Source organism: Leucoraja erinacea, chromosome 16, assembly GCF_028641065.1.
Source record: "Leucoraja erinacea ecotype New England chromosome 16, Leri_hhj_1, whole genome shotgun sequence".
Lineage (NCBI taxonomy): Eukaryota > Metazoa > Chordata > Chondrichthyes > Rajiformes > Rajidae > Leucoraja > Leucoraja erinaceus.
In genome coordinates, this window is record NC_073392.1 from 25,274,625 (window position 1) to 25,330,914 (window position 56,290).

At 45.6% G+C, this 56,290-nt stretch overlaps 3 protein-coding genes across 4 annotated transcripts; 1 reads left to right on the plus strand and 2 right to left on the minus strand.

Moving 5' to 3' along the window:
* Nucleotides 1–1,572: 1,572 nt before the first annotated feature.
* Nucleotides 1,573–2,819, plus strand: LOC129704666 (histone H2A). Its single transcript, XM_055647951.1, has one exon. It carries the CDS (start codon nucleotides 1,774–1,776, stop codon nucleotides 2,152–2,154), a length of 381 nt encoding a protein of 126 aa, XP_055503926.1. The 5' UTR covers nucleotides 1,573–1,773; the 3' UTR covers nucleotides 2,155–2,819.
* Nucleotides 2,820–10,613: 7,794 nt separating this feature from the next.
* Nucleotides 10,614–11,824, minus strand: LOC129704667 (histone H1.10). The gene has a single exon (XM_055647952.1). The coding sequence runs from the start codon at nucleotides 11,805–11,807 to the stop codon at nucleotides 11,322–11,324; it is 486 nt and encodes a 161-aa protein (XP_055503927.1). The 5' UTR covers nucleotides 11,808–11,824; the 3' UTR covers nucleotides 10,614–11,321.
* Nucleotides 11,825–22,816: 10,992 nt separating this feature from the next.
* rab7a (RAB7a, member RAS oncogene family) lies at nucleotides 22,817–54,390 on the minus strand. 2 transcript variants are annotated; one of them, XM_055647953.1, is made up of 6 exons: nucleotides 54,197–54,390; nucleotides 42,394–42,455; nucleotides 30,507–30,633; nucleotides 29,648–29,866; nucleotides 27,975–28,103; nucleotides 22,817–23,816 (listed from the first exon to the last, which is right to left on the minus strand). In XM_055647953.1, the coding sequence occupies exons 2-6, from the start codon at nucleotides 42,444–42,446 to the stop codon at nucleotides 23,721–23,723; spliced, it is 624 nt and encodes a 207-aa protein (XP_055503928.1). In that variant the 5' UTR covers nucleotides 42,447–42,455; nucleotides 54,197–54,390; the 3' UTR covers nucleotides 22,817–23,720. The 2 variants fall into 2 exon arrangements, with proteins under 2 accessions (XP_055503928.1, XP_055503929.1); XM_055647954.1 differs by lacking the exon at nucleotides 54,197–54,390 and adding an exon at nucleotides 52,295–52,361.
* Between the last annotated feature and the right edge of the window lie 1,900 nt (nucleotides 54,391–56,290).

Here is a 56,290-nt window from a genome sequence, read left to right on the forward strand (position 1 = left end):
CCTTTCCCAATCGGCCACCATTTAGATAATAGACTGCTTTCCCGTTTTTGCCACCAAAATGGATAACCTCACATCTATCCACATTATACTGCATCTGCCAAACATTTGCCCACTCACCCAGCCTATCCAAGTCACCTTGCAGTCTCCTAGCATCCTCCTCACACCTAACACTGCCCCCCAGCTTAGTGTCATCTGCAAACTTGGAGATATTGCCTTCAATTCCCTCATCCAGATCATTAATATATATTGTAAATAGCTGGGGTCCCAGTACTGAGCCTTGCGGTACCCCACTAGTCACTGCCTGCCATTGTGAAAAGGACCCGTTTACTCCTACTCTTTGCTTCCTGTTTGCCAGCCAGTTCTCTATCCACATCAATACTGAACCCCCAATGCCATTCGATGGGGACTGATGGAGTAGGGAGGATGAAAGCTAGAAAAGAGAGGTGGGGACGGGACAAAGCCTGGTAAATGATAGGTGGGGATACAAGGAACTGAGGACGCTGGTTTACGCAAAAGACACAAAGTACTGGAGGAACTCAGCGGGTCAGGCAGCATCTGTGGAGGGAAATAGTCAATGTTTTCAGGTTGGGTCGCTGGCTCAACAGATACCGCTGACTTCTTCCAGCAGTTTTGTTTTTGGTTCAAGATTCCAGCATCTGCGGTCGTTTGTATTTTATATTTTGTATGGAACCAGAGCTTTGCTTTGATCTCAGCTACAGTGGTTATAAAATTGAGATTGGTGCTTTAGCAAATTCCCGGGCAGGCAACCACGAAGAAGCAAGGCTCATGAGCAGTGGGGGATGCTGAGAGTGTAATTGTGAGGGATTGTTTCTTGTACGTGTGTCAGTCTGTGTGCAGGCTCTGGAGAGCCACGGCCAAACTCCAGGCCTGGCTCGCCTTTCGCACAACCAGGAGACGGGAAGGCGCCGAGCCCGACCCCTGCTCGTCCTGAAGACCGTGAACTGGAGAGGAAGATGGAGGGAGTCGTAGACGGCGGCGGATGCTGGACAAAGGGCCGGTAAAAAAACACCGGGGGTCTTACCTTCCGTGCCCCTCAAGGTCAGCTGGGGGAGGCGCCCCCGGGGCACGAAGGCTGAAGGTAGCATGGCATGGAAAGGGACGACAGATCGCAGGACGAACAGATGAAGGCGACATTTACAACGGGCCTTTATGGCCAGCTGAGCTAGGACTGTGAAATGGCGCCAAAACCTGGAGACTTGCATATGGAATGGACTCAGTGGACTGTTTCGATGCATTGTGTATTTATGTACGGCAATAATCTTCCTGATCTGTATGCTAAAAAAACTATTTCACTGTACCTTGGTACACGTGAGAATAAAAGAAGCATTGAACCATTGTCTTAATACGCAAGATGAACAGATGGTGTCCCTGCAACACGCCCCACCCATGTCAGTCTCAGCCAAGGAGCCTCGGGGTGCCTGTTGTTGGCGTTGCAGCAGTATGCAAATGAAGGATCCAAATTAGGTCCAATGGGAGAGTTACCTGACCTGCGGCGGACCAATCACAGGGCAGAGAGTGACGCGCGCGTGTTATTAATATGCGGTGACGCTTAGGGGGCGGAGTAAATGCGGTTCTGGAACCTGAGGTCGGCGGCTTGTTTGTTACATTGTAGCGGCGGCGCGCGGGCGTTACATTGTTGTCAAAACCGACAAGTGGGCGTTACATTGTTGCTGAAACCGACCATCGGTTACATTGTGATCGGCGGCGGCTACATTGTATCGAGCAGGCGAGTCAATTGTAAAACAACGAAACATGTCTGGCAGAGGTAAGACCGGCGGCAAGGCACGGGCTAAAGCCAAGTCCCGATCTTCTCGGGCTGGCTTGCAGTTCCCGGTCGGCCGCGTCCACCGCCTGCTGCGGAAAGGCAACTACGCCGAGCGAGTGGGAGCCGGGGCACCGGTGTACTTGGCAGCCGTGCTCGAGTACCTGTCGGCTGAGATCCTAGAATTGGCCGGCAACGCGGCCCGGGACAATAAGAAGACCAGGATCATCCCTCGTCACCTCCAACTTGCCATCCGGAATGACGAGGAGCTCAACAAGCTGCTTGGAGGGGTGACCATCGCGCAGGGAGGCGTACTGCCTAACATCCAAGCCGTGCTGTTGCCCAAGAAAACCCAGACTTCCAAAAAATGAGGCAATACGAGCATATTTGTTTTGCGAATGTTTTTTGACCAACTGGTTTTTCTTTGAGGGGGAAGGGAGGGGAGGTAAAACATAATTGGGGGGGGGGGGGGGGGGGGGGGGGGGAGAAGAGTAAATCCAACTGAAATCATCACCGATCTCAATCTCCATCGTTTCCATTGTACCGTTGATATAACCGGTGAATTCTCTGCCTAACACAGCCGCAGGGAAAAAAGACAAAGGATTTATGGCCGGAAAATGTGTGTGAGTCGCCCTCTTGCGTGTGTGTGCCTGCGCGAGTGAAAGTGTTCACCTTTTGTGTTTTTGGACTTTAACTTGCAAGGAATGTTGTAGTTATTTTTGTTTGGGGAGAAAACGGGGGCGCGAATTCCTAACACATCTTGTTCCGGAATTACATCCAACAGCGCGCTCGGGGGATCAGTCTGCGACCCTGGGACCGGCGTTGTGTGATAGTTCCTCTCTCTCTGTCACCTGTCTTTATCTTGAAGAGTTTTGTTTTCGATAATTTCGCTTTTTTATCTGCTATCCCTGTGTGTTTTTAATTTAACCGTGGGATCGTGAGACGTTGTATCTGTAGATTTAGCACTGCCGTCGCGTCGTTTGAGCACTTTTACTTTTGTGAGGTGGAATAACTGAAATAAAATTTAATGAATGTTTTGAATTGCTTTCGTGTTTTGTCTTCTGGACGGATTGTAGAAAGTGGGAAGGGACGCATTCGACCGTAAAAAAAACCCTTCCGGACCGCGGGACACCGTGTGTGGAATAACCATTCGAGGCGTGGAGCTACACACAACAGCCTTCGTGCTATTAGGTCAATCATTATTTTAAAGATTTCCATTGGAGAATGTATAAAAGTGGGGTTCGTGAAGGATTGACGTGAGACAACATGGACGGGGTAGGCAGAAGGACCTACTTACATGTGTAGGAAGGAACTGCAGATGCTGGTTCACACCAAAGATAGACAAAATACTGGAGTAACTCGCCTGTTTACATGCTCTTTGAACACAACACGGATGGTTCACCTATAGGTCTCAAAAGTTTAATTGCCATGGGTGCCGACAAGGGATTAATGAAACTCTTACTTGCTACAGCTTAACAGCCCCGTAAACACAATCACACACATAACTATCTAATAATAATCTAATATGTCAATTAATTAATAACCTTAAAATTAGTGCGACAACTGATGTCTATTGTACAACCAAAGACAGTCCATAGAAGATCACAGTTGCTGAGGTTAGTGTTATGCAGTGTTCAAGAGCCTGATGATTGCTGGGAAGAAGCAGTTCCTGAACCTGGAGGCCACGGTTTTCAGGCTCCTGTACCCTCTTCCCGATGGAAACGAGTCCTACGGCCCACCTTGTCCCTTGGCATTTTGGGGTAGTCCCCTTTTCCTGCATTTAGCGTATATCCCGCTCAACCCTTCCTATCCAAACATGGCCAAATATATTTTAACGGTGGGTCACGGGCCAATGGGAAGGAATGGGCTTGTGAAAGGTTGGCATGGTTTCAATGGGCCAAATGGCATCCTGTGTTATTGGTGCTAAGATTATCCCCAGTCCCTGCTCTATGATCTTTGGTCCCTTCTGTATCCAGCTGGGCGACCGTTTTAGAATAAAGTGGAGTTGAAGAGTTGAGGTCATGAAGTGGACACACAAAGAACTGCAGATGCTGAAAAATGCAGGAGGAACACAGCTGGTCAAGCAGCATCTGTGGATGTAACCGACAGCTGACATTTCAGGTTGGGACCCATCTTCAGACTGATGTAGGGGGGAGGAAGCTGGAAAAGAGAGGTGGGGCGGGACATAGAAACATAGAAATTAGGTGCAGGAGTAGGCCATTCGGCCCTTCGAGCCTGCACCGCCATTTAATATGATCATGGCTGATCATCCAACTCAGTATCCCGTACCTGCCTTTTCTACATACCCTCTGATCCCCTTGGCCACAAGGGCCACATCTAACTCCCTCTTAAATATAGCCAATGAACTGGCCTCAACTACCCTCTGTGGCAGAGAGTTTCAGAGATTCACCACTCTCTGTGTGAAAAAAGTTCTCCTCATCTCGCTTTTAAAGGATTCCCCCCTTATCCTTAAGCTGTGACCCCTTGTCCCGAACTTCCCCAACATCGGGAGCAATCTTCCTGCATCTAGCCGGTCCAACCCCTTAAGAATTTTGTAAGTTTCTATAAGATCCCCTCTCACTCTCCTAAATTCTAGAGAGTATAAACCAAGTCTATCCAGTCTTTCTTCATAAGACAGTCCTGACATCCCAGGAATCAGTCTGGTGAACCTTCTCTGCACTCCCTCTATGGCAATAATGTCCTTCCTCAGATTTGGAGACCAAAACTGCACGCAATACTCCAGGTGTGGTCTCACCAAGACCCTGTACAACTGCAGTAGAACCTCCCTGCTCCTATACTCAAATCCTCTTGCTATGAAAGCCAACATGCCATTTTCTTTCTTTACTGCCTGCTGCACCTGCATGCCTACCTTCAATGACTGGTGTACCATGACACCCAGGTCTCGCTGTATCTCCCCCTTTCCCAATCGGCCACCGTTTAGATAATAATCTGCTTTCCCGTTTTTGCCACCAAAATGGATAACCTCACATTTATCCACATTATACTGCATCTGCCAAACATTTGCCCACTCACCCAGCCTATCCAAGTCACCTTGCAGTCTCCTAGCATCCTCCTCACACCTAACACTGCCCCCCAGCTTAGTGTCATCCGCAAACTTGGAGATATTGCCTTCAATTCCCTCATCCAGATCATTAATATATATTGTAAATAGCTGGGGTCCCAGTACTGAGCCTTGCGGTACCCCACTAGTCACTGCCTGCCATTGTGAAAAGGACCCGTTTACTCCCACTCTTTGCTTCCTGTTTGCCAGCCAGTTCTCTATCCACATCAATACTGAACCCCCAATGCCATGTGAGTGATAGGTGGATACAGGTGGGGGGTGAGAGGCAAATGGGTTGAGTAAGTGACAAAGCCTGGAAGTAAGAAGGAGACAAAAGGTGTCGGATAAGGAGAGAAGTGAAAATGTCAGGAATTGTGATATGGATGAGGGGGTAGAAAGGGGAAAGGTGGGATGCCGGAGTGGGAGATGAGCATATGGAATGGGGGGAGGGGGAGGTCGGGGGAAAAAAGAGGAGGCGCCAGAGATATGGTCAGGTCAACATATTCGATGTTGAGACAGACCTAGATGTGTCTGACCTTCCTGAATGGTAAAACTACATAGAGATGCAGCAGACCCAGGCCCTTTGGCCCATCGTGTCCCTGCTGCCCTCAGAGTACCTGCCTCCGCCAATCAGTTGCTTTGTCACACGGTGGCTCATGGGGTTGTCTAGATGTTAGACACGAGGAACTGCAGATGCTGGTTTACAAAACAAGACAGTGCTAGACTAGCCCTGTGGGTTGAGCAGCACGTCTGGAGAACACGGATATGCCATACGCCACATTTTGTTTCCAAAGAAATAGCCAACAGAAAAGTTGCCATCCATGTTCTCCACCCACATAGCCTGACCTCCAGCCCTTTGCATCTTTACTTATCTAGGTGCTTGATTGTTGTGAGTCTCTGCCTCCCCCAATCCCCCCACGGCATCGTGTTGCTGATTTTAACCTCCCCCCCCTCCTCTCCTCGATTCTGTCCATCTCCTTTCCCTTCTCCTCATCAAATAGCACAGGGACAGACCCTTTGGCCCACAATGTCCATACCAATCATGTTGCCAGGTTAAACTATTCTCCATTATCCGAGGGCATCTCCGAGGGAAGTCTCGTCATGCGAGATATCTCTCGGCTTCCGCTGCTCCGGTCTCTCCTCAGGCTTGAAGCCTCTGTCCTGGGTAACATCCTAGTAAATCAGAGTTGTAGATGTAGCTGAGCCCATCGACCAGACCAGACTCCCCACCGTTGACTCCATCTACGCCTCACGCTGCCTCTGGGAAAACAGTCAACAAAATCAAGGACCACGCACACCCCGGTCATTCCCTCTTGTCCCATTGGGCAGAAGACACAAAAGCATGAAAGCCAATACCTCCAGATTCAGGAACAGCTGCTTCCCTTCTGTTATTAGACTAATGAACTGTCCTCCCAAAAGCTAGTGTGCAGTCCCAATCTTCCAACCTACCTCATTGAGGACCTTGCACTTTTTCTCTATAACTCTAACACCATATTCTGTACTCTGGTATTTTCTTCTCTTTGCAATACCTGTGGTACTGAACTTGTGTGACACAAAGTGCTGGAATAATTCAGTGGGTCAGGCAGCATCTCTGGTGAAGTTTGGATAGGTGATGTTTCGGGTCAGGACCCTCCTTCACTCTGAGTAAACCACCATCTGCAGTTCCTTGTTTTTACTGTTGTACATGTGTTTGCCCTGATTGTACTTATGTACAGTAGAATTTGACTGGATAGTACGCAAACAGAAGTTTCCCATGTTATCTCAGTATGGGACACTAATAGACTAGTACCAATATCAAACAACCTCCCCACCCTCCAGAGCTGTCGTATAAGACAAAGTCCCAGCTGCTCAGTGTGTCGTGGGTCTCCCATGATACTGGCTGCCTTTCTGAGGCAGTGCCTCTTGTATCAGACCCCCACTGTGGCAACATAAACTGATTGAAACTGACCAACGTGCTTTTCACATGGAACAAACCCTTTTACAGCCCAGTCTGTCACAGGGCATCAAGCACCACCCACTCACCTGACGGGATCCAGGGTGACCTCTTCCCCAGCAGACAGTGAGAGGAGGTGCTGAAGGTCCTCTGTCTTATACCAGGGCGACTGTTCGTGTCATCTCTTGGCCACACAAGCTGTCCATCCACCTTGACTTATTATGTGATCTCCCAGTTGCCAAACAGTTTAACTCGCCTTTCCATTCCCACACTGACCTTTCTGTCCTGGGCCACACGTAAATTGGCGGAAAAGTACCTCGTATTTTGCTTACAACCCAGCGGTATGAATGTTGATTTTTCTAATTTCATGTATCCCCTGTATTCGCAGTGGGTCAGGCAGCATCTCTGGAGAAAAAGGATGGATGACAGTTTGGATCAGGCCACTTCATACTTTCTCCAGAGATCCTGCCTGACCCCTGAGTTACTGCAGCGCTTTGGTACTCTTCAGTATAAACCAGCATTTGAAGTTCCTTTCTACACATGAAGAGAGAGGATGGTTGTTTTTAGTTTAATTCAGAGGGACTGAAGGGAGACAAGCTGTTCAGTCCACCGAGTCCACTCCAACCAGCTATCACCCGTTCACACTAATTCTCATCCATTCCTTAACTCGGGGCAATTTACCAAGGTCAATTAACCTACAAGTCTTTGGGATGTGGGAGGAAACTAGAGCACCTGGAGACAGGTGCACAGACCCAGGGAGAACGTGCAAACTCCACAGACGGCATCCGAGGTCAGGATCAAACCCGGGTCTCTCACACTATATGAGGCAGTGGCTCCACCCGTTGCATCAGTGTGCTGCCCTATTGGAGACACAAAATTCCTGCTGCTGCACTGACTCAAAAAGTCACCTAGCCATGTTCTCCACAGATGTTGCCTGACTCGCAAAGTTACTCCAGCACTGAAGGGTTTCGGCCCGAAACGTTGCCTATTTCCTTCGCTCCATAGATGCTGCTGCACCCGCTGAGTTTCTCCAGCTTTTCTGTGTAACCTTCGATTCTCCAGCATCTGCAGTTCCCTCTTAAACACTTTGTGTATCTCCTTGACCCTGACACTGGAGAGCCAACACGCCATCCTTGAACACGACACCAAGTGCTGGAAGAACTCAGTGGCCCAGGACAGAAAGGTAACTATGGCAAAGGGACTTAAAAGTGGTTAACAAAAAAGATCTGGCTGACCGGGCACAAGTGTTTGGCAGAATAGCCATGTCGATGTAGACCCACCGGACTTGTGGAAATGGTGTGACCAGGGACTGCACTCGGTGAATGCTCCCTGTGGAACTAAACCACTGGTACATCCTGTGACACTGCACCTCCCAGATACCGGCAGCAGGTGGCAGTCCTGAGCGGGAATACAGCTTGGGAACGGGCCCTTCGGCTGGGAGTGGGGCTGCAGTTGTGGTCACACTACAGGAAGCATGCGAGAGCGCTGGAGAGGGTGTGGGGAGATTGACCAGGATGTTGCCTGAGATGGAGTGGCTCAGTTACAAGGAATGAGCGGAGAGGATGGGTCTGATCTCCCTGGCACAGAGGCGGATTGAGGTGTGTAACAGTCTGAGGGGTACAGCTGGAGGTTCCACCTGCAGCAGGACTGGGTACAACTAACTGAAGGATGTATGTAGGTTTAGGGGGATTCAGATGGGATCTGGGGTAGTGGTGAGTACCTGGGACTCACTACCAGGGTGGGTGGTGGAGGGTGGTCACTGGCACTGTTTAGGAGTCTGATCCTGGATCGGGAACTGCTCCAGTAAACCAAATGCAGGCCGACTGGACTTTGGACGTAGAAATTGTGCCAAAACATGGCGAAGCAAACAAAGAAAGTTAATGGCATGTTGGCCTTCATAACAAGAGTAGTTGAGTATAGGGAAGTTGCACGGAGTTGAGGTCACGACTCGTGACCCGTACTGTTGCCATGCAACGGCAACTGGAAGACAAGCGGTGAACTGCAGGTAAGCATTTACTATGGCTGTCAGCACAGCGGGCCCTTCTTCTGGCCCAGCATCCGGACTGGTTGCACACCCGCGGACAAATTTGAGGTTCTTGCTATTGAGGGAGTGCAGCGTAGATTCACAAGTGGGGGAGGGAGGAAGAGGTCGGGGTGCCGCTGGGTGGGCGGAGTGAGCAGACCGCCCCCAACTCTGCTGCAGCTGACGTTGCCTGGAGCCCCGGCCCAGTGTGTGAGCACTGCCGACCCACAGCCCCGTGACAGTGCGGCCCACAGGGGGAGACGGGGCGGACAGCGCTGACCCCGGGGGGCGAGTGGGGGCTGTCCTGAGGGGTGCGCTCCTTCGGCCGCTTACACCTTGGTGCTCAGGTTCAGAGCAAACCTTCCCGCTTTCAATGACGGTACCCACAAATATTCACCGGATTTTAACAGGTAAGAAGGTACGCGTCCCGTATGTTAAGTGTGTGCCGAGGCCACCATGTCCTCCACATGGATTGAGCTGCTCCGTGCGTCACGCCCTTTGACCCGATGACCTTACGTGCAACCCCCCTATAGGAGCAGGGGTCCTTCTGCAGTTGTACAGGGCTCCAGTGAGACCACACCTGGAGTATTGTGTGCAGTTTTGGTGTCCAAATTTGAGGAAGGACATTCTTGCTATTGAGGGAGTGCAGCGTAGGTTCACAAGGTTAATTCCCGAGATAGCGGGACTGTCATATGCTGAGAGAATGGAGCGGCTGGGCTTGTACACGCTGGAATTTAGGATGAGAGGGGATCTTTTTGAAACATATAAGATTGTTAAGGGGTTGGACACGCTGGAGGCAGGAAACATGTTCCCGATGTTTCCTTGCGTCACCCTCCCTCTCAACCCCGGTCTCTACACTCCCTGTCTTGCAGGGTGTCGGCCTAAAACATCCAACATTCCTCTGCCTCCACAAATTGTCATTGAGCCACATTGCATGGAAGCAGGCCCTTCAGCACAACTCATCCTTGCTGACCAACCTGCCCCATCTAAGCTAGTCTCAATTGCCTGCATTTGGCCCATATCCCTCTAAATTTTGGAAAAAGGAACTGCAGATGCTGGTTTACACTGAAGATAGGCACAAAATGCCTATTGGAGTAAAGGAACAGGTAGCTCTGGAGATAAGGAATTGGTCTGATGACGGTTCTTGACCCGAAATGTCACCTATTCCTTTTCTCGAGATGCTGCCTGACCCGCTGAGTTTCGTATCTATCTTCCCTCTAAACTTTCTCTGACGAAAGGTCCTGACCCAAAACATCTCCTATTCATGTTCTCTAGAGATGTTGCCTAACCTGCTGAGTTATTCCAGCATTTTGTGTTCCTACCAAGGTTCCAGAATTTGCAGTTCCTTGTGTCTCCAAGGTTCAGAGGGATGTTAGAGGCATCTTGGTTAGCCATGGACGGGTTGGGGTAAAGGGCCTATTTCCATGCTGTGTGACTAAACAAAGCAGAGACCAGATAAAAAATAACACGCAAGTAACTGCTCAACATTGATTCAACAAAGCGTCTCCCGATTAAATCCCAAACTCGGGCGGTTGACGAGTCCGGCTGTTCTTTGATACATTTATTTAAAGCATTTTTTGCTACGTCAATCGCACATGTTTACACGTTACACCATTAATACGTCCAACTTCAATACTTGCTGACGGAATCTTGGCAAGGCAGCGGGGGCTGGGGAGGGGGCCCGTTGCCCGGGGTGAGAGGGAAACGGGCAGTTGACTTGAACCCGGCGCCTTGCACAAGACCCTCCGCCAAAGGGGCGAGAGGGAGGGGGAGATATCCATTTATCTTTTTTTTTCATAAACCAGTCGGAAGCTTCACAGCAAATATAATTACAAATAAAAACAATTTAAAGTAGCGAATTAAATGCAACAGCCAATCAGCGTGCAGGCCGCGTTCCCGCCTAGAATGTTGCAACTTTGCTTGCTGCGCGGTGATTGGCTGAAACTGTTACCAAGGGCGAAATTGCCGAGGAAATCTGCAAACTCCGCTATTAAAAAATACAAATGTAATTTTAAAAACAAAAAATACCCCCTATAGAAATAACACAAAAGTTCCAACTTGGGAAATAACTTTTCTGCTTTTTTTTTAATTTCTAAGGACGTCAAACCACTTTGCTGATTTTTAAACCTAAATAAAATGAGGCTCTGCAACAAATCAGTTATTTTGTGCAGAGTTCCCGCTTCCATGAAACAGAGGCTTACTCCTCCCGAAAACGACTTGCTTGCATGATCAATACAAAAATTTTAAAAATGCAAACGTAAAACAAAAAAAAACAATCCTCAAAACAAGAAATTTGCAAATGGAATGTCATTTAAACATTGCAAAAAAGGAAAAAAAAATCCACGTTCTCGGTTTAAACTGACCGACCCTTTTCAACGCTACAAAAGAAAAACCTAACCACCTAACCAAAACCCAAAAGGTTTGAACAACAAAATAAAAAATGTCAGATTGAAAAAAAACGAGCGAAGATGAGTCTTTTTAAGCCTTCTTGGATTTGGATTTCTTCGACGCCTTGCCCTTCTTACTTTTGCTGGAACCGCTGCTCTTTGCAGGGCTGCTCTTTTTGGGGCTTCCTGCTCTCTGGCTTCTTGCTGCTTTTCTTGGCCGATCTGGTGGTGCTGCCCGAGGCCGACGATTTCTTCTTGGCCGCCTGTGCGTTCTCCCCTTTCTTGGTCAGCTTGAAAGAGCCGTTGGCTCCTCTCCCTCTCAACTGATTGAGGGTTCCGTTCGTCACCAGAGCCCGCAGCGCGTAGCGCAGGTAGATGCGACCGTTTTGTTTGTCAAACCAGGGCACGTTCTTGGCTTCTTTAAAGATGATGGCGAGCGAGGAGCCGTTGCGAGCACCCAGTTTCTGCACGATATCCACCAGCAACGCGCTGTATTTGCCTTGCTGATTCTTCTTCTTCTTCTTCTTCGAGCCCGGCTTTTTGTCTAAACTCTTCTCCTCCTCTTCCTCCTCCTCCTCTTCGCTTGCAGCCACGGGCAGCGATTCCATTTCCGAAGCCATTCTCTTTCAAAGTCGACTGTTGGCACGCAAATTGCAATCTAAATATCAATTGCAAAAAATATATACTGTTGCAAAACGACTGGCTTGCAACGAGAAGAATGCAGCGATCGCTACACACTTCAACGCTGTACAGCGACTGCCTCCGAGTAAATCCTTGCGCAGATGCTTATTTGAGCGCTCGCAGCGAACGTAAATGAGAACATCAACAGCTAGGACAAGATTCAGCTTTAACTTGTGTTTCTTGCATCGCCTTTCATGCGGATTCCCTCCCGAACCTTGGCTCGGATTTCACCGGGAGTGAGACAGGGTGACAGCCCGGGCTGTTTTCCTGCGAATGCATCGGGAGAAAACCGGATTTGTGAATTCTAAAGTTAAAATAATCCCCAACTAACACCGGCTCCCCACGCACAGCAGACGTCCAGAGATAGGGGCTATCACTTTGAGAGAGGATTTAGGATCCTTCCGCGGCTCCCAGTCTAATAAATGCAGCAGTATAATTTAAAGGAGAGGTGCATTGTCCATCAGGGTCACAGTTACTGTCCTGGGATGCAAAATCTTATAATAAATTTCATTTTAATTCGTTGCAACTAACACAGCGCGCTCCCCCGCGCGGTTGCGAGAGGGATTGCAGCGCTGGTCCTTGCATCGTAATTTCAGACCGACAATCCAACCTGACACCACAGTGATACAAAAGAATGGAAAAAAATAATTGAATATACTAATCTGTACGTCGCCACAGATTGTAGGGAAGCAGAACAAAGCTTTATTATTCCACGTCTGCGAAGCCAGCTCAAATTTCGGAATCTTTAAAATGGCTTAAAGGAATACATTGCAAAATGCTTCAAATCTGAAATAATATGTTTTAAAGTGCTACAAATACCCAGACAGCAGTGAGGAAATAAAAGGTGTTAATGTTTGAGGTTTGAAAACTTGCAAGTTGGTTGCAGAAAGTCTGAAATTTAAAAAACAAAATGCTGGTAAACCGGCCCTTCGACCCATCGCCTCACACCTATCTACACTGAAGGCAAATGCTGCACTAATGCTCGCATTTGCACGACATTAATGCCCACTTGCCTGTATTAATTCCATATCCCTCTGTGCTGGAGCAACTCAGTGGGTCATGCAGCATCTATGGAGGGAGATGGACTGGTGACGTTTCGCACGCCGACCCTTCTTCAGATCCAGAACATCATCTGTCCATTTCCCTCCCTAGATGCTGCCTGATCCGCTGAGTCTCTCCACCCTACATTCCTTCCTCGAGCTTCACAATTCGTAATTCTTCAATCCTTTTAGGTCACACCTGTCTTCTCATCTCTGGCCTTTGTTCAACCATCTGCCTATCATGCCACCCTCCCTCCCCCATCTGTGTCCACTTAATACTTGCCAGGCTTTGTCCTGGCCTTCCACTCTTCCAGCCTTCTTCCCTCCCACCACTCCTAACAATCAGTCTGAAGAAGGGTTCTGACCAAAAATCTTTGGTTCTGACCCAAAATATCACCTGTCCATCTTCTCCTGCTGAATCTCCTTGACACTCTCTCCACTGGAACCACATCTTTCTTGTAGTGCGCTGACCAGAACTGCACATTGTGTTCTAAGTGCAACCTAACCAATGTTTTGTAGAACTGTAACATGAACTCCCATCTCTTGTATCCATAGGGCAGCACGGTGACACAGCAGTAGAGCTGTTGCCTTACAGCATTAGCGACCGGGATCGATCCTAACTATGGGTGCTGTCTCGTACGTTCTCGTAACCGCATGGGTTTTCTCCGGATGCCCTGGTTTCCTCTTACACTCCAAAGACAGTTTGTTGATTACTTTGCCTTCCGGAAGTCAAGTCAAGTCAAGAGAGTTTATTGTCATGTGTCCCAGATAGGACAATGAAATTCTTGCATGCTGCAGCACAACAGAATATAGTAAGCATAAATACAGAACAGTTCAGTGTGTCTATATAGTATAGACCATATATATACACATAAATCAACAGATAAAGTGCAATAGGCTGTTATAGTTCAGAGTTTGTTTGATGGTGAGTTTAATAGCCTGATGGCTGTGGAGAAGAAGCTGTTCATGAACCTGGATGTTACAGATTTCAGGCTTTTGTACCTTCTACCTGATGGCAGCGTGTGAGTGTGTGGCCAGGATGGTGTGGGTCCTTGATGATGCTGGCAGCCTTTTTGAGGCAGCGACTGCGATAGATCCCTTCGATGGTGGGGAGGTCAGAGCCGATGATGGACTGGGCAGTGGTTACGACTTTCTGCAGTCTTTTCTGCTCCTGGACACTCAAGTTGCTGAACCAAGCCACGATGCAATCAATCAGCATGCTCTCTACTGTGCACCTGTAGAAGTTCGAGAGAATCCTCTTTGACATACCGACTCTCCGTAACCTACTCAGGAAGTAGAGGCGCTGATGTGCTTTCTTTATAATTGCATCAGTGTGCTGGGACCAGGAAAGATCTTCGGAAATATGCACACCCAAGAATTTGAAGTTCTTGACCCTTTCCACCATCGTCCCGTTGATATAAACGGGACTGTGGGTCCCTATCCTACCCCTTCCAAAATACACAATCAGTTCTTTGGTTTTGCTGGTGTTGAGAGCCAGGTTATTGTGCTGGCACCATTTGGTCAATTGGTCGATCTCAGTTCTATACTCTGACTCGTCACCATCAGTGATTCGTCGCACAACAGCGGTGTAGTCGGCGAACCTGATGATGGAGTTCGCACTATGTCCGGTTACGCAGTCATGAGTATAGAGTGAGTACAGCAGGGGGTTGAGCACGCAGCCTTGAGGTGCTCCCGTGCTGATTGTTATCGAGGATGACACATTTCCGCCAATCGGACAGACTGTGGTCTGTGAATGAGGAAGTCGAGGATCCAATTGCAGGGGGATGCGCAGAGACCCAGATCTGAGAGCTTGGTAACCAGCTTGGAGGGGATGATCGTATTAAACGCCGAGCTGTAGCCAATGAATAACAGCCTGAGATATGAGTAAGTGCCGCTGAGAAGCCGAGGCAGGAGCCTCGCGAGTCAGCGGTGGAGCCGCAGAGGCCCGGCTTCACGGGTTGGAGGTAGAGCTTCACAGGTTGACCAAGCCGGCGGCTGGGGCCTGGGTTCCAGAGATGACCCAGCAGCGTTAGTGGAGAGGTCGGTGATCGCCCTGACCAATGACGAACATGTGGAAGTGAGGATGTCGCTGCTGAGGGAAGGAACAAAGGGTGGACCACCGTGAATGAGGGGAAGAACAATGGAGGACCTGGCGTGGGGGGAGGGAGGAGATGGGGGAAGAACAAAGGGGAAACTAGAGCAGGGGGGGGTATCTGTAACTTTGTAAACGCCCTTTATGGGCGAATATTTGCATACGTTGGGTACGCAAGCAAAGAATTTCACTGTGACTTGTCACGTGACAATTCAATTCAATTACTTGGCTTTGGTAAAATTGTAAATTATCCATGTTATGTAGGATAGTGTTCGTGTGCGGGGTTTGCTGGTCAGTGCGGACTTGGTGGGCCGAACGGCCTGTTTCTGCGTTGTATCTCTAAAACTAAAACAAAAACATTACCTCGGCTGCTGAAGGCAAGCCATGACAACTCAGTGCACATCTTTCCAAATGTAAATAAATTCTGTCCCTCAGAATCTAGCCTAATAATGTTCCCCCCACCGTGTCAGGCTGATTGGCCTGTCATTCCTGGCTTCTCCATACTGCTCTTCTTAAATAAAGGCATATTAGCTACCCCTCCAGTCTTCCGGTACCTCAACTGCGGTTAACAAAAATACATAAATCTCTGCCAAGGCTCAAGCCATCTCCTCCCTTCCTTCCCAGAACATCCAAGGCCACACCTGGTCAGATCCATGGGGATTTATCCAGCTTTCTGTTTTGACCTCCAATACCACCGGTCAAAGTGGCGCAGCGGTAGAGTTGCTGCCTTGCAGCGAATGCAGAGCCGGAGACCCGGGTTCGATCCCGACTATGGGTGCTGTCTGTACAGAGTTTGCATGTTCTCCCCGAGACCTGCGTGGGTTTTCTCCGAGAGCTTCGGTTTCCTCCCATACTCCAAAGACGTATAGGTGTGTATGTTAATTGGCTTGGTAAATGTAAAATTTGTCCCTAGTGCACGTGGGATAGAGTTAATGTGCGGGAATCGCTGGTAGGCGCGGAAGGGCCTGTTTCTGTGTTGCATGTCTAAACTAAACTAAACCACTTATTTTATAACGTTGATATGGTCCATAGAATCCTAGCTATGTACACTAGTTCCACCTTCCTATGTTTGATCCGTATCTCTCTTCTTCTTGCGTATGGCGTGCACAGCCTAAAGTTGTTGGACAACTTGTGATCTTATTTGATAAGGTTGAATGCAATCAACGCCAGGTTGATTGCATTCGTCGAAACAGGGCGGACCACGTGAAGGTTGCAATCTCCCGCCCCAACCCATTATCTCTCTAGACCTATCTTATCCATGTACTTATCCAAATATGTTTTACATTTTGTGATCGTACCTGCCTCAACTACCACCCCTGGAAGCCCATTCCACATACCTACCACCCATTGTAAAAAAAAAGGTTGTCGCTCTGGTTCCCATTGAATCACCCCTCACCTTAAACATATACCTCTGGTTCTTGCTTGCCCTACCATGGGTAAAAAACTTAATTTATCTCTCATGATCTTATCCACCTCTAGAGGATCACCAGTCATCCTCCAGTTCTCGAAGGAATAAAGTCCTAGCCTGCGCAACCTCTCCCTGTAGCTCAGGCCCTCATTCTGGCAACATCCTCGTAAATTTTCTCTGCATTTTTTCCAGCTTGACAACATCCAGGATATCACTAGCATAGATGGGGCATTTTGTCAGCATGGACGAGTTGGGCTGAATAGCCTGTTTACGTGCTGTATGACTCTTTATGACTCCCTCCCCTGAACTCACCAGCTACAGGTGCAAAATATTTATTTAAGACCTTGCCCATTTCCCATGATTGAAGATGGGTCCAAACACAAAACATTGCCTGTCCATTTCCTCCAGACATGCTGCCTGACTGCTGAGTTACACTTTGTGTGTTACTCCGGATTCCAACATCTGCAATTCCCTGTGTCTCCTGTCTTTATTACCCTTCTTTATAGACATAGGGCTTGGACATAGGCCCTTTGGCCCACATTGCTCATGCCGACCATAGCATATTTGGCCAGTCCCATTTGCTGGAGGTGCAAAGGGACTAGGGAGTGTTGGCACAGACTTCTCAAAAGGTTAACTTTGATGTTGTCGGTAGTAGGGAAGATAAATGCAATGTTAGCATTCATTTCGAGAGGGCTAGAATATTAAAGCAAGTATCTAATGCTGAGGCTTTATAAGGCGCTGGTGAGGCCATATTTGGAACATTGTGAGAAGTTTTGAGCCCTATATCTGAGGAAGGATGAACTGGTATTGAAGAGTGGCCAGAGGAGGCTTACGAGAATGATCCTGAAGATGATTGGGTTAATGCATGAGGAGCGTTTGATGGCTCTAGGCCTGTATTTGTAGTTCAGAAGGATGACGGGATATCTCATTGAAACTTACCGAATAATGAAAGGCCTGGCTGGAGTGGATATGGAGAGGATATTTCCAGTAGTGGGAGAGTCTAGAACCAGAGGGCACAGCCTCATAAAAAATGGAAATGCCTTTAGAATTGAGATGAGGAGGAATTTCTTTCACTGCAAGGTAGTGAATGTTGCACTCAATCCCACAGTCGGCGGTGCAGGCCAGGTCATTGGTGTAGGAAGAACTGCAGATGCTAGTTTACACCAAAGTTAGACACAAAATGCTGGAATAACTCAGCGGGTCAGGCAGCATCGACCCGAAACGTCACCCATTCCTTCTATCAAGAGATGCTGCCTGTCCCGCAGAGTGTCACAGCCTTCTGTGGCAAAGAATTCTACAGTTTCGCCGCCCTCTGACTAAAGACATTTCTCCTCATCTCCTTCCTAAAAGAACGTCCTTTAATCTTGAGGCTATGACCTCTAGTCCTAGACTCTCCCACTGATGGAAACATCCTCCCCACATCCACTCTATCCAAGCCTTTCTCTATTCTATATGTTTCAAAGATCCCCCCCTCATTCTTCTAAACTCCAGTGAGTACAGGCTCAGTGCCGACAAACGCTCATCATAGGTTAACCTACTCATTCCTGGCAAAGGTTACGGGGGGGAAGGCAGGATAATGGAGTTGAGAGGGTAAATGAGATTAGCCATGATCGAATAACGGAGCAGACGATGAGCTGAATGGGCTAATTCTGCTCTTATGTCTTATGGTCAGCCTTTGGCCCATAACCCTCTAAACCATTCCTACTCATATATCTGTCCAATGTTTTTTAGTTGTATCTGTCAAGTTCTACCTGTGTACATGTCCTCCCTGGGTTACTGTTCCTAAGAGCTGTTCATAAGTCAAACTATTTGAAAGTTGGAAATGTGGCTAAGATTTGAGTTCCCATAAGGCAGAAGATGCCTGCAGAATGTTTGCTTGGCCGAGAGGAATCTTTTTGACCTAGAGCTACAGTGCTGAACAGGCCCTTCGGCCCACCGAATCTGTGCCGATCACCCCTTATATTACATTTTTACCAAAGCCAATTAACTTACAAACCAGCATGTCTTTGGAATGTGGGAGGAAACTGGAGCACCCGGAGAAAACATACAAACCCGGGACTCTGGCGTTGTAAGGCAGCAACTCTACCACTGCACCACCATGCTTGAATTTAGTCTGGAGAAGCATTTAAATTTCATTTTGCTGTTCATAATAAAACTGCTGTTAACAAATTCAGCTCGGGCTAATAATGATAAAGGATCTATACTGCAGACAAGGCTTTCAATGTTATTAAGTTTAAAAAGGACACTGTTGCTGTCTCAGATAGCATGCCTCAAGGTAAGAATCACTAAATGGACTAGAATGAATCAGTCTGAAGAATTGCCCCAACCAAAAACCATCACCTTCCCCATTTCCTCCACAGATGCAACTTGACATTGGTGAGGCCACACTTGGAGCAATGTTTGGTTTTGGTCATTCCACTATAAGAAGGATGTCATTAATGTGGAAAGAGTGTAGAGAGGATCTTCGAGGATGTTGCCAGGACTTGAGGCCTGAGCTATTGTGAGAGATTGAGCAGACGAGGACTTTGTTCTTTGGTGCGCAGGAGTCTGATCTTATAGAGGTGTATAAAATCATGAGTGGGAGAGGGTGAATGCACAGTCTTTTTCCCAGGGTAATGGAATCAAAAACAATAGGACATAGGTTTAATGTGAGAAGGGCAAGGTTTAATAGGAACCTGAGGGGCAAAGTTTTCATTCACGAGTACATGGAACTAGCTGTTAGAGGAGGCAGTTGTGGCAGGTACCATAACAACACTTAAAGGATATTTGGACAGATACTGTATATGGATAGGAAAGGTTTAGAGGGATATATGGACCAAATACAGGCAAATGTGCTGAGCTTGGATGGCCTCTTGGTCGGTTTGGACGAGTTGGGCCAAAGAGTCTGTTATGTGCTGTAAGAATTACAAAATTCTTAAGGAGTTGGACAGGCTAGATGCAGGAAGATTGCTCCTGATGTTGGGGAAGTCCAGGACAAGGGGTCACAGCTTAAGGATAAGGGGGAAATCCTTTAAAACCGAGATGAGAAGAACACACAGAGAGTGGTGAATCTCTGGAACTCTCTGCTACAGAGGGTAGTTGAGGCCAGTTCATTGGCTATATTTAAGAGGGAGTTAGATGTGGCCCTTGTGGCTAAGGGGATCAGAGGGTATGGAGAGAAGGCAGGTACGGGATACTGAGTTAGATGATCAGCCATGATCATACTGAATGGCGGTGCAGGCTCGAAGGGCCGAATGGCCTACTCCTGCACCTAATTTCTATGTTTCTGTGTATGACTCGATGACCCGCTGGGTTCCTCCAAAAATGTTTTTTTGTTCAAGATTGTTTAAGCATCTTGTGTTCTTCCTGGGTTCGATGTGGCGAATTCCAGCAGTCGCCAGGAACAGTTGCCCCCAGAGCCAGCAAATCAATCCTGCCACTCTCCCAAGCACTCAATCGTTTGTACATGAAAAAGCCGATTACAAGCTTGGAGGACCTCCCACAGTGAACAGTCCTCCAAGACGCTAGGGTGTAGCCACATTCTTCCAGTTCAGTTTAGTTTATTGCCACATGTACTGAGGTACAGTAAAAAGCTTTTGTTGCATGCTAACCTGTTACAAAATGTTAAATGGTCAGCTAGACATAGATCACAAGACCTACACCAACCCCAAACCAATTAGGAGCAGACGAGGGCATTTGATCCAATTTGTGATCCCAGCTACAAAGACAGATGTGTACAGCAATTCGTTCTTCCCACACACAATTAAAGCATGGAATAATCTCCACCAAACTATAGTTACCCAACCAGATGCAACTAAATTTAAAGTAGCACTTTCTTCCCAATAACTCTTTCTGGCTTAATCCCTCCCTTCACCACCTCCAGTTTAAATTCCAGTTGGAATATTTTGGAGGGCCAAGTAACCAAGAACAAGCCAGCAGAAAGACAATACATGATTACAATCGAACCATTTACAGTGTATCAATACACGATAAGGGAAGAACTTTAATGCAAGGTAAAGCCAGCAAAGTCCGATCAAGGATAGTCTGGGGGTCACCAAAGAGGTAGATAGTAGTACAGCACTGCTCTCTGGTTGGGTAGGGTGATTCACTTGCCTGACAACAGCTGGGAAGAAAGTGTCCCTGAATCTGTGCATGCATTTTCACACTTCTATACCTTTTGCCTGATGGGAGAGAGGATAAGAGGAGTGGCCAGGGAGCAACTCATCCTTGATGATGCTGCTGGCTTGCTGAGGCAGTGTGAGGTATAAATGGAGTCAATAGAAGGGAGGTTGATTTGTGCAGATGGTCTGGGCTGCATCCACAATTCGCTACAATTTTTTTGCAGTCTTGGATGGAGCTGTTCCCAAACCAAGCTGTGATGCATCCTGATAAAATGCTTTCTACGGTGCATCTGTAGAAATTGGTGAGAGTTGTAGGGAAATGACAAACTTCCTAAGCCTCCTCACTGTGGACCTTGCACCTTTTTCCTGTATGTAACATTATATTCTGCTCTCTGGTAATTTTCTCTTTGCACTACCCGTTGTACAAGTAGACCAGTCTGAAGGGTCTCAACCCAAAACATCACCCATTCCTTCTCTCCAGAGATACTGCTTGCCTCGCTGAGTTACTCCAGCATTTTGTGTCCATCTTCAACTTGTAAATAGGGGTATGGGTTGTGCTAATGTGGTGACAGGGAACCACAGGCAAAACCTAAAATTAGAGACATGGAATGCAGCAGTGACAACACCCAAGTTTCAAGAACCTCATTATGTTATAGCATGCACCCATCGTTGTTAACAGAAAGTGGATTTACTGTCAAATAAATTAGACTTGTGGTTAATCATTTAATCTGTAATCAAGATTATAGATTAAATGTAATCTGTACAAAATCATGAGAGGAATAGATCATGTAGATGCACAGTCTCTTGCCCAGAGAAGGGAATTGAGGACCAGAGGACATAGGTTCAAGGTGAAAATATTTAATAAGAACCTGAGGGGTAACCTTTTCACACAAAGGGTGGTGGGTATATTGAACAAGCTGCCAGACGAGGTAGTTGAGGCTGGGACTACCCCAGCGTTTAACAGTTAGACAGGCACATGAATAGGATAGGTTTGGAGGGATATGGACCAAGTCCAGGAAGGTTGGACTAGTGTAGCTGGGACATGTTGGCCAGTGTGGGCCAGTTGCGCCAAAGGGCCCGTTTCCACATCAATCTATGACCGTAAAACCTAGTTTGCTCCCTAATTATGTTTTTCTGTAATCTTCGTTCTGTAATCAAGACCTAGTTGGACTGTTAATCAAGTTTCTGTGAAATCATAAGATCATGTTATAAGAGCAGAATTAGGCCATTCAGTCCATCAAGTCTACGTTGCCATTCGATCATGGCCGATCTATCTCCCCCTAACCCATCTCCCCACAAGCTCCGTCACCCGTGCTAATCAAGCATCTATCTATCTCGGTCAAATATATCTACTGAAAATGGATACTTCTCCCATTCCTCCCAAGACTTAGATCGAGGAGCATGACCAGACGAGGTAGAGATTGGAAGACAAATTCAAGAATGAAGATTGACAAATCTTTGACAGGGCAACAGGGAAGTATTTCAGGATGGTGGTTTATGCACTTGTGCAAAGACAAAGCAACGTTTTAGGCACTGAGTCACTGTCAGAGGAACTTACCTGCACTTAAACAGGCACTAGTCAAACTGTAGTAGACCCAATCCAAGTTACTAGATGGTGAGATGAGGGACAGCTGATGAGAATAGTCCCATTCTTCCAAAATTCTGCTACAAGATATTTAATACCCACCTGCAAGCAGACAAGATCCTGTGCTCCCAACCACAGTACCACTCAGTGATAGTGTGGAAACAGGCCCTTTGGCCCAACTTGCCCACACCGGCCAACATGTCCCAGCTACACTAGTCCCACCTGCCTGCGTTTGGTCCATATCTCTCCAAACTTGTCCTATTCGTGTAGCTACCTGTTTCTTAAACGTTGGGATACTCCCAGTCTTAACTACCTCCTCTGGCAGCTTGGTCCATACACCCACCATCCTTTGTGTGAAAAGGCTACCTCTTAAAGGATTCCTATTAAATCTTTTCCTCTTCACCTTGAACATATGTCCTCTGGCCTTCAATTCCCCTACTCTGGGCAAGAGATTTGTGCAACCACCCCCCAATCTATTCATCTCAGTAGCACAATGAGAAGCCTAGGTAGACAAAAATGCTGGAGAAATCCAGCGGGTGAGGCAGCATCTATGGAGCAAAGGAAATAGGCGACGTTTCAGGTCGAGACCCTTCTTAAACAATGAGAAGCGTCGATTTGTTCAGTCAAAGTACACAACTGGGATTGAATCAACCACCATCATAACCTATCAGGACACAATGGGAACATTTGAATCAGTCAGAATGAAGGAACCACACACCAATAATCACTCCTGCTCTATTTATTGGCAATATCCTCATGATTACAGAAATTGTCCCATGTACTAGAATATGAACCGTAGGAAAAAGTATTTGTAAGCTAGGAAGCAAGACTAGTAACTTTGGCAAGTTGTCACCAGTACCAGACATGCTGTTCAGAAGTAATGCTACTATTCCCATTCTTGGGTGGCTTGTAGGTAAAGCAAATGGACCGCTAAATTAATACTGATCTTCTGCATACAGTACATCAAGCATGTTTAAATCAACTTAAGAACAAACAGAAAACCAAAATGCAGCAATTAAGCAGTTTGATCAACTGTGGTTACAGAATATTGAACCAAAGTTATTCATAGTTTAGGTTTAACTGCCAATAAAAATCTGGATAAGTCTTCAGGCATTTAACATTTCACTCCCCATGAGATCAAAGAATGATTAACAAGTTTTAAAGTGGGCTCACTTAGTAAGCTGACAGGCATCGCACAAGGCAAGTCAGGGAGCAGGTAAGGAATGGGTTTCAGGTCATCTCCAAGAAGCATGTTCAAAATGGACATCAGAGGATTGAGGGGGGGGGGGGGGGGGGGGGGGGGGAAGAGAGTAGGGAGAGAGAGAGAAAGAGAGATCACTGGTCATTCCAGTTCTCCTTCAGACAGAACAGACTTAAAAATCATTAATTCATTTTACAGTACAATTGTAAAACATGGGTCTTCAGACAATAAACAAGTTCAGTATACATCAGTTTTCCTTCCAATGTTACCAGTTATTATACATTAGGTCTGCTAATTAGGTACAGCTCTTCCTTGTGCACAGAGGCAATATCCAAGGTGCATGAAGGAATCTTGGCTTGTGGTCGAAGGGGGAAGGACAGAATGAGGACTGGTGTCAAGGCCTGGATTGTGGATCATCCCTTCCACTCAGCAGCTGCAACTTTCTGCTGAAGTCTTTGCCCGGTCATTCTTATCTAGTTTGATTGGCTCTGGGAATTCATTGTAGAGTTCCACTTCTGTTTCCTGGAGAGAAAGAGAGTTTTATTTCTGTCCACACAAAGGAAAGGAGTTTAGAGTTTTACACAAGTGTCGTGGAGTAGTCGCTTGTGTATGCGCAAGGATTCATTGACAGTACCGGAAGAGAACAAGCTGACAAAATGGAAGCATTGCATTGATAAAGTTGTTCAAAAGGCTGTCAGGAATATTGGCATGACAGTGGCAGAGTTCAAAATTAACAATTCAGGACTAAGCAAATGAGCAATCCTGAGCAGACAAGTGAAATAGCAAAATAAACCATTACTGTAATTTGCAGACATGCTCCAATGCACAAGGACCAGTTAGAAACTGCAATGCACTGAAAGATGTTCATACAGTAGGTCAAAGGACAAATTGAATTCGTTAAAGATTAAACAATATTGGGAAACCAGTGATCAGGGCTTGAGAAAATTCAGCATGACACTGGAAACACCAACAGCAATCGTGCAAGAAGGGAGCATTACAGAACAAAAACCTTAGAACTTGGAAAGGGGGTTAGTAATGCTGCAGAAAATAGAGGGACTGATAGACAGTGAACCTAATAGAGGAACATGGATTGCATGGGGATAAGATAACATTAGAACCAAGGGATCGTGGAGATGCAAGGAGCAGGGAGCAAGGTTTAAATCACTAGCCTTTTAAACATGAAATGCCATGGTTGCCAGACCATGGAGCAAACATTCTGGCAATGGGTGCAAGAAGGCACACAGCAGCTCTGGAAAGATCTAACAAAGTATTCAGGGTATCATGAACAAGAGGCCTTAACTTGCCACACTGTCCAGGGGTGCCTCAAGCGAGCCGAAGGGCAGAAAGTATATCTGGCTTCAGAGGAAACTCAATTACAGACATTGAGTGGAGAGGTTAAAATTAATAGGCCACCAGAATTTGCAGAGTTTTTGGTGTTAACATTGCACCAGCACGAAGACACAGAACACTTCAGAGTGAGGGGATTGGACGCCAACAATCTGATTAAACGGATATGAAAATGCACAAGGTAACAGTAAATCACACTCGGTGTTTGTCAAAGGCAAGGTATGAAACTAAGATCCACTGCAATCTTCAAACTGGAATTTATTGAATAGCATAGAGTTTGGTAGCGCATAGACTACTCGACTCAAGAGGGCTAAATGGTAGCAATGGGGAATGATAGAAGTTCAGTTCTTTGCATTCCAAAGATGTAACATGTCAAAGTGCTTTGACTCTCCAAAAGTGAAGAGTGGAGCCAAAAGGAGCACCACTCAGACCAAGCGCAGGCTTGGCGATTGCGTCGCCCAACACCTCCGCACAGTTCGCATTAACCTACGTGATAATAGACAATAGGTGGAGGAGTAGGCCACTCGGCCCTTCGAGCTAGCACCACCATTTAATGTGATCATGGCTGATCATCCCCAATCAGTACCCCGTTCCTGCCTTCTCCCCATATTCCCCGACTCCGCTATTATCTAGCTCTTTCTTGAAAGCATCCAGAGAACCTGCCTCCACCGCCCTCTGAGGCAGAGAATTCAACAGCCTCACAACTCTGTGAGAAAAAGTGTTTCCTCGTCTCCGTTCTAAATGGCTTACTCCTTATTCTTAAACTGGTTCTGGACTTCCCCAACATCGGGAACACGTTTCCTGCCTCTAGCGTGTCCAAACCCGTAACAATTTTATATGTTTCAATGAGATTCCCTCTCATCCTTCTAAACTCCAGAGTGTACAAGCCCAGCCGCTCCATTCTCTCAGCATGTGACAGTCCCGCCATCCCGGGAATCAACCTTATAAACCTACGATGCACTCCCTCAATAGCAAGAATGTCCTTCCTCAAATTGGGGGACCAAAACTGCACACAATACTCTAGGTGTGGTCTCCCTAGGGCTCTGTACAACTGCAGAAGGACCTCTTTACTCCGATATTCAATTTCTCTTGTTATAAAGCCCAACATGCCATTCGCTTTCTTCACTGTCTGCTGTACCTGCATGGTTGCTTTCATAGACTGATGAACAAGGACCCCCAGGTCCCGTTGTACTTCCCCTTTTCCCAACTTGACACCATTTAGGTAGTAATCTGCCTTCCTGTTTTTGCTACCAAAGTGGATAACCTCATATTTATCCGCATTAAATTTCATCTGCTATGCATCTGCTTACTCCCCCAACCTGTCCAGTCACCCTGCATTCTCATAGCATCCTCCTCACAGTTCACACTGCCACCCAGCTTTGTGTCATCTGAAAATTTGCTAATGTTACTTTGAATCCCATCATCCAAATCATTGATGTATATTGTAAATAGCTGCGGTCCCAGCACCGAGCCTTGCGGTACCCCACTAGTCACTGCCTGCCATCTACCGGTGGCTCAGCACTTCAACTTCCCCTCCCATTCCGAATCCGACCTTTCTGTTCTGGGCCTCCTTCATGGCCAGAGTGAGTCCCACCGCAAATTGGAGGAGGATCACCTCATATTTCGCTTGGGTAGTTTACACCCCAGCAGTATGAACATTGACTTCTCCAATTTCAGGTAGTCCTTGCTTTCTACCTCCTTCAACTCCCCTTCTAAGCTCTCCCACAGCCCACTGCCTCTGCCACTTCCTTTCTTCATCCCGTTCCCGCCCCCACTCACATCAGTCTGAAGAAGGGTCTCGGCCCAAAACGTCATCTATTCCTTCGCTCCATAGGTGCCGCCTCACCCGCTGAATTTCTCCAGCACTTTTGTCTACCATAAAGGCCAGGAAGCTTGAAATGCACACAGTTGTGATATAACTCATAAGGCAGCACAGTGGTGCTGCAGTAGAGCTGCTGCCTTACAGTGATAGGGACCCTGGTTTGGTCCTGACTATGGGCGTTGTCTGTACAGAGTTTGCACATTCTCCGTGACCATGTGGGTTTTCTCCGGATGCTCCGGTTTCTTCCTTTCATTCCAAAGACGTACAAGTTTGTGAGTTAACTGGCTTTGGAAAAATTGTAAATTGCCCCAAGTGTGTAGGACAGTGCACGGGGAGATTGCTGGTCAGCACGGATTCGGTGGGCTGAAGCAGCTATTACCACACTGTATCACTAAAGTCTAAACATTTTATATCTGGGATGGGAATTCTTTGTTTCAGGCTTCAATTAGCCACATTTAATTGTCGTATCGGCAGGTGACATGGAATGTGCTAAAGAACCAATCCAGGCAGAGGAATAGTGCAACGTAACATGTAGCCACGTTTCAAAGAACTCTGACAAGTTACTGCAAAGGAATTGCACATTTCACAAATTAACAAAGCCCATTAGATTTCAAAGCTGAACATTCAAACATTTTCCCATAGCTCTGAAGCTTAGGGAATAGTGACAAAATATCCCACTGCTGGAGTTTCATATGTTAGTGCACATCTACACCAATGCCAAAAGAAAATGTAGTATTTATTCGGTGTTCACTTCAATGTTGCTAGATGAAAAATTAGAACCACTGCAAATTTGGCAGTTCCACCACTTAGACAGTTTACCAGCAGGGGACACCGCACAATGGTTGCCTTGCCAAAGGTCTGTCTTCATCTTTTCCTTTTGTGTTTTTAGTTTGTTGTAAAATGTATGTTTTAATTTATCTTTAGTTTTGTAGTATGTTGGGGGTAGGGGAAACTTTTCTTATCTCTTTCCTCGACGGAGATGTGACTTTTGCCGTGTTGTATCTCCGTCCGCACTGTGGCCTAACATCCTGGAGTTGGTAGCCTCTTGTTTGGGACTTCTAGAGCTCCAAAATCGTGGAGCCTGCAGACTTTAACATTTCGGAGCAGGCGATTCCTTTGCCAAGAGTCGACCTTTGGTGCTCCAACCTGCGAGAGCTGCGGACTAACATCGTGAGCTCGCTGTTCCTGGTTAGGGACCGATTTTGGGAACTCCAAGCCGCAGGAGTTCAACCGCCCCGATGCGGGAGCTCGATCGCCGGCTGCGAATGGTTCGATTCCCCCGGCCACGGGTGAAAAAGGAGGAAAGATGATAAAGACATTATTGCCTTCCATCACAGTGGGGAATGTGGAGGAGTAACTGTGGTGGATGTTTACGTCAATCTTTATGTAATTGTGTGTTCTGTTGCTTTGTCATGACTGTATGGCAAACTAAATTCCTCGTATGTTGCAAAACATACTTAGCTAATAAATTTTGATTATGATTAAAAACTGTTGTCCTGGCATGGCCTTACCTGTTTTAGTGCGTTCCGTGCAATTGTTTGAAAAGCCTGTTCCACATTTATTGCCTCCTTTGCACTGGTTTCAAAGTACGGGATATTATTTTTGCTCTGACACCATGCCTGTGCTCTTTTTGTGGTGACCTGAGGGAAGAGAATTAATAAATAACTGCAACTATGTTTTGATAGTGTAATTGCAGCCACAATATGGACAGTTGTAGCCCTACTTAGCTTGCCCCCTCCACCAGAGGATGGAGATTTCTATATTAACACTCATTCTTAGTAACAGAGACATGTACAAGGCCTTATGTCACAGAAAGGCTCCTCAGCCCAACTCAATGTTGACCAAATTGCCCAATTAAGCTATATTTGGGCCATATCTATCCAAATCTTTCCTATCCATCCATGTCCAGTGTTTTTTTTAATGTTGTAATTTTACCCACCTTTACCATTGCCTCCAACAGCTCGTTTCATGCAACCACCAACCTGGTGGAAAAAGCTGACTCGGGTCCCTTTTAAATCTTTCCTCGTCCGAAACCTGCCTCCACTAGTTTGACTCCCTACCCAGAAAAGATTGGATATTCACCTTATATATAGGCGACAGATAGCACAATGGGCTAAGAGTTCGGCTGGCGACCGGAAGGTAGCCGGTTCAAATCCCGCTTGGAGTGCATACTGTCGTTGTGTCCTTGGGCAAGACACTTCACCCACCTTTGCCTGTAATGGAATGTAATTACGGCGGCAGGCGCGGGCACACCGCGGCGCCCTGTGTCTCCCTTTCAAGGGAGATGCTAAAAATGCATTTCGTTGTCTCTGTACTGTACACTGACAATGACAATAAATTGAATCATTTCAGAGGGCGACAGATAGCACAATGGGCTAAGAGTTCGGCTGGTGACCGGAAGGTAGCCGGTTCAAATCCCGCTTGGAGTGCATACTGTCGTTGTGTCCTTGGGCAAGACACTTCACCCACCTTTGCCTGTAATGGAATGTACGGCGGCAGGCGCGGGCACACCGCGACGCCCTGTGTCTCCCTTTCAAGGGAGATGCTAAAAATGCATTTTGTTGTCTCTGTACTGTACACTGACAATGACAATAAATTGAATCATTTCATTTCATTTTTTTTTTTTTATTTACGCTCCTTGTCAATTTATAAACTTGTACAAGGCCTAACACAACAAGAAAAATAATCCCATCCTATCCAGCCTCTCCTTGGAAGTCAAACCCTTCAGACCCAGTAACATCAACTTGTCTTTTTTTTTGCACCCTTTCCAGTTTAATGCCAGATATCCTTCCTACAGCAGGGCTGTATACAGAATTGTATTCAGTACTACAAATGTGACTTTACCTACATCTGGTCCAGCAACATCCAACTACTGTAGTCAGTGTCGCAAGAACTCCTTTTTCCACTTGCCCCTTCCACCCATACATCTCCTTCCAACTTTACAATTCACTTTCCCCCATTTGACATCCCTTAGTCTCCATCTCATCCCTAACCTTTGTCACCATCTCCACTCATCTGCCAATCACCCCCCTCACCTTCATCCTCCTGTCACATGGCAAATTTGCCCCACCCCAACCTCTTCCAGCTTTCCCCTCTAGTTTGAATTGTCTTAACCCAAACATCTGTATTTTCTTCCACTGACCCACCATAATATTCCCCCGCCCCACACATGCATTGCACTTACCTGTCTGTTTTCCAGGTCTATCTTATTGCCAAGGACCACAAATGGAAAGTTCTCTGGATCTCGTGGACTAGCCTGAATGAGAAATTCATCTCTCCAGCTATCAAGGGTTTTAAACGTGTTGGGCGCTGTTACATCAAAGACCAGCACACAGCAGTCAGCTCCTCTGTAGAACGCCACACCCAATGACTGAAAACGTTCTTGTCCTGCAGTATCCCAGATCTGACGGGAACAACAAGTTTCAAATATCTCATTACAATCTTTGGATCTTTACAGAAAAGCCAGGAAAATTAAAAAAAAAAAAAAATCCATGTCATTTGAAAAATCAAAATGCAACATTTGAGGTTAGCAATCTAATTAAGGAATTACATTTGATCTGCTAAGATTTAAAATTTAAATTACTCAAATATAAAAGCGTGCCTTTGAGAAACCTGCTGTTATACAATGCTCAGTGTTACTTGGGGTAACAGTTTGCTGTTAAAACACCTGGGAACCTGTTCGTGTCTATATTTTAAAAATGCTTGAAAAGAGGACCAGACTCTACATAGCAAAATGTCCATTAAACCAGCACATGCCCACCCTTCCATGTTTGACGGAAGTTATTTAAGGCCGAACCACAGTGAAAAAATTCCTCTCACTGCAGACAGCTGCAGCTCATGCTAGAAAACAGGAAGTAGAAACTGACTTCTGGATAACATTGGGGTTTCTGGGAGTTAAGGAACTTGCAGCAAATATCAGCTCAAGCAGTTACACACTGAATTAGAAATTACAAACCCGAGTTTGAAGCCAAGAGTTTTGTTCCCAACTCCAACCCACAGAAAACCAATTATACATTTTAGCTTAGATTGAAACTTGATATTACCTGCATTGTCACCAATCGATCGTCCACCATCACCTCCTTTGTTAGAAAGTCTGCCCCTATTGTTGCCTTGTATTGGTTACTGAACTTTTTGTTGACATACTGGTTCATCAGTGAGGTCTTTCCTACCCTGGAAAGCAAGATTTGATAATTAAGGTATAATTACAGAAAATATACAACTAGTAAAGCACAGGATTCCAAGTGGTGAATACATACAGTTTATGCAGTCATCTTTCACCTCACCATACAGTAGGCCAATGGGTCCAAAGGAGAGGGCAAGGGTCAGTTTCAAAATCAAGATCAAAACTAAATATCTTAAAAATACATGGATACGGGACAGTCTGGTAAAGAGATCACACAGTAGTAAGCTTACTGATGAGATAATTTGTTTATTAAGTCCACACCAATTCCAAAAACAAGCCTACAATTCCAACTTGGTCAATACGGACATTGGGCTGAAGGGCCCATTTCCACACTGTATAGCTTGGATTCCTTGCCCACCAGGGCTGAATATATAACGATTCACCAACCGATCTTTTCACCACAGCTATACGAAGGGATAATTTTTGCAATGGACAATTAATCCATCGGCAAATGTACAGGAAAGCCGAGCACACTTGGAATGTGCAAACTACATAGACAAAGGTCTAGATGTAATGCTGACCTCCGGAGCTTCAAGGTAACTCACTATCCATTTCACCACCTTGCTGCCCAGTGAGCTAGACAAGTGGAATAAGTTTAAAAGGTCCTGATGAAATCAGTCAAAGGAGACAAGTTCATGCTTGGGTGAAGTCAGATGGTCTGATAAAATCCTCAGGTGAACTTATTTAATTGAGCTGCTGGTAGTGGAAGTTAAGACCTAACAAAGGATGTCCTTCTTTAGGATTCAACAATTCAAGAGAGTTTATTGTCATGTGTCCCAGATAGGACAATGAAATTCTTGCTTGGCTTCAGCACAACAGAATATAGTAGGCATGAATACAGAACAGATCAGTATGTCCATATACCATTGTATAAATATATACACACATGAATAAATAAAACAGATAAAGTACAAATAATGGGCTATTAATGTTCAGAGTTTTGTTTTGAGTTTAGTTCAATAGCCTGATGACTGTGGGGAAGAAGCTGTTTCTGAACCTGGACGTTGCAGTCTTCAGGCTCCTGTACCTTCTACCTGAAGGTAGCGGAGAGATGAGTGTGTGGCCAGGATGATGTGGGTCCTTGATGATGCTGCCAGCCTTTGAGGCAGCAACTGCGATAGATCCCCTCGATGGTAGGGAGGTCAGAGCCTATGATGGACTGGGCAGTGTTTACTACTTTTTGTAGTCTTTTTCGCTCCTGGGCACTCAAGTTGCCGAACCAAGCCACGATGCAACCGGTCAGCATGCTCTCTACTGTGCACCTGTACAAGTTAGAGAGAGTCCTCCTTGCCAAACCGACTCTCCGTAATCTTCTCAGGAAGTAGAGGCGCTGATGTGTTTTCTTTATAATAGCATCAGTGTTCTCGGACCAGAAGCGATCTTTAGAGATGTGCACGCCCAGGAATTTGAAGCTCTTGACCCTTTCCACCATCGACCCGTTGATATAAACGGGACTGTGGGTCCCCATCCAACTCTTTCCAAAGTCCACAATCAGTCCCTTGGTTTTGCTGGTGTTGAGGGCCAGGTTATTGTGCTGGCACCATTTGGTCAGTCGGTCGATCTCACTTCTATACTCTGACTTGTCCACATCAGTGATACGTCCTACAACAGTGGTGTCGTCAGCGAACTTGATGATGGAATTCGCACTATGACCGGCTACGCAGTTATGAGTATAGAGCGAGTACAGTAGGGGCCCGAGCACGCAGCCTTGAGCAACATTTATAATAGCATGCCCCCTCCCTCCCCCCAAGTTTAAAATATCAACATCCTTCTCCGCTCCTACTCAATGCACGCAAAATCACGATCAGCTGGGCAGAGCAGAATCAGTTTAAGCATGAACCCTACATGCAATATGCAGCTTTTAGATTTGCAATGTGGTCACCAAATTGCAGAACGTGTTTTGCAGGATCATTTTGTAAAAATGGGGACGTGAAACTAACATAGCAACTTTGCTCGAATGTCTTAAGCAAACGGCAAAAAGCCCAAAAGAATAGATGTTTGAATGAGTTCACCAAGTCACATACTACAATCTTCAAGTGGAGGTAGTGGGTCACAAGGTAAATCATTCCAATTTCAAATTCCCTGCACTTAATTTAAGTTCAAACTACAAGTTTAAGAAAATTGTACAGGAATAAGCGAGTTCGGTATCTCGATAAACGCAAGGAATCATGAGATTTGTCAAAGGCCATTCGGGATAAAAAAGCAAATGCAGCGCTGTGTAAAAATTGTTAACTATTCTACCAAGGAATTAAACTAGAATTCTTTTAAATCAACAGCTTCATTTCTTGTTCTGCTGTTCACACACTACTTACAGTCCCAGTTCAGTTCATTAATCTGTAATTATGAGATATTCAAAAAGTTAAAGAATTTATTATTTATTTAAACTTTAATGTGTTTGCTACTGGAATAAGAAAATATTACGTGTTTGAAATATTCGTATCTTTATTCATAATTTATGTGTAAAAATATATTTTATCTATAAAAATCTATAAAAATATATTTTATCTGTGGCAGGCAATGACTATCAGTGTGATGTGGGCTGATGCTTTACCTGTGTGAATTAAGGCAAAGATTCATCACCGAGGAAAACTGATGGCCCTGTGAAGTAGCCGCCAATCCGATACAAGACATTTAACTACGAAATTGGATAGATTGAGTGGAGGGTCTGTGTTGTTCCAAGTTTCATAAGTTCATTTATTGTCACATACACCAATTGGTGTAGTGAAATTCACTGGCCAGGTCAGTCATACAATTTAAAAAGCAACAGACCCAAAAAACACATTTTAACATAAACATCCATCAGTGACTCCTACACATTCCTCACTGTGATGGAAGACGAAAATAAAGTTCCAAGTCCTTCCCTTGTTGTTCTTCCTTGGTCGGGGGCCATGAGCCCCCCGTTGACGGGACGGTCTTGAGTCCCGTAGCTGGTGGCGTTCGCGCCCTCCGCGTCGAGGCGTTCAGCTCCAGCATCAGCTCCAGCGCTGGGCGATCAAACCTCGTATCAGGGCTGGACGAACCTTCTGCGGCGTTGGAGTTCCCGAATAACCTCTCCCGAGACTGCGAGCCCTTGATGGTAAGTCCGGGGTGGGAGCGATCCCAGGCAAGGGATCCGCTCCGATGGTAAGTCCGCGCCCCGCGGTGGGGCTCACGACAGTCCAGCTCCAGTGATGGTAGGTCGCAGAGCCTGGGGAATGTGATCCGAAACTTGATCACCTCTCCGGGAAGGTAAGAACCTGAAAAAAAGTTTCCCCCGACTCCACCCTCTACATAAAACAAACAGAAGAACATTAAAACAAACACTAAAAATAACAAAAAGGATGAAAAAAAAAGACTGCCGGCATAAGTTTGTGGTGGTTGCGGTGAGTTTCCCCCAGCCATCTCGCCCAGTGCCTATTGACCAGCACAGTTTGCCAGCCCTTGTTAGCAGAGGCATTGTGCAGGTGTTCCCCAAAGCCCAAAGGTTTTGTGGAGGGACTGCATGAGGATTGGGCACGCAGTGATTAGTGAGAGGACTGTCAGATGAGCCCAGGTTGCAGAGTGGCCAAAGGGCAGATTTTCACGGGTTGTTATTAAACTGTTCCGTCTATGCGGCATCGCCAGCTCTCTCTCTCTCGCAGATCCCCCACCCCAACTGTCGACAAAGTCTGACTGAGAAAATGCTTTCACTCGTATTATGGGCTGGCTCCGCATTTGCCCACTCACTGGGGCGGGCGGCGCCTCCTTCAAAGAGAGCAAGAACCAGTCCCGTCAGCTGGGGAGCTGCGAGACCCACTCCTGAGTGATGCCTCTAGTTTGGCTCAAATGGCTGCAAATTCTCATAATTATCACCAACGGTCATGGCTCCCAACTGTGTGCCCTGAAAGACCGGGACCAACCCCAGAGGTTAAACCGACAGCGTCTTTAAACCAATCCACCTCAAAAGTTTAACCAGCCTGTTCAAATCCAATCTGAACTTTCCAACCCCCCCCCACACACACACACACAGCACATTATCCTTGTTTTCTTCAATCCAGGAATGGTGTTTAGATAGGAATGCAAGGACTGTCTCAAATTGGTTGACCACATAACTTGTAATTTGTGTAAATCAATTTCGAATTTGAATGGCTGTGACTCAGGCTAATGCCATGGATTTGATAATTCACAGGTTCGTTCCAGGCATTCTTGCGTTTTAAGCCTCGTGCTGTATTGAGTCAATAATTTAAATAGATGCAATTGCGGATTTGTGCAGCCTGCTGTACACTGTGGCCTACTGCTGACATTTGATGGATAAATGTATTTATAAATCTCATTGAAATGAATACGCAGGTCCATACACACACAGTAGCTCTGCTGGCGAGAATCTTTATCCCAAATGGCCCATGACCTGGGCATGCCGTTGTAATACAGAACTCGCTTATTAAAATTTCCCTCAACTCTTTACTTACCCCTGTAGCTTTCAACAACCTAAAACAAGGCACTAAGCTTCTTTACTTCAGAATTGCCAGGACCACCATCCATGCAGCCAACCAAAAGAATGACGTTCCACATTTTTTATTGGCACAATTTCTGTGCAGTGGCTTCTAAAATAGTACAAAGTTCCAGACAACAGATGAAGAGGAAGCGCAATCTCACTGCCACAAAGCAGATGGCAGCTTGTCGCAAGCCATCTGTTAAATCCACTACTCCGCAAATCAAGTTGTCAGTTCAGAATTCATTTCAGTGTTAAAGTGCAATTTCCATTACTTTGAAAATGTACTATGTTTCCCAACCCATCTTCAAATTGAAAGTTTCTTTTCCGTTAAAAATACAAAATGCATTAATTGAATGCCAGCCAATTTGAATTAAATTTTATCTCAATGAAGAATGCCAGGCCATGTGTGGAAATAGGTGTAGGACTCACCTGGAATAGTTCAGAGACCCACTTGGTTATGACATTGTAGACTGATGCCCCCCACATCATCAGAAATGCAAAATGTCAGACCTTTGGCAAAGGACTACACATCCCTTCATTCAAAGTTTAGACCTCTGGGGTATTGCTCAATAGCCATCCATGGATTGAAAATTTGGCAATTTACTTGAGACAATGTGGCAGCTTTCTGTCCTGATGTGAACACATTTCCCAATCATAACTGACTATATTGCAAAAATAATCCATTGGCTGCAAGAGAGTGTTTTAGGATGTCACATTGTGAAAGATGCTGCAGAAACCCATGTGTTTTCAGAGAAGGTGTTTGCATGATCTTTCTGCTTTAGACATGTTGCAACTCTGCTGTTGTAAGAACTGCGCAGACGTTTACGGCATGATACACGTGGGAAGGAGAAATCCATCCTGCAGTGTAATTCTAGACCATTTTATATTGCACCACTTGTTTTGCTTGGTTTGAAGGCATGACGTCAGATTTGTTTATGTGCAGGCTCCAGCTGTGAGTAAGCACCAAAGTAATATACCAACATTATAATTTGCCTTGCTACACTGTGTAACTGAATGGAATACCAAGCTCATTTAGTTGGTTCCTTTACAGGTGGGGGAAATGAGCCAATTGTTTAGTGCTCGAGCACATTTCAACGCCTGTTATTGCACATTGTCTGGCTGCAGCCAAACGATGCTGTGGAAAAATTGAAGCAATCCAAAAATTCTAAAATGAAATCAGTTTGAAGATGTGCTAAAGAAATCCTTCACTGTCAGCAAGGTGGCAACAATTGCACAAGCTAGTCAGTCAACATATAACATTTGTAAGGAGCAGAGAGCTGCTGCCACACTTCTATGCTATCAACTTCCCACATTGGAACAGTCACTGGAGAGCTAGAAATTTTTCGCCAAGCGATGCCCATAAATAGTTTATTAACAGTTGCTTGCTGGGCCATCTTAAAGGGGTGAAGAATAGATGCTGGAATCAAGGTGGGGTTTGATAGATTTTAATTCTTGGAACCATTTCCACACTTCCCCACCTTCATGGTTCAACATAGAACCACAGGTTTTAAAAGATGATTATATTGAAAAGGCTCCAAGTTTTTTGTAAAGGCTGAAAGGCACAAACTGAATGGCCCTTTCACAATTGGCACATCTGAAATCTCCTGAAGCGAGTTTACTACAGAACTCCACCATTGGAAGCTATACAACTCCACCCAGCTGGGCAATTTGACTGCTAGCAGCATCCTGTGGAGTAGAATACCCAGCCAAGCAGCAAACCAACAGGAGCCACTAAAATAGGAAATACAGAGGCACAAAGGAATTACAAGAGGCAAAGTTGTTGGTCTAATGAAAAGTACTGAGCGTGTAAAAAGTAATTTACTCAAAGAGTAAAGATCACATGTGTTGCAAGAATGTTGCAGCACGATTGCAACATTGTTTTTACTAGGTTGACAACATTTGTGCCGGAGTTCATTAAAACCTTGATTAGAATTGCACATTCTTACTTAATTTTATCAATGGCAAAAGGATGTCAAATAGGACTACATTGATTTGTGGAATGGTGGAAGATGTGGATAAATAAAAATATTTTCAAAGGCAAAGTCCAGTTCTCTGGTATGATGCAGAGATCCCCCACCCAAAAGAACAGAATGAACAGGCTCAGACAGACTCCATCAATAGGGTGATTTCACTAAAGGTCACTGGAGCGTAGATCCGCACCCACGTGACCAAAATTCTCAAGTGGAGGACACTCGAGGGTTCCGGTACATGTTAGTGGATGGGAAAAAACGCATTTTCCCACCCGTTAAAAACATAGAAAACGGCGAGGTTGTGAGCTGCAATTTACTGTGCCAGTCGGGGTGACCGTGAGGCACAGCTACCTAGATTTACAGGGAAAAAAAAAGATAGCAAGTAAGGTAAATTCAAGAGGGAACTGAAGGTGCCAAACCGGCGGAAGTGAACAGCCGACATTTGCCGTGGATATTTAAAGGTCCAAAATATCGGGAATTATCGCGTTTGCTCGCTGAATTTCATCAAAAGTAAGGCATTATTAACTTGATAATTGATGGGGGGGGGGGGGGGGGGGGGGGGGGGGGGTATATGGGACAAGCTGCCAGAGGAGGTAGTTGAGGCAGGGATTATCCCAACATTTAAGAAAGTTAGACAGGTACATGGATAGGACAGGTTTGGAGGGATATCTACCAAACGCAGGCAGGTGGGACTAGTGCACTGGGACATGTTGGCCAGTGTGGGCCAGTTGGGCTGAGGGGCCTGTTTCAACACTGTTTCACTATGACTTCCCTTTCTCCACAGCTACAGCTTAAGGAGGAGGGGTGGGAAAGAGGGATAACAATCAGCTGCAAATATTCTTATTCTTGATTATATGGATCAAATGCATTAGAAACTTGGTTACACATGTACTTTCTTTCAGAACATTTTATAACCACCCCAAGATTAGTACATCTTGGATCTTCAGCTTCATGCTTCCTTCTATTTAACCATGATAAACCCAACAAGATTTGATTGTTCAATTCTACATTGCTGAGCTTAAAAAAAATGGAATATCGATGAAAGGTTGATAAATCAAAGACTCGTAGAATACTTTAGTGTACTTTAATAGACAGTCAATAGACAACAGGTGCAGGAGTAGGCCATTCGGCCCTTCGAGCCAGCACCGCCATTCAATGTGATCATGGCTGATCATCCCCAATCAGTACCTCGTTCCTGCCTTCTCCTCATATCCCCTGTGCTATTTTAAGAGCCCTATCTAGTTCTCTCTTGAAAGCATCCAGAGAACCTGCCTCCACCACCATCCGAGGCAGAGAATTCCACAGACTCACCACTCTCGGTGAGAAAAAGCGTTTCCTCGTCTCCGTTCTCATTGGCTTACTCCTTATTCTTATACTGTGGCCCCTGGTTCTGGACTCCCCCAACATCAGGAACATGTTTCCTGCCTCTAGCATGTCCAAGCCCTTAACAATCTTATGTTTCAATGAGATTCTCTCTCATCCTTCTAAACTCCAAAGTGTACAAGCCCAGCTGCTCCATTCTCTCAGCATATGACAGTCCCGCCATCCCAGGAATTAACCTTATAAACCTACGATGCACTCCCTCAATAGCAAGAATGTCCTTCCTCAAATTAGGAGACCAAAACTGCACACAATACTCCAGGTGTGGTCTCACTAGGGCTCTGTACAACTGCAGAATGACCTCTTTGCTCCTATATTTGATTCCTCTTGTTACAAAGGCCAACGTGCCATTCGCTTTCTTCATTGCCTGCTGTACTTGCATGCTTACTTTTATTGACTGATGTACAAGGACCCCCAGATCCCATTGTACTTCCTCTTTTCCCAACTTAACACTATTTAGATAGTAATCATCCTTCCTGTTTTTGCGACCAAAGTCGATAACCTCAGATTTATCCGCATTAAACCATCTGCCATGCATCAGCCCACTCCCCCAACATGTCCAAGTTACCCTGCATTCTCATAGCATCCTCCTCAGTTCACACTGCCACCCAGCTTTGTGTCATCTGCAAATTTGCTAATATTACTTTGAATCCCTTCATCCAAATCATTGATATATATTGTAAATAGCTGCGGTCCCAGCACCGAACCTTGCAGTACCCCACTAGTCACTGCCTGCCATTCTGAAAGGGACCCTTTAATCCCTACTCTTAGTTTCCTGTCTGCCAACCACTTCTCTATCCATGACAGCACTCTACCCCCAATACCATGTGCCCTAATTTTGCCCACTAATCTCCTATGTGGGACCTTATCAAATGCGTTCTGAAAATCCAGGTACACTACATCCACTGGCTCTCCTTCGTCCATTTTCCTAGTTACATCTTCAAAAAATTCCAGAAGATTAGTCAAGCACGATTTCCTCTTCGTATATCCATGCTGAATCGGACCGATCTTGTTACTGCTATCCAAATGTTCGGCTATCTCGTCTTTTATAATTGACTCCAGCATCTTCCCCACCACCGATGTCAGGCTAACTGGTCTATAATTCCCTGTTTTCTCTCTCCCGCCTTTCTTAAAAAGTGGGATAACATTAGCTACCCTCCAATCCACAGGAACTGATCCTGAGTCTATAGAACATTGGAAAATTAACACCAATGAATCCACGATTTCTAGAGCCACTTCTTTAAGTACCCTGGGATGCAGACCATCAGGCCCTGGGGATTTATCAGCCTTCAGTCCCATCTGTCTGTCCAACACCATTTCCTGCCTAATGTGGATTTCCTTCAGTTCCTCTGTCACCCCAGATCCTCTGGCCACTCCTAGACCAGGAAGATTGTTTGTGTCCTCCTTAGTGAAGACAGATCCAAAGTGCCTGTTCAACTCATCTGCCATTTCCTTGTTCCCCATAATAAATTCACCTTTTTCGGTCTTCAAGGGTCCAACTTTGGTCTTAACAATTTTTTTCCTCTTCACATTCCTAAAGAAGGTTTTACTATCCTGCTTTACATTCTTGGCTAGCTTACCTTCGTACCTCATCTTTTCTCCCCGTATTGTCTTTAGTTATATTCTGTTGTTCTTTAAACATTACCCAATCCCCTTGCTTCCCCCTCATCTTTGCTACATTGTACTTCACTTTAATTTTTATACTGTCCCTGACGTCCCTGTCAGCCATGGTCATCCCTTTCTCCTTTGGAATCTTTCTTCCTCCTAGGAATGAACTGATGCTGCACCTTCTGTATTATTCCTAGAAACACCTGCCATTTTTGTTCCACAGTCATCCCTGCTAGTGTATCTTTCCAGTCAACTTTGGCCAGCTTCCCCCTCATGGCCCCATAGTCCTCTTTATTCAACTGCAACACTGACACCTCCGATCTACTCTTCTTCCTCTCCAATTGTAGATTAAACCTGACCATGTTATGGTCACTGCCTCCTAATGGCTCTTTAACCTCAAGGTCCTTTATCAAACCCGGTTCATTACATAACACTAAATCCAGAATTGCCTTCTCCCTGGTAGGCTCCAATACAAGCTGTTCAAAGAATCCATCATGAATACACTCTACAAAGTCCCTTTCTTTGGGTCCAGTACCACCCTGATTTTCCCAGTCTACCTGCATGTTGAAATCTCCCATAACAACCACAGCATTACTTTTAGTACATGCCAATTTTAACTCCCGATTCAACTTGCGCCCTATGTCCTGGCTACTGTTTGAGATCTAGATTAGTCCCATTAGGGTCTTTTTACCATTACAATCCCTTAGTTCTATCCATACTGACTCCACATCTCCTGGCAATTCATCTGCAGATCCTGGCACTAATTCTTTACCTATAAGCATAGAACTCAAGACAGTTGAAATGCTTGGGCAAGGACTTTAACAAAAGCAGAACCACCACTGAAAACAGCAGGAAAACAGGAAATGATTTTAACCCTATATCTGTGGAATATCCCCGTCATTCATAATGTGTTCTTTAACACGGTAAGCCATTCATTCTAATGTTCAGGTGCCAATGAGATCGCATCCATTCGTTTAATTGACAATTACTCTTTTAGAAGATGTTCCAATGTTTATGAATGTAAAGGTAGACAAAAGTGCTGGAGAAACTCAGCTGGTGCAGCAGCATCTATGGAGCGAAGGAAATGGGCAACGTTTCGGCCCAAAACGTTGCCTATTTCCTTCTTTCCATAGATGCTGCTGCACCTGCTGAATTTCTCCAGCTCTTTTGTCTACCTTTGATTTTCCAGCATCTGCAGTTATTCTTAAACAGTTTATGAATGCAAAATTGTTTTTCAGTCTCGACTTCAAGAGGCACAGCTAATTCTTGGTTCACGATTACGGAACGGTTTTCAACTCAAACTTGTATGGAGAACAGCAGCAAGGAAAATAAAATCCCAATAACAGTTTCCCCATGCAGGTACTGAATCCCTTGTAGTATCCAACACCTTTCCCCCATGGTTTTCAATTCCTTCATTGTCCATGGTATTCATTCTGACAGGGTTCACACAATTTACACCCCACTCATGAACTGCTTTAAAAAAAAAAAAATAAACACACACAATGCAAGTTTTAACTTGGTATTTAGTTTAAGTAACCAAAAAGTACTGTACTCCTGACATGAAAGGAGCTTGTTCCTAAAAATCGTCCATCAAGATTTTTTGTAATGCGAATCCTTAAATTGATACGGTTTGGTGTTTAGTCATTTTCTCCCTCAGAAGTACTGAGAGAACACACTTTTTCCACATCTAATTTTTGGTAGCAGTTTGTGATTTCCACAAGCGCTAGTTTCCATTATCTTGAACTCCATAACATACAAGTACATTGTATTAATCTACCCTCTCGGCTCAGAATCATTCAATATATCTGCACAATCTTTAATTGCTTCATGATCTGCATTCATGGAAATAAGTGATAATATCCCCCATCCATTCCATTGGTAAAGATGTAGCAGCTTTTGTTTAAAAAGAGGTAGAGGCCCGAATATGAATCTTTGTCATCTTACCCAGTTAGGGATAATTTTGCCTGTTAACCTCAACCAATAACCACACAATTTGCTTTCTCCACAAGCTTCAACTGAGACAAAGTATTTTAACTTTTAAAAGCCCATAGGTGTCAAAACAGCCTTAATCCATAAAGCCTCAAGGCCACTAAGAGCACTCCAGAGCTGCCTATACAATCCCCTCAGCAAGAAAAAGTCCCAGGATGCATAAATCTGCCTTATTTCCCCAAGCCTGGAACAAGAGTTTCTAGAAGTCGGCACTATTTTAGAGGTAGCAAGACAGATGTAATGCATTCCACAAAGGAATGACATAATAGACATTGATAAACATTAGACATTTCTTTCTATTCATGCTGGAAGAGGGACAAAAAAAATAAAATTAAAAAAATTCTTACCCCGAATCTCCCAAGATGATGACTTTCAGCAAAACTTTCTTTCTGGATGTCATCTTTCAAAGCTGGAAGAGAGGCAAATACAGTTAGTTTAGATGAAACATTGTGTCTGGGGTCACGAGTTTAAGGGTTTTTTCTTCCATTTCACTACAAAGGTTGCACTTATGATCGTGAGAGCGTAAACAAATTTAAAACCATCATGCACATGACATTTATCAAGTCAACATCCAGCAAAAAAACCCAACAAATTAGACAACAGCCTTTAGAAAGATAACTAATTAATTCTACCTGGATTTGTGCATCTCCAGCATGATATTGCGATTGACCATGCTCTTAAAACAAAATGGGTTTATAATTATATTGTCATTAGAATCATTAGCAGAAGGAGGCTAGTTGGCTTGCATTCTCTTGGGAGACTTTTTTTTCCCCCAGTCTAATTTCACCAATCACCCATCCCATTCAACTTTGGAAGCCAAATGCTGACAAGACAGGACCAGTTTCAGTTCTATAATTACCACTGCCCAGCCTGTCTTGTAGCCCCAACAAAACTTAGTCCTCAGTGCAGCTGATTGGTCAATATTATGTGACTGCAAGATCATAGCTCAGTTGACATTTGCAGATATGAAATGCATGCATTCTTAATCAAATCCAACATTGCATTGTCAAAATTGATAGTACATTTCAATTGTAAACAGCATTATGACATTCAAACCATTTTCCAAGCTATTATATACCAAACTTTGGTTTTTAATCCCTTTCCACCAAACTTCAAAATTGAAAATTAACTGTCTGGAAGTGCACTTGTAAAATCTAACAGGGAATCACCAATTCTAGACAAGCAATTCAGACTTCTGTGAAGCAGACAGTTGTAGTTAATGTTTATTGGACAAGCCACCGGAAAGCTTAATTTTAGATGTGAAATTCCATGTCATTGAACAAAGTGAATTTGGTTCCTCTGTTCATTCATGGACTGGGGTTGGGATGTGGGTGGAGATTTTGGCTTGGTGCACAGAACAAACATTAATTCCTACTTATTCTCTCCAATGATTCATAATTCTGCTCTATTAATTCAAAAGCTCTGATTTGCAGTGAACTGTGGAGAATGAAAAATCTGATATTTAGCTGGATTGCATCATTCAAAACAATTATTGGGCAGTTTCACCTCATGTACTTGTAAGCTTAATCAGCCACTGAAAGCTTTCACCCATTGTGCTTATTTAGCCCCCTGTAGTGCATCACCTGTCTGTCGCTTCAATGCACTTTTGGAAATCCCAAACATTATTTCTGTAAACACTAGCTCTATTAGAATATACAAGGGTGTTTTTATTACAATGAGCTTATAGTTCAAATTAGATTTACATTACTCTCAAATGTTAACATTGATACTAGATTTTATTACAACATTAAGTAGCAAATGACAAATTTGGGATGTTATGAACAGAAGTCAGATGGGCTGGGCACAAAACATCTCATTCCCAAGTATCTCAAAGGTTTTACTAGGGGGTCTATGATAGATTTATCCTAAGCAGCTGATTAACACAGACAATGTCATGCCCTATTATCAGAGACAATGCAAATATCAATCACTTATGCATGACACTTCAGTATGGCTAGAAACCCAGCTCCTTACACAGAAAGGCCAACAAAAATATTGCAAATTGGCACATTTTAAGGGCCAGGGTTACATTCTAAAGGTCACCCTGAAAGTTATGCAACTCCTGCAAGGCTCATGAGGAAAACAAGTTGGTGTGTACACCCAGTCACTGAAACCCAAGTGTACATTGAAAGAAAACTTGATAGTGTAAAATGCAAATCAAAGCAAATAGAATAGAATGCACTGTGACCAGCAGTGCACTGTACTAAAGGAAACTTTTCATGGAAATTATGTTCCCATTGACCATTCTATCCAAACAAAGTACCTGGACAGTGCAAAAGGATTTAACAAAATGGTTTCAGGGATCATAGATTGCAGCTCCAAGACCTGGAAAATAGGACTAGACTAGGAAAATGAGATTTCACAAAATGACAGATATTTAGATGGTGTGTACCTTTCTTCCCATCTCCCCCCCCCCCCCCCCCCCCCCTCCCCTAAATCCCAACCATATTATAATACCAGCATAGCCTTTGGTCAACCATGGACTGTTTGAAGACATACCTCAAACCTGGCAATACAGACAAACGATGAGCACCATTCATTGCTCCATTATCAAAGTACTGCCAGTATGGCCGCCACAAAAATGGACCAATCCTGGGCCACAATGAAGCTTTGATTACATTTAACTAGGTCAATTTATCAAAAACACCGTAAATAACTTGACAGTAGACAAGAATGTTGGAGAGACTCAGCGGGTGAGCAGCATCTATGGAGTGAAGGAATAGGTGACGTTTCGGGTCGAGACCCCTCGTGGGGGGGGGGAAGCAGGAAGAAGAAAGGAAGAGGCGGAGAGCTGGGAAGGAGAGCGGAATGAGGGAGAAAGCAAGGATTACCTGAAAGTACCAAGGGAGGGGTAGTTAGGGTGGGAAGGGACGAATGGACCAGGGAGTTACGGAGGGAGCGGTCTCTGCAGAAAGCCGAAAGGGGAGGAGATGGAAAGATGTGGCCAGTGGTGGGATCCCGTTGGAGGTGGCGAAAATGTCGTAGAATTATCTGTTGTATGCGACGGCTGGTAGGGTGGAAGTTGATGACAACGGGGACTCTGCCCTTGTTACGGGTGGGGGATGGGGGAGTGAGAGTGGAGCTATGGGATATGGAGGAGACCCTGGTGAGAGCCTCATCTATGGTCAAAGAGGAGAGCCCCCGTTCTCTAAAGAATGAGAACATCTCCGATGTCCTGATTTGGACCACCTCATCTTGGGTGCAGATGCGGCGTAGCCGGAGGAATTGGGAGTATGGGAGTAGAGTCCTTACAGGAAGCAGGGTGGGAAGAAGTGTAGTCCAGATAGCCATGGGAGTCAGTGGGTTTATAGTAGATGTCAGTCCCCTCACTTCCCAACACCCCACCCGTAACAAGGGCAGAGTCCCCCTTGTCCTCACCTTCCACCCTACCAGCCGTCACATACAACAGATAATCCTCCGACATTTTTGCCACCTCCAACGTGATCACACCACTGGCCACATCTTCCCATCTCCTCTCGGCTTTCCGCAGAGACCGCTCCCTCCGTACCTCCTTGGTTCATTCGTCCCTTCCCACCCCCTCCCCTGGTACTTTCCCTTGCAACCGCAGGAAATGCTACACTTGTCGCTTTAACTCCTCCCTTGACTCTATCCAAGGACCCAAGCAGTCTTTCCAGGTGCGGCAGAGGTTCACCTGCTCCTCCTCCAACCTCATCTATTGCATCCGCTGCTCTAGGTGTCAGGTTCTCTACTTGTGAAACCAAGCGAAGGCTTGGCGATCACTTTGACCAACATCTCCGCTCAGTTCGCAATAGCCAACCTGATCTCCTGGTGGCTCAGCACTTCAACTCCCCCTCCCATTCCGAATCAGACCTTTCTGTCCTGGGCCTCCTCCATGGCCTGAGTGAGCCCCACCATAAATTGGAGGCGCAGCACCTCATTTTTCATTTGGGTAGTTTATACCCCAACGGTATGAACATTGACTTCTCCAATTTCAGGTAGTCCTTGCTTTGTCTTCTCTCTTTCCCAGCTCTCCCACAGCCCAATGTCTCCGCCTCTTCCTTTCTTCTTCTTCCCGCCCCCCCCCCCCCACCCACCCACATCAGTCTGAAGGGTCTCGACCCAATACATCACCTATTCCTTCGCTCCCTATATGCTGCCTCACCCGCCAAGTTTCTCCAGCATTTTTGTCTACCTTCGATTTTTCCAGCATCTGCAGTTCCTTCTTAAATAATTTGACAATCGCTAAGCCTGCAACCTCAAAGTAGAAGAGTAGCATCAAAAAAATCTTGCAGAGGTTGATTAGAAGATGCCGTTTACAGGTAAAGAGATGTCTGGCAAGTGGAGGCTTTTAAAGGCCACATAGGGAGACAACATGACATGCTCTTTTAGTTTGGCAGGTTGAGAGAGCCCTAGTTGCCAAGGGAAATAGAGGCTCAAGTCATAAAAAAAAAAAGAGGCACGTGTCAGGTATAAGCAGCTGGGAGTGAGCAAATCCCACAGTGCACACAAGAAAAATCAGGAGGGCAAAAAGAGGATACGAGATAGGTTTCTTTCTTTGTCTTATCTGCCAGTGCCAAAAGATACTGTGTCATCTTTAGCTACAGGAGAGATACCAGATGGTCAATGTGTCTTTATGAAGGGCCATAAAGACAAGACTGTGAACAATGTACTAGTGCACCTCACAGTGGTGGGCAATTACTAGAGGGAATTCTGAGGGACAGCATCAACTCGCATTTGGATACGCAAGGACTGATTAGGAATAGCAGCTTTGTGAATGGGAAATTGGGATTCACCAAGTTGATGATTTTTTTAAATTTGAAAAAGGCCACCAAGTGGATTGACATACCCATGGCAGTAGATGTCTATATGGACTATGGTCCCAGGAGGTACTCTGGACCAGGAAGGTTAGATTACATGGGACATCGGATGAACTAGCCAAATAGATTCAAAATTGGCTTGGCGGCGAGTAGTAGAGGGTTACTTTTCTGAATGGAAGTCTGTGATCAGTGGTGTGCTACAGGGATCTGTGCTGGGGATCAACTGCTTGGCATTGATATACGATTTGGATAGCAATGCAGTTAATATCTATCTATCCACAACTAAAACTATGATCTTGTTATCTTCCAGTTTGTGCGGTCTTTCTATTTTAGCGAAAACGGTACGCGATAGCGCTACGATTTTTCGTTACCTCACTCACCAGTCTCCTGTGCACTGAATGCACCAAGTTTTGTTCCGATCGGTTGAATGTTGTAAAAGCTAGCAAGGTTTAAATATCTTAAAAACCTCGCGTGCGCAGCTCCTCTCCTGCCAGTCAGCGCCACGTGGATTAGTCTCTTCTCCTGTCACACCCCAAGACAGTTCGCCCTTCTGCCGCATCGCGTCTTTACTGGAGCAGAGGATAGCCGGCGGAGGTCTCCAACCGGACGCAATTTTCGGTGGGACCCGAAGCAACCCGACCCGGCCCAACCCAGCGCCGCAGATGTCGCCAAACGGAAAGCGGAGACTCTGATCCCGGCGGAGAACGACCAGCAACCAGCGGCCACTGTGTGTCCCCATCGCACCGCCAGCTCCCAGCCCCTACCCCCTCTGATCATCCTCGCTGGCCCCTGCCCCCCCCCACCCCATGGCTCTTCCCCCATCTTTTCTCCGAGCTCACTACCCTCCTCCAACACACCACCCCAACCACCCATCCCCCCCCCAGCCACACACACCCCTACCGCCCCACAAGACCCCCTGCCAACACCCCCCGCCCACAAAACCCCCTCCCACACACATGCCCCTCACTCCCACTGCACACCCCACTTCCCTCCCCTCCCACGGGACGACAAGTGCTCGGGGATGAGCCGTGCCTGCGCAGCTAGGGGCTATGGGCGAGTGGTGGAGTATTGCGTTGGGCAAACGAGTTGCGTTGGGGGAAACGGGCGAGTGGTGGAATATTGCATTGGGGAATGGGTTTCATTGAGGGACCAGGCCTCCAGTGTGACTGGGACCCAGCTAGTGGTTATTAAAGATGCAGAAAATGCAAAGTTGGTGGTACAGAGGAATGTGTGAGTATCCAAGTTTTAAAAGGTTAAAGGATTAAATGGCAGGACCCTCAAGATGTTGTATGGCAGAGAAGCCTCAGGATATACTTACAATTTCCTGAAAGTAGCAACGGAAGTAGATAAAGTAGAGGTGGTGTTTGGCACGCTGACGTTGGTTATGTACTTAAAGGTTAAAGATATCACGCTACAGCCATACAAAACTTTGCCAAGACCACATTTGAAATACTGTGCACTGTTCTGGTCTCCCAACTTTAAAGGGAGATGTCATTGAGGTGCAGGGGAGATTCAGGACATTACTAGGACTTGAGAGCTTGGGTTACATGGGATAGGCTGAGATAGGAGGCAACCTTTAGGAGGTACATAGATGGAGGCTATGCATTCCCAATGCCAAGCTCGATTGCCCCACCAGTCTCTGTAGGACGGCACAGTTTATGACAACTATCCGAACATTATATTGAAACTAAATTATACCAAAGATGGCGACCAGCAAATGTTCACAAGTTGCTCTCATTGCATTTTTGCAGAGTTTAAGGGTTAATTGTTCAACCCAACGTCACTTTTGAAACAATTTAAAATCAGCATTTTTAAAAGAATTCCAACAGGAGTAAGGTGTAAGAGCCCACCACCGATTTTAGAATTTGAGATTAACAGCAATCACATCATTATATAGTTCAGGTAGACTGGCAAGGTAATTCCACTGAACAGATCACTCATGGTGACATTTCCACCCCACCCCCAGATTTTCTCAAGAGCAGATCAGCATGTAGGACAAAAATCCCCATCAAAAGTTGTGCCTAACAACTTCAGGAAGTTGCCTTCTATTTAAACAATCAACTGCAGATACTGAAAGTCTGAAGTCAAAATACTGTTAACAATCAGGTTAGGCAGCTTATATAGAGTCTTTCATTCAGATCAATCAGCATCTGGGGGGGGGGGGGGGGGGGGGGAGTGGCCACTTGATATTGGGTGGTTGGGACACTTCATTAGTCTGCAGGCAGAGGGGAGACAGCAAATATAAAGAGAGGAGAAGTTCAGCAAGAGCTGGCAAGCAATAGGTGGATCACATAGGAGATATTGGCAGCTGAAACCAGGTGAGGGAAAGAGAAGGTAGAAATAGAGGCTAGCAGGCAAAAGGTGACTGCAAACAGCTGCAGATAATAGAATATGATAGGAATGTGAACCAAAGAGAGGCCAGATGGGAACAGCAGGGAGAAGGGGTGGGAGAAAAGTAGTGCATGGATAATGCACAGATGGAGTGGGTAGGGGGTGGGGGCAATCAGCTGGTCTGCATCTGGTTTCACCAGTGTAGGGGAGGCCACATTGTGGGAGCCAAATCGTCAAGTTTGAGGGAGGTGCAGTGAATATCTGCTTTACCTGGAAAGGTTGTTTAGGTCTCTGGAAGGTGGCATGTGAGGAGGTATTAGGACAGGTGTTAATCCTCCTACAGTTGCAGAGGAAAGGGGAAGTTGCAGAGAGAGTGGTCCTTGTGGAAAACAAAGTGGTGGGGATGGGACAGATATGGCTGGTGGCTGTAACACATTGTAGCTGGAAATATCAAGAAAGATGTGCTGGTGTGGAGGATGGTGGGGAGAAAAGTCAAAGGGAACTCTATCCATGTTCAATCTGGGATGTGCGGAAATGTGGAAAAAAGAGATGCTGGTGAGTTTGGCCCCCAAATGCAGCCTGACTTGCTGAGTGTTTCCAGCATCCAACCACTGCATCCACTTCAGAAACACAAATTCAAGAGCACATGCAAGTCATGATCAGTGCACGGATAAAGAACAAGCATTCAAGTTACAAAAAAATGTTTTGCATTCTCCATATCAGATTTCCATTAACTATTTAAAATGGGGCAAGTGAGACCAAACTCACAACTATCCAAGCACTCCAATTGTTTTGTTGAGACTAGGAACAGCACATGCTGCAACCTTGCCAAAACAAAATGCTGGAGAAACTCAGCAGATCAGGCATCAACTGTGGAGAGAATGGACAGGCAACATTATGTTTAGGACCCGTCTGGTGTATCCATGTCACTCGTCACTTATTGGGTTCAGGTGAAAATGTTTAGTTTAATGCATTGGAGACAAATTAGCATTTTTGCCGTTCCTCGATGATCTCAAGTACAACTGAAGTACAGATTCACCACCGATTTGCCTGCATCCTTGGTTCTAGAGCCTTTTTGGATTATTAATTTTGCTGAACCAATGGAGGTCGCAGCCTCTGCAAGGAGTCCAACGGTATCAGAAGAGTCCGTCTAGGCCGTCGTGGAGCCAAGATAAAGGCCCACAAAGTCGGCCGCGGAAGTTGGCTAAGAGAACTGATCTGCTGGCTCCAGCTGCATTGGAGTTCCAGAGCCTCGGCCACAGACGGCAAATTCGACCTGCCGGTCGGCCGTGGATACACTAATGAGTTAGAAATCCCCACCTCACCCGGCCTAGGTGCCACATTTTCAAGGGGTGGGAGGAATATCAAGTGTACTCATAATTTTGTACGAACTAAAGGAGGTGCTGGACCCCCAGTTGCCAGAAAATCTGTGGTGGACCTGCATACTTAATTCTACATGCTTTAGACACCTTTACAAATCAGTGCTCAAGCATACGTCAAGACTTATTCGGGATTCAATACAGTGAAAGTAACCCAACCATTTACAACTGTACAATGAATTTGGCACACAATTCTAGTGTCTATGTGCAACAGCAGGGCAGCATACCAGGTGAGAATTCAACCAGAACAGTGCATTGAAGGAGGTGCACTTTTTACATCTTCCATCAGTGAGGAATGTGGAGGAATCACTGTGGTGGATTTTTATGATAAAACATATTTTGTGTTTTGTTGCTTTTTACTGGTATGACTGCATGGCAAATCAAATTCCTTGTATGTTGCAAAACATACTTGGCTCATAAAGTATGATTATGATTAGCATTCTCTTGATACATTTCCGAGCTTAGCAAGGTCTTTATATACTTACATCAAAACTCACTGCTCCAGTGATGTTGATGCGCTTATTGCTAATTATTAAAGTATTTACCAGGAAAAGATGAATTGCCTCCAAGACAATCCCAACATGCAACATTGCACAAATCAGACGCTGGAAGAATTCAGCAGGTTAAGCAGCATCAGAGATTAAAAGGTACAAATTTTGGGTATGGACAGGAAAGATTGCCAGTATGAAGGGAGTGGGAGAGATGCGGGTTGTGGTGAGGGGATGATGTAGATAGAACTATAGGGTGGGTGGCAAATACAATACCCTTGATTCTACGATCAAAAGCTGACCAAATTTTCATTCCAGGAAATAAAAATTAAAGGTTTGCACAGAGAACGGAAACTGATAGTAAGTTATACCATCCAGCTTGCATCATGCAAGACACAACAACATCCAGGCCCACAGAGCTGAACAGGGGAATCCAATAACAGAACTCAATGTGCAGTCAACAGCACTCTGGCAACATGCCCTTATCCAAATGTCTGTTTTGTGGCTAGAATTTACTTGTCAGTTGGACATTGTTCCGGGGAGGGAGGAGGTAGATAATCTTTAGTGCTCATTGCACCAACTTACTTTCACTTACTAACACTGCTGTAGGGAAGCAGCAAGGAACATTTAAAACTCTGCTGTAATTATCCTGGAAAACTCTAGAGAGTCAGTAATATTGGCTGAAACACGAGATACTGTCCTGCGAGGACTGACATCACTCCTCAAATGCTCACCACTATCTTATTTCCAAAATTTGGTTTATTTCCAAAACAGAATAATTCGGCCATTTCATTAAAAAACAGGCCACATCTCTGCTATGTGTTGACAGCAGAGCCCGACACAGCTACATACTTCCTGTCTTCCAGACACGTCTAAAATGAACAGCTTTCACTACACAATATCAGAAGGATAATAAAACAATTCAGGCTGAAAAAGGGTCCTGACATGCAACATCTATCCACATTCTCCCGAGATGCCTGACCTGCTAAGTTACTCCAGCACATTGTGTCTTATTTCGAAAATCAATATCTGCAGTTCCTTGCACCTCCATCTTAAATTTAAAAAATAGACAAAATGCTGGAGTAACTCAGGCAGCATCTCTGCGGAAAAGGAATGGGTGAGGTTTCGGATCGAGCCCCTTCTTCAGACGGGTCTGAAACCCTTAAATTCAACTCTGCTGCGTAATTAAGAGAATGAAATCTGCAAGGTTCACAAAACCGTCCATGGAAACCGCCTTGACTATCCCATTTGCAAGTATAAGTGCGTACTTACAAATACAAATCCTTGTTATTCAGGGACAAGTCATGTGTTTCATCAGTTGTGCGAATCACGAGGAGCAGCCTTCCAAAGCCAAGCAGCTTCGTATGCCTAGACACAAAAACCACACCCAGCCTTTTCTACTGGATAGAGGCTGCAACACACACATCCGACTACGAGCTTTCTACCAATTGGCTCCAGCAGCCGTCTATCACCCAGCATCCGTACAAAGCAAATAAATAACCAGTCGAGAGGCAGTACGACACAGGCAGTCGATAATAAGAGGACAATACCGAAATAGCAACCCGTTGATGAAGTGTTATGCTAAGATGGTTGCAAAATAACCACGAAAAAACTAATCTGTTCGGCAATTTGATTAATTTACAATTTCTATTTGATTCTGTGCAATGCAGAAGGTTTATTTAACAAAAGTAACTGTAAACAAGTAGCTAAACACCACATGGGTGTTTTAAACACTCCTTCAAATCCAATTTTATTTTTTAAACAAATACACTGGTCAATATTCTTAGGTTGTCAGTGGGAACAAACCGGGCAGGGCTTTGAGATAGTCTGAGACAACAGCCCCTTTAACTCGCCTTGTCCATGCAACATTAGAAGTAAAACAGAAGACATACAGAGTCCGAAGAAGGGTCCCAGCTCAAAACGTCACCTATCCCTGTTCTCTAGAGATGTTGCCTGACCCACTGAGTTTCTCCAGCACTTTGTGTCTACCTCCCACCCCCACCTCTCCAAAGTTGATCCACATTGCATGCTTTAACAATTCTAGTGCTCATCTGCACATTTAAATAGCGCATGTTTCACTGGTTGAAAATAATCCTCCCATTCCTTCTTTAAAAAAAATGTACTCCTCAACTTATGCCCAATGACAATGGACTATCTGCTATGAGGACACATCAGCTAATGTCTACCCTGTTATGGGCCTACTGTGAAGCAGCCCAAGGTACATTAAAAGCTACACAGAGAAAGTCGCTGCCGTTGCTCCCAAACAATTATTGGGCTGTAAACAATTTAAGATAAGGCGTGGCTGATGAAATGTCAACTGCTCGTTCATCCTGAAGGTTGCAAGCAATCTTGTGAGAATCTTACCACGTTCACATACTCAATAGTTCATAGATTAAATAGTGGGGAGACCTGACATTTAACAAGCCTTAAGAGAATATGGTTTCAAACACAAAGAGGGCCAGGGATGGTAACAAAAAGTGCATACTTGCACAGCATCCAGGTCAGTAACTGGAAAACAGCACCCCTAACAGCCAAACCCGCAAGGCTACATACATCCCATCTTCCGGTATATTAAAAGGAAGAGCTTTCGCTGCACAATGTCAGAAGGGGAACAAAAATAAATTTCAAACATCTCTGTTGTTCCACTGGAACTGAATCAGTGCCCACAACCGTTCATGAGAAATCTAAACACCCACTAGACATTTAAGTTTTAAAGATCTAACAACGGGAAAAAGCAGCCGGTGTATCACGCCATCGGTGATGCATTTATTTGTTGTTGCTGCATGAAATCATTGGTAAATGTCAGGGAGGGTGGGAGGCGAGCGGGCGTGAACCGGGAAGCTCGTTCAAAGCGGATACAGCGGGTTTGCTGTTTACTAAATGTCGGGCCCGGGGCTCGAGCTCCTGTCAGGAACCCGCGGGGGGGGGGGGGGGGGGGGGGGGGGGGGGGGGGGGGGGGGGCAGTTCCTACTGACAGTCACCTGGGACGGCCCGGGGGTCGAGCCTGTTGTTAATCACCCGTCCTGGGGGGGCTCGAGCGCCTCCCGCAAGTCCCGAGGCCCGTTGGTAGGCGGCCCCGGAGTGCGGCGGTTGATCCGCTCCCGCCCGGGCCTCGCGCCGCGCCGCACCCCGGCCCCCTCACGGCCGCGCGGCCCGACCGCCACGGAAACTGACCTGAGACCACAGGGAAGGCGGGCTGAGGGTTCGCCGACCGGTACCGTCGCCGCTTGCTATCTCGCTCGCTGCTACCGTCGCCGTTACCGCCGCCGCGCTCCGACTCAACCAAAGATACTCAACCTCCCTCACTGGCGATAAACTGCGGCTCCGGCTCGACGCTTATCACCCGGGGCCTGCGTCACCAGCCCTGACGCCGACGTCCCCTTGCGCCTGACGTCAGACACGCACCCCCGCCCCGCCCGTCCGCAATTCACTTCCGGCTGTCGGAGGCTCCGCCGGGTCCTAATGCCGGTCGCGTTCTAACGCAAGCAAAATCCCGCAGTTGCTGTACAACCCGAGGTAAAAACAGAAACTGTCTGAAGAAGGGTCCATACCCGAAACATCACCTATCGATGTTCTGCAGAGATTCAAGAGTTTCAAGAAGGGTCTCAACCCGATATGTCACATATCTCTGTTCTCCAGAGATGTTGCCTGACCCGCTGAGTTACCTCCAGCACTTTGTATCTTTTTTAAATATATAAAACGTAGATGGGTTAGACACTGGGAACTGCAGATGCTGATTTACAAAAAAAAAGAAAGTCCTGGTGTAACTGCGGGGGTCTGGCAGGAATCGCTGACAAACATGGACAGGTGATATTTTGTGTCGGAGCCCTGCAAGATTTCAAGATGTATGAAATATGGTCAAGATGTAAAGATTTGCAGAGGCTGCAAACTTTTAGCCAGTCTAGCTGAATTCTAGGTGAGCAGGGTTTTATAAATGTATATTTAGAAGTTAACTGAGCATCAACAACTTTGAATTTCAGGACAATGATATCTCAATTAGTGTGGGAAAATATGGGGCCCCAGCCATAATAAACTCACATCTCCTTATCTTTCTGGTCTCAGTGCTGGGGTGGATCCAAAGTTATCTCCTTTCTGCAGATGCCACTCCTTCCCAGTGTCAGTACATCTACAGCTCTTACAAAACATATCTGTCCTCTTCCCTTACAGTTGATCAGCTGCCTCAGAAGCTTCCAGAATGTTCAAAAGTTATGGGACGTGTGGTGATATTGCAAATCATGTAATTTCCCTGAATTCTGGCACACACCAGAGGCCAGTGAGCTGGAAAAGATTTACAAGGATATTGTCAGGTCTCGAGGCAAAGGTTGGGCTGGCTAGGATTTTATTTCTTGGAGTGCAGGCGGATGAGAGTCCCCACCTGAATTGTTAAAGCTCTTGCATCTCAGCTCCAACCAAGTCCCACTTATAATCCCAACGAGCCCACACTGCTCCCCATAAGCTAGGATAATGTCCAATCGCCACTACCCCATTGTGGACATTGGACTTTGTCTCTGGAACTGATGCGCTGCAATGTTGAGAACTATATTTTACACTGTATCTTCCCCTTTGTTCTACTATTGTAATTGCGTTTGATTTGACTGTATTATGTATGCTATACGTGATCTGTTTGGATAGCATGCAAAACAAAGATTTTCTCTGTACCTCGGTACACGTGATATCAATAAACCCATACCCACACCGAAACCCTACCATAACCAACCCTATTTACTCTTCTCCAGAAAGAAAAGCCTGACCCGCTGAGTCACCTCACCATTTTGTGTCTATCTTTGGTATAAACCAGCTTCTGCTGTTCCATTTTATTACTACCCCATTTACAGTGAGACTAAGGTTGACATTTAAATACCTTTTCAAAGGATCTCTCCATTTCCATGTCATTTTCTATCTCTGCCTTTCGTCTGCTCTCATTGAGTCAATGAGTTGTAGAGTACAGACAAAGGCCCTTCAGCCCACCATGTCCATGCTGACCATTTTGCCTATCTACGCTAGTCCCATTTCCCCGTATTAGGACTGTGTTCTTCTATGCCTCATCTATTTAAATGCCTGTCACATAGAAGTGAACTCTTCCTCACCATTCCATTCAAACTTCTGCCATCTCATGAGCAAAACATAAAGTTCTGGAGGAACTCAGCGGGTCAAGCAGCATCTGTGGAGGCGAATAGACAGGCGATGTTTCGGGTCGGGACACTTCTTCAGACTGGAGAAGGGTCTCAAAGAGTCTGAAGGTGGGTCCCGACCTGAATCGTCGTCTGC

Bases quoted from the DNA above. Each gene is read 5' to 3' on its own strand.
- LOC129704667 (XM_055647952.1), bottom strand. From the start codon at position 11,807: ATGGCTTCGGAAATGGAATCGCTGCCCGTGGCTGCAAGCGAAGAGGAG.
- LOC129704666 (XM_055647951.1), top strand. From the start codon at position 1,774: ATGTCTGGCAGAGGTAAGACCGGCGGCAAGGCACGGGCTAAAGCCAAG.
- rab7a (XM_055647953.1), bottom strand. From the start codon at position 42,446: ATGACATCCAGAAAGAAAGTTTTGCTGAAAGTCATCATCTTGGGAGAT. The intron at 29,867-30,506 runs GTAATATCAAGT...TGTTCCCGTCAG, and splicing joins ATCGATTGGTGACAATGCAG to ATCTGGGATACTGCAGGACA. The intron at 28,104-29,647 runs GTAAGTGCAATG...CTCTTCCCTCAG, and splicing joins TAGACCTGGAAAACAGACAG to GTCACCACAAAAAGAGCACA.